The sequence below is a fragment of the Brachionichthys hirsutus genome, unplaced genomic scaffold, assembly GCF_040956055.1.
Source record: "Brachionichthys hirsutus isolate HB-005 unplaced genomic scaffold, CSIRO-AGI_Bhir_v1 contig_300, whole genome shotgun sequence".
Classification (NCBI taxonomy): Eukaryota; Metazoa; Chordata; class Actinopteri; order Lophiiformes; family Brachionichthyidae; genus Brachionichthys; species Brachionichthys hirsutus.
This window is the reverse complement of record NW_027180543.1, coordinates 11,590-82,926: the sequence shown is the minus strand read 5'-3', so window position 1 is coordinate 82,926 and position 71,337 is coordinate 11,590. Positions and strand designations below refer to the sequence as shown.

Below are 71,337 nucleotides of genomic sequence, written 5' to 3'. Positions count from 1 at the left end.
ATTAAACCAACTTGTTCTCTCTCAGTGACATCTTCAGAGGCAGGGACTTTGTGCCCCACTTCGGCAAGATGTTGGAGAACGTCTTCCTCCCCGTGTTCCAGGCAACCATTGAGCCACAGTCCAACCCTGATCTCAGCATCTTCCTCCAGCATGTGAGCGCTCACATCATCAGCTCAGACACAACAAGGCACCGGCTCCTTGGTCTTGGTTTAAGGATGGATTTATTGACCATGAATTAGGGAATGTAGAAACGTGATTGCATCCCAGTTGATCTCATAACTGTACTCTGGTATAAGCAGTATTTCTTTCCTTACATACAGCTTCATTAGTCACAGCTTCATTAGTCTAAAAGTGTCCCACTCCAGGACGACCTGCAGAGACGCCTGTCCCCAGCGTGGCTAACCATTTATCTCCCGGAGTGTAGGTGACGGGCTTTGACAGCGTGGACGACGAGTCCAAGCACAGCGGTCACATGTTCTCCACCAAGAGCCCCAAGCCGGAGGAGTGGGACATTGTCAAGAACCCGTCCTACACCTACTACATCTACTACATGTATGCCAACATTGCTGTACTCAACCAGCTCCGCAGGTCAGTCGTCTTTTTTCCGATGCTAAATGTTGTTCTCCCTACAGGATTCTTGACATTATGTGTTCTTATAATAGTATATATATATATAGTAATATCTGAACACATGCCATTGCATTTCCTCTTCTCTATGCATTCCTGATTTTGGCTCTCCAGACAGAGGGGCATGAACACCTTCATGTTCAGGCCACACTGTGGGGAGGCCGGAGCCATCACCCATCTGCTGGCGGCCTTCATGACCGCTGACAACATCTCTCACGGCCTCAACCTTAAGAAGGTCAGTCCTGCCCTCACGGGGGGGTTAATGGCAGCTTGGACGCAGCAGCTCCACGCTGTAGCATTCGTTTACACTCAATCAAGCAACAAACGCCATTTTCCAATGTGTCCTGGTTCTGTGTAGGTGTACTAGTACAAGTAGTACAGGTAGTACCAAAAGATTTGCTTCTCTATTATGTAAATATTAAAGTCAATGAACAAATACATTTTTTTTTCTTGCTATAGTCTCTTATCTAAACGATATTCTGTCTGGATATTTAGTATTCTTAATCTGATTCAGGGATGAAAGGGCTTCATTTTCAAAGCGATAAAGTCCTTTTGAGGACTAATGTTTGAAAGCTGGATCTAAGACAAATTCAGGGCTGGCTCATAACTGTATTGATTGCTATTTGGCAATGATCTTTCCTTTATCTTGGGTGTACAAAACATTTTTTTTTTAAATTTGGACTGCTGCACTATAAATGGTTTAATGACAATATTTTAATTTGCTTTTTTTTTTTTTTTAATGAGGTATGATTTTCTACTCTTAACCTGATTGATTATAAAAGCACACACACAAACACGTACACACACAAAAAAAACGTAACCAAAAAATACCAGTCTCTAAATTATGTCAAAGATCCTCTCCATTTATCCTCCGCCATCAGACGCCTGTGCTGCAGTACCTGTACTTCTTGGCGCAGCTCCCCATCGCCATGTCCCCCCTCAGCAACAACAGCCTGTTCCTGGAATACGCCAAGAACCCCCTGCTGGAGTTCCACAAGAAAGGCCTGGTGGTGTCTCTGTCCACCGACGACCCCATGCAGTTCCACTACACCAAGGTCTGAGTGCACACAGGGGGGGGGGGGTACCGCAGGTGTCTGCAGAATTTACATGTGCAAACTGTTACCTCTGCAGAATGGCTCTATAAGCACTTCAGCTGGTGGTTGTTGCTGCGTCCCCAAAACAAAACGAAACCGCGGCCTTTGTGTCCACAGGAGCCGCTGATGGAAGAGTATGCTATTGCAGCCCAGGTCTTTAAGCTCAGCACCTGCGATATGTGTGAGATCTCCAAGAACAGTGTGCTGCAGAGCGCCCTGTCTGATGAGGTAACAATTCAGGTGTAGCGCTCCACATGTGGCGGTACTTTTTTTTGATGTTTTTATGGTGACCATATAGTATTTGTAGTTTTACGCCTATTATGGAAAAGCTACATTTCAAATCCTGTGTAACAAGTACAGCTTCAATCCTGCTGCATTCCAGGAGAAGATCCACTTTTTGGGTAAGGACTACCTGAAGGAGGGTCCGGAGGGAAATGACATCCGCAAGACCAACGTGGCCCAGATCCGCATGGCATACCGCTTTGAGACCTTGTGCTACGAGCTCAACCTCATCAAGGAAGGCTTGAAGTCGGAGTAAACGCTCTCGGACAAAAATCAAAACCCATCTCTCTTGTGATGTGGAAAAACATTTTTCCACAGTAAGTTAATAATAAGGAGTCTTCAAGAAACACCTTCTGATACATCTATGTCCCCCTCCTTTGGATGAAAAAACATTTTGCCTTCACTTTTTGGTGCAGCATGTGTCGTCCGTGGAGAAACATCGTGTGTAAGAATGAAAGGAAATAAAACAGGCAACAAAAAAAGTGTCCTGGTGGTTACCCCCCATGAAGCATTTCAGAATTTAATCGGTGTAGCATTGCCACATAAATCAGATTTACTTGGCAGGTTTCACCATCGCCTACACATTAACTCATAAATTTAACCCTGAAACTTCAAGATAATAATATATTATAATAATTATTATTGTTGGTTTTTCTTTTCTATTACACTTTACACTCAAAATGCTGCTGTCTCTTTTAGAAATCCTTTTATTTAGCTGCATCAGCAGAATGAAGTGGGGAAGTATTGAGCATCAGTCATCAAACTGAAATGACATTATTCATTGGAGGTGTTGCATAATGTTTTGTTTTTTTCCGCGATCACTTCCATTTCCAGTAACGATAGTGTGTGACATTACTGCCTAAAACTAGATTTGTTATTGATTGACTTCATGTTTCAGCCAGTTGCATGGATTCCATTCAGAAGTCATGGGATTGAAATTTAAAGAACAACACAGAGTTTTTATGGCCTGTGTGGTTTTGCTCGAATGACTAAGTAAATACAGAACATGCTGCGATTCTTCTCCAACATATGGATCCTTTAAGTGAGCTGCACACTTAAAACATCTCATCCAGGTGCGTGCGTGGTGTCCCGCAGGTGCAGCCCGTAAAACAGAACTGATATTTCCCAGCACGCCCTGAAGACAACAGCATTCATCCATCGATGACAGCTGCAGGAGTTGATGTGATGACGTCTTCGGGAGGATTTCGACCAAACTTTCTCACAGTCACGGTGTCAAGCTCCCCAGAAGCGCCCAGAGGAAAAGAGGAAGTGTAACAAAACAAAGCGGCTGTAACCCACAGACGCTCCAGCCATGCCTCTCTCAGCAGGCAGGAATGGAAATAGTGTTTTATATGAGCTTTACAGTCTCTGGTCCGGAAACATTTCATGATATCAGATGTCAGGATAATATCTCTGCTTCATAAAATGGCTAAAGGCAGTGTGACAATGAGATCAGCGACAATGAAAGCACCCCAATGCATTTTATGTAATATATAAATTATATATTGTTTATTAATAAATGTATATATATATATATAGGTCAACAGAATAATAATAATGCAGTTGGGTATTACTGCTTTAGTGGTTATTTCTTTTACATACATTTTTAACATACAATTCATTCATTCATGTGTGCACTGTGGTCAGGAGAGAGTCCTGGAACTCCTCATCTGCAAAATACAGTCTATAACCTCATTTGTCCTGTGTCCTTCTCACGTCTCCAACGGTTGGACACGTTGTCCAGGTTGACGTCCTCGCCTGCCTGCAGCTTTGACTTTGTACGCATCGGCTGGTCCAAACACTTCAAGACTATTTCTGGATGCTATTTTAATTCAGTTCATTAAACTAAGTTCTCTTTCACATTCTGCTCTGGATGCTTGAGATGCAGCACAAACAGCTGAGATGTTTGAGCTCCTAGATTTTAGTGCTGCAGCACCACATCTGAGAAGGTGCTGATTGACCCATGTTTAAGTTCTAGCCTCATTATGGACTTGAATAATGACCTCCAGAATGTGGGTGCTGCAGAATCACACTTCTCTGCTGCTCCATACTCAGAGGTGACGTCAGAGCTCAGTGCCTCGACGTCACAAACAGACAACTCCTCCTTCATCCTCTGGAAAACATCTGCCCCCAGTCTCGCCGTTTCTTCTTCTGTTTGGCGTGCTGAGATGACGCTCCAACTGTGGCGGCGGACGTCGCTTAGCTGCGTAAAAACGCACGTCACTCTCATTGTTAGCCGGTCACCGGTCACTCACCGGCTCACGTTGAAAAGTAGCGCAGGATTAATTTTTACATGTTTCTTTTATTCGCAATTCAGGTTGGATTTTGTTTTTGTGCGCAGCGGAGATTTTCCCGCATCAGCAGTGCGTAATTGCGCACGCGCATCTTAGAGGGAGCTGTTGATGCCAACCCAAAGCAGGGTCCCAGGAGGATATTCATATGTAAAATATACTGAACCAGGATGACGTAGCTCCATAACGCAGCAACAAAAAGTCGCGTGATTTAAAAATCCGTTGCAAGTGAATGCTGTAAAATAAATATTCTCATCGGGGGACTGTCTTATTTTGAAAGATGCAAGCGGAAGTCATGCGAACATGGCTGACTTGACGCACGGGGCGAGGAGAGTTCTGCTTTACTGTCCTTCTCCTTCGTGGAGTTCGCGCGGACGCGTTTTATTCCTCTCAGAAGTTACGTTTCCCGTTATTTACCACTAAAGGTAAACCGCGTGGACGCGTGCGCGCCGCCGCTCCGTGGGGAACCCACGCGCTTCTGTTTGACTTCATCACATCGGAAGGAAAATGAGGAAACAAGTCGAGCATTGTCCTTCCACGGGGTAAGTCATGAGATGCGCGTTGCGCGGATCTGCTCGTGGGACATTTCGCTCTGCTGTTGACGCACAACTTTTCATCCAGTGTGGATGAGGAGATGTCGACCCACCCTATTGACAACAAAGACGTGCGCGCGTCCGTCCACGCACAGATTATCTAATCTAAGAGCCTGTCATCTGCCTTTTCTGTTTCCAGTGGATTCTGATCTGGGCCCCTGTCATGTTTGGTTCTGACCCCGGACACTGATTCCCTCTGATGTGACTTCTGATCCCTTTGATCTGTAAAACAGAAGCCATGTGGATTTTGTCCCCATGTCCCCATGTCCCCCGCTCACGTCAGTGTCTTACTCAGTGCCGGGACACGTTTCTGTGAAGTCTCGTTCTGTGTCTTCTCCCCCCAGCCTGAGAGCAGCTCCCCGCCCGGCATCCGTCCGCCTGCTGGCACCGCAGAGGTGCTTTATTACTTCTGCATAATAAACCGGCACGCCAAATGAGAACTCGTGCTCACCTGCACGCTCAGAAGGGGTCAGGGTGCAGATCTGATCGGAGATATTGATCACACGCGGCCGGTGGAGGTGTAATTACATCCAGCTGGAATGTTAATACAGACGTATCAGCGTTGGACAGTAATTGTCCAACGCTGCGTCCGGCTTCATGTAAACCCCCGATTATCTGCAGGTTTGTCTCTAATAGCCGGATCAATGGAGTCAATAACAGGAAATGCGGCTGCCGTGGGCAGATCCCCTGCAGACGCGCTCCGTGTCGGGCACAACGGTTCCGTTCATGAGGGACTGAGATGCAAATCGCAGAGAAACGGCTCAAACCGATGGTTTACTTTCCCGCGTCTCATCTTGATGTTTGTATTTGTTGGCAGTCGCGAGGAACCGTTGAGGAATATGGAAGAACGTGCCGGTTGGCCAGGAACGAGCACCTCGGGCCCGACGCCGTCGGGTCCTTCGTCTCGCCGTGCCCCTGTTATGCTGCCGTTTGGCAAGCCCACATTTTTCCTTATTGTAGTCCCAACCGTCGCCGTTGATGGTGAACTGCGGTGGTGCAATAGCTCACCTGCGACGTGTTGTGTCACGCCGTGCTTCTCTGGGAGGGCGTCTCCTGGTGGTTTTCGAGGGTGCAATTAGGTTTATTTTAACTGCCGTTTGAAGACGGGGTGCTTCAGCTCCGCCGGCCTCCGCTCCCTTCCTCCTGCCTGTGAGTTTCACTGTTATTTTGCACTATTTAGTAGAAATGTTCTACTTGTTATGACTGTTGTTTTATTGATTTTGTGGTTTTATGTTGTTGATGTCAAAGGGACTGGATGGAAATTAGCCATCGGCTATAATCTTACACATTTACGTGTGAAACGTTCATCAATATGTATTGTCCCTGTTTTAAATAAACTCAAACTCAAAGGTGAGCGTGCCTGACATCGGCTCATCCCGGCTCACGCTGCGACTTTGTCTCTTGATGGTGCAGCACCTCGCAGTCGTGTGTCGTGGGGACGGGAACGTCGTACAGTCCTGTGGGCAAATGTTACTGGGACCAGTTCGTAGCTGTATTGAGTTTCAAAGACAGAGTTTGGGTCGAGTCGCGGCTTAAATATGATCCCCAGTTAAAGTCCGCCATTGCAGCGAGGTGCAGATATTTGTACTCAGTCTGGCTGATCCTCCTTCCTGCGGCTCAGGAAACACAACTCCTTCCTTTGTAACGCGCCGCGCACGCACAAATGATGCATGCGGCTCCGTTTACGAGCGGCATTGTCACTGCGTGGTCTGGCAGTGATTGAGCTGCATTCCAGAACACATTTGATTTGGGTCAAACCAAAACAAAGACATTGCGTCGCACGACTGACTGACTGTCTCTTGTTCACTTTATAATTTATCCCCCCCCCCCCCCCACGTCTCTGCAGGAATGCATCGCGTAGACGTGCGATGATCGTGGGGCTGTGCGGTGGAATTTTACCACGTCTCCCCTTTCACCACGTCCCCTCGGCCGCTGTCCTAATGTGCAACGTGTCCAAACGGCCCGGAGCCGCTGCACAGACACACCATTGATGACGGGACGGGGAACAGGAGTCGAGGCAGAGGCATCAAGTATTAGATAGCGTTTGCTTAGAAGGACAAGTAACAGATTGTAGCTTCGTTCCAAACACGTCGTGGGTTAATTCGAGTCTACAGATGCGTTCGTCGCGTCTGTGTCGGGCGCTTTTGTTCCACTGCATCGGTAGGTGTGGTTCAAAAATGTTTTCTCGTGATTCCCCGAATCGTATTTGTGCGCGTGAGATGAGCTCCTTGAAATGCACATTCTTCCCAGTGATCTAAAAGGCAACTGATCCCAAATGTGACCCCTTTGACCCCATGCTGTGCTGTCTGGACTTCCTGCAGTGACTGATGACTCGTTTTTCTGTCTTCTGTAGGCTTTTTACAAAAAAGAGGGAAGGCTGACCGAGGCTCTGCTACGACAGGAAGACACAAAAGTCCATAGAATAATTCATTTTATCTTCTGGACTAATTGGCGACAGACTGGTTTTGCCTATCCATCTTTGCGTTCGCACAAATGGAGAACTGTAGGTGAGCTGACGCTTGCCCCCCCCCCCCCCCCTCTCAGGATGCTGGCTCTGAGGATGGAGCGGGGCAGGCGAGGGGGCAACGAGGTCGAGCACACGCAGAAAAGGTCTAGCGTGGCTTGGCAGGTGGGGAGGCCCCTTTCTCACCAGCAGAATGTTAACATCAAGGAGAAGATCTCCCAGTGGGAGGGTCGCAGTCAGCAGGGCAGCAGCCAGGAGGCCGGTGTGAAAGCTCACCCTCCGACTTGTTCACCAAGTGCAGATTCCCCGGGCAACGGATGTTCAGGAGGCGGGACTCACACAAAAGTCAGCCTCTCAAACGCATCAAAGACCTTGGACTTTAGGGAATGCCCTTCGCAAGCGGGACACGGCGTGACCGGAAGGAAGTCCGAACCTCTGCGGAACATTTCGACTACAGGAAACAAACCACTTGCAAAACACATATTTGTTCCTCCTACAGGGGGGGATAGCGCTGCTAAATCTACAGGCGAACAAATCTGCAACGCCGATGGAGGCCGACAAATGGATCCGATCGTGGCTGCTGAAGTAGCTTCCAAACCTCTACCTCTGTTCATGGATGACCAAGATAACATGCCTGCCGGAAACTTCTACACCTCCCGGGGCTTCTGGCGGAAGCTCGAGGGGGACAGATTGCTCTGGCAGAGGGGAAAGGAGTCTTCAGGTGATGCCCAGGCTCCTCCCAAACCGCTGAGAACATTCCAGTATCAGGGAAGCATCAACAGCGATTTGGTGGACAGAGCTCAGTGGGACAATGGATCCCCTCAAATAAACAGCAGGAGCAGGAGGGTCGCCAAACCGCCGGGCTTCCCCCTGCCCCCGTGTCCTGTAGCAAAGACTAACGGGCTCTCCAGGCACAAAAAAAACAGGTGAGTACAAATGAGTCTTAAACAGGCGGGGCCGCAGCGCATTGCTTGGTTTGGATTTTTTTCCAAAAGTGCTCTTTGTGGACCGAAACAAATTCACGTCAATGTGTGCAAGACTGTTTTTTTTAGGCCAGTTTTGGGGAGGGTCTGAGTGCTGGGCGGGGTCCAGGTTTGAGGTTTGATGTCACAAGATATCACACTGCTTTGTTCTCTTTGCTCATTACGTGACCCAGTTCCTCAGCAGCCACGCGGTCGGCACGCACATCCACGCGTTTTCGTTCCCTGATGATGCCAAGCTAGTCGAGCGTGTAGAAGCACATTCGGCTCAGGACCCGGTAGCTAACGCCTGCCTGACGGCAGGGAGGAGAGAGAGAGAGAAGGTGATGAAAGGAAGACCAAGTCCTGCTCACGGTCCCCGGGATAGGATCAACATTACATTTCAAAGCGGCCCGATGAGGAAACTAAATGTCGCTACGGCGGCTGATATCATCATGTTGCCAACCGCTCAGTCATTTCCTGTCCTGCCACTGTGTTGCTGTTGTCTAATATCAACTTAATGGCGGTTGAACATGGTACGTGAACGGCAGCGTGGCGGCTGAGCGCGGGGCGGCAGCCAGAACGCCGCTCTTCACCGCCTTGCCTTCCCTCCTCTCCCTGCCGCAGGAAGTCCTTTGAGTATGAGGATGCGGCACGTCTGACGGCGGAGCAGGGCGCACTGGAAGGCGGAGCCGGGAACGCCGGCCTTTACCACGCCTACTCTGACGACAATATTTATGAGGACATTGTCTGTAAGTGGACAGTTTTTGCTTTTGTTTTGTTTTCCAACTGGAGACAAAGACAGGAAGTCATTAAGGCTGTTGGGTTCCTATTCAACAGGCCGACGTAGGACTTATTATGCTGCTATGAGAGAACCAGTCTTAGTGTGAGGCTGTGCAGCGATCAGTGAAATAATGGGGGGGGGGGGTCTTTTTATGGGCCTACAAAGGGGCCCGGTTTTAACAGATGTAAGAGGCTCTGGAATATTATGACAAACATCCGCTAGTCTGGGCTTGCCAAAGAAATAAAGGATCAATACTGATCAATGTGTTTGCATTGTATTTATTTATTTGTGGGGCAGAAGAGAACTTATCTCCAGGCATCTCTTAGCAACTTATTTTCACACCTTCACCTGTGCAAAAGGAGTGTTTTCTATCAAGAAAATCTCCGATACATGTATTGACATTATTTAAGTATAATGCAAATTCCAATTATTTGTAATTGTAATTTTAGAACGAGACGGTGTTTAACACGGGTTACATAGCAGCAATGAACAGAGCCGCAGATTCAGTGCAAGCACAGCTGCAGACATCTGTATCAGTTCGTGTTGGTATGTTCAGAAGTTATTCTCTTCAGGACTGGCACAGATGAATTCAGAATGGAATCGCATGAAAAGGATTTGTTTTCCTTGTTAATGTCTCTTTTTTTTTACTCACTTTATTTATGGTGCTCTCTTTTGCTTCACCCTTTCCCCAGGTGAGGTCACCAGGGATGACCCCTACGAGGATGCCAAGCTGGCTCCCATGTGCCTCCCTGTCCTCAAGTCTCAGACCCAAAAGGTCGTGACCCCATTCCACTCGTGTCTCCTTTTCCCCCCAGTCGATCCTTTGCTCAACCTGAGCTTCAGAAGGGAAGGGCTGACTGTGTGGTAGTAAACCCGTGGTTCTTGACTTCCAGGTGCCTCGTGAACCCCAAACCTCGCAAGGAAACTCTGGCAGAGTGGAGAGGAAGAAGCTCCAAACGATAGCAGCCTCCAAACCCTCGCACTGTGCCGACGCTCCGAAACTCCCGGCACCCCGGCGCGCAGCCACGAAAAAAGCACAGAGGAAACCCCAGGTAAAAAAGAAAAGAAAAAAGAAATGAATCCCATCACTGGGTTTCATGCCGAGCTCGGTTTTCTGTGGACTTGTAGTACGACAACATAGTATGTACTCAGCTGACACGTGATTCATGTCGGGAAGAAAAGGAGTGGGTGGGGACTTGCTGAGCAGGAAGAAGAGGACGCCGAGAAAGACACTGATAGTGGCCGGGCAGCATGCAGGCGCTGTGAACGTCCGACAGCCTTTGTTGGGACTCATGGCGGTGGAAGGCGTCGGCACAGCGGAGAGTAACTTTAGCAATAAGGTAACGGCAGTGCCGAGGTCGATCCGGCAGTCTGGTGACGACTCGGCAGTCGGGCTTGTTATGGGATGGCATTTTAACGAGGTCTTATTGAAAGGTAAAACGCTAACTAGTAATAGAGATCGTGTGCAGCGAGCTAGTTATCCCAGTGTCGATTATATCTCTGACAGGAAGAATGAAAGTGACACAGACGTACCTGCAATGCCTCCGCTTGTCCGTTTATTCGGTGTCTTTTGCTGTCACTCCTTAATGTCGTCGTACGAGTTTGTCTCCTTGTTTGGAAGTGCCTTGTTGTTTGTCCTCCTCAAGATAAGTGCCAGCTTCCTGCGTGCGTTTGTTCCGTCGAGCCGAGCGCTGGCGTCTCAATGTATTGCTTCCGTCCACCATCAGATATTCGACTCTGCTTTTTTGTTGGAGTGTAAACGGCAAAAGAGAGGCAGGAAATCTACAACGTGATACTTATTTAAAAAAATATTCAGTCCCGGAAATCTGTTGTCCCCGCACAGTACGTCAACAAGATTGAGACCATCTTCGACGACAAGCGGGGGAGGAAGAGGGTGAAGAACCAGGGAGTCTTGGTGCGAGGTAAGACCCAAACGCCACCCGGCCGCTGACGGGACACGCGAGACGCCGAAGCGAAGTCTGCATTTGATTATAGCTCCTCACGTCTTTTCTGTTCCGCTGCGTCTCCCTGATGTCTCCTTTCTCTCCTACAGAGGAGACCAGCGGGACCGAGAGCGACCCTGAAGACAGCAGCAAAGGTGCGATGACAGCAGGGTGTCGGTTGGGAATCGGAATCGGTATCCGGAGTGTGAAAATGAAATAGAACTGGATAAAGAAAAAAAAAAAACTCAAATGTTTCATATTGACCTTTTGACCGTAGCTTTAAATAAATGATCTTTCTTCTGTTGCGTCTGTCATGTGACACGTTAAGATCAGTTACTCAAAATAGAAGTATTTGCTTCATTCACTTGTTAAAAATGCTGCTTTTGGATTTTTCCTTTTACAGTATTATAAAGTCAGATTTGATGCTTTTGTTTGGACAAAACAAATAAATCCTACAAGTTGCCTTTTCCCTGCTTGTAATTGAAAGGCCGGTAGAAACACGCTGCTACGCTCGACTGTGGTGCTCAGAAGTAAATGCAGACGCTCGAATTGAAAATACACATTTATAATGATAAGAATTTAATAATACTTTATGATATATATTTATTTAGTTATATATTTCATTGCCTTATCAAACGCTAACATTCCTGCTGAGCCTCAGAAATGTCAAAATCAAATCAAAAGCCTTTACGGACTTGTGGAAAATGTTGTTGGACTTGTTTTGGAGTTCAGTGACTCGTGCTGTGAGACACAGACTGCCGTTTTGGGTGGACCCAAGTTAATGTTTACACTGTGTGTGGATATTTAAAGAAATCGCTCCAGCGCGCTTGGGTGGCTTGCATCCCAGGAAATCCACGGCGTGTATTGATCGTGCTGTGGTTTCCTGCAGGCTCCAGGAGGCCGGTTTACAAGCAGTCTACGCTGAAGCGTCGCCCGACCTACCGCACCCTGGAGAGAGACCTGATCCAGCTGCAGCAGCAGCAGCTGTTCCAGATCTTTGTGGTGGTGTCATTGAGAAAAGAGTCGCATGGAAAATCCTACTGCCCTGAAATCACACAGCAGTTTCCTAAGATGGTAGGAAGGAGCCTTTCGCACTGTGGAAGTGTCCTCCTTTACCTTCACTGGGGACAGAACTGTAGCTTGATCACGCTGCCGCTGGGACGGTTTATCGTCCAAACTTAACGTCGCGTTCGGCAAAATTAAAGGTTGAGGATTCTTATCGGAATCCTTCAAAAGTGCCGGAAGAATAGACAAGTTAACCCTGGATAACGAACTGTGCTCGAATCCGAGTTTAAGGTGACGTGATGGGTTCTTTTTTTGGGAACAGTTCATGCAAGTCCAGAACTTCTTCTCTTTCAGTTTGATCTGTCGTCCCGGCTCTCCAGAGAGGCGGAGGATCAGCTGAAAGTCATTCCAAAGTTTTGCTTCCCCGATTCAGAGGACTGGAAACCGTCTGGATACACACCAAAGTCAGTGCATGCAGTACTGCAATATCTTTCAGTAGTATGTCAGATATATACAGCAGTATATATCTGAGGCTGGGGTACGCTGTCCTCTTCGTTTTCGTGTATTTTTGTTGTCTTTCTGCTTTTTACACCTTTCTCTGTTCATAATCGTCCAATGATTCCCTTTTTTCAGCATTTAGCTGAGTGCTATCAGCGAAGTTCTGTGTAACGTTGGCTTTAACACCGCCGCTCCCGTGTTTTCATTTATATCAGACAAAACCCATAAATTTCAAAAGCAACAATTAAAACTTTCCCCCTTCGGATTAATTAAAGTTTCAGCTGGTCTAATTAAATCTGTGATGCTTTTGGGGCATGGGGGGGGGGGGGGGGGAGGGGTCTTTTAATCGTTAGCGGAGCACATTTTGTTCATTTGTGAAACCCTCTGCCTTTCAAACATCTGCAGTTAAACAGAAGACACGTCTGTCCGGATCTGATTTCTCTCTGCTCTGCTTTAATTTACAGGCTAAATAGTCCGACCGCTAATCTCCTTTTATATACGTGTTTGTTGTTTCCTGGACTAACTTGCTTTCGTTCCGTTCTCATGCCGGAGGTCTTTCAGTTGCATGATCTCCGTGTTGATGTTGTTTGTGCTTGCAGCGAGACGTTCTCCTTCGTCCTGACCGGAGAAGACGGCAGCCGCTGGTTCGGTTACTGCCGGAAGATCTTGGTGAGAGTGCGCTTGTGTGAATCATTTGCTCGAGCGCATACGTATGTGTGTATGTGTGTGTGTGTGTGTGTGTTTTGTGAGTTATGAGATGGAAGCCGGCCTTACGCGCGCTCACAACGCTCTGTCGTACGCCGTAAGCCGCTTCTGAAGCATTGACAGAGAGCGAGAGGGAAGTTATTGAATTAACTTCCCCTCTTCTTGCCTCACAAAGCGAAGCTGCATTTGGTCGCTTTAAGACCCAAACCTGTTCCGTTTATAACTGTCGAGCGACTGCAGCTTTCCGGTGAAGCTCTTCATCCCGAGCCTGACTACACTTTTCACTCAGTCGACTCGCCGACGAAGTTGCCCCTGATGACGCCCTTAAAGCCGTTCAGAGGGGAGCAGACCTTTGATCTTACCTTCCTGGGTTATTTAGTGGAAGACGCACGTTTGATGTGCTTCACAGAGGCTTTACCTGCTGGATGACCTGTGAAACTATGTGTGTCTTTTAAGCCCGGGGGGAAAGGGAAGCGGCTTCCGGAGGTGCACTGTATAGTCAGTAAGCTGGGCTGTTTCAACCTGTTCACAAAGGTAAGGCTACCGAACAACCCATCGGCTTCCTTGTGTGTGCCGATGGAAGCCTTTGGGGGGGGTTCATGCAGGTTAATTGGTAATCCTCTTGGAGTTTGTCACAGTTGTTCCTGTTCCTGTCACCAGTGCGGAACGAGGCAAGCAGTCCCTTGGTTTGCTTTGCGTTGCAAAAAAATTAACTCTTTGAGTTCCATTCACGTCTAAAGACGTTTTTTTCACTGCCAACCCTGGCAAATAAATCTGCCTCTCTTCAACGGCCAATAACCCCGGAACGAAAAGTGATAGTAAGACACTTTATTTTTCCTGATGAAAGAAGATAATTTAATTTTGGCAGGTTCCGTGTGTGCATATTCATAGTAAATAATATTCTGTGGGGCTTGGAATATCGGGAAAAATGCATGAAAACTGAGGCACTCGGCATATAGCTGAGCTGAATATGGCTGGCACTCAATGAGTTAAATAGTGTGTATATGTCCCGCCCGTCCTCTCGGTGCGGCTGTGACCCAGAGTGCTTTATTTGTGTGTCTGTGCAGATCTTGGAGGAGATCGAGCGCCGCCGGGAGGTCTCCCCAGCCCTGGTTTACCCTTTTATGCGTAGCGTGATGGAGGCCCCGTTCCCAGCTCCAGGGCGCACCGTCACAGTCAAGAGCTTCCTCCCTGGCTCCGGGAATGAGGTAACCCTGAAACCAAAAGAGGAAATGCTAATTAGTAGCTTTGCTGCCGCTAACCACTCCTCTCTGCAGACCAAGGATGGGTGGGTTGGTTCTACCAATAATTCAGTCACAGCTGTTCACAGACTCAAAGTGGGCGGCTGCGTAATATGTAGCCCGCGTGCTGCCCCAGAGCGCCCAGGCTGCAGGTGTGGCCTCATCGCTGTGTTTCACGCCACCTGACTCGGTGTGCTCCTGCCGTCCTGCCAGGTACTGACCTTGTGTCGGCCCGTGGACTCCAGACTGGAGCACGTGGACTTCGACAGTCTGTTGCAGTGTCTCAGTGTCGAGAAGCTGCTGCAGGTGTTTGCCTCCATCCTGCTGGAGAGGCGGGTCATCCTCATCGCCGACAAGCTCAGGTACTGCTGCAAGCGCGCGAAACCTGGCCACCGAGATTTATACTAACGATTTACAGTAGAATGTTTTAAACCCTGTATCATGTTTCTGTGTGTGTGTCTTAGCCTCAGCGCTAAGCTAAGCAGGTTTATTTGTTCAGGCTAATGTCGTGTGTGACGTCTCAGTGGAGTCTCCAAGGCCACAGGGACAACGCCGGCTCCTGGACACAACGACCAGAACCTGTTTTTAAAAATGGAAATGAAGTTAAACTCCTCAAATGTAGTTGCGGAAATTGCCCGAACATGAGGAAGTGGAGGTCTGAACAGCGTGTAGGCAACTGACCATGAAGGGAGGAGCCTCAGCAGAAACGTTAACGCTGAGTTGTCGCACAGATCGGGGCGTCCGGGGAGAGTCTGAGACGTCCGTCCTCCGATCCGTGCGAGAACTGATTTCTGCTCCGTCCTCTCCCCCCTGCAGCGTGTTGTCCCGATGCTGCCACGCGGTGCTGGCGCTGCTCTACCCTTTCACCTGGCAGCACACCTTCATCCCTGTGCTGCCGGCCGGCATGCTGGACATCAGCTGCTCCCCTACCCCGTTCCTCATTGGGTTGCTCGCACCCTGCCTGCCGCAGCTGCTGGAGCTGCCCATCGAGGAGGTCGGTCGCAGTCGGGTTCACCGGCACGAAGCTGGAAGGGGCTAAAAATGCACAATCGATTGGAGAACCGCTGGGGTCTGTTTAAAAAAAAACATTCTGCTGACATCGGCATAAATCTGGATTTTACATGGGAAGATTAGCGTTTTATTGCCATTGACGTTTTCATCCGTTCATGTGTTTACTGTTGACACGTTGTGATGTTGATGCTGTCTTGATTGGCTCCTGCTCGGGCACGCCCCGCGGAGACGCGCCGCCTCTCCGGGCGTGTTGCGAAACCCGGCAGTCAGTAACCGTCGTCCCTTCTTGCTGTTTTCACAGGTGCTCATCGTGGATCTGTGCGCAGACAAGTTTGTCGTTCAGGTGTGTACACACACACACACACACACACACACACACACACGCAAGCCTGTAGCGGGAACGACGGGCGGGGCTCCTGTGGGAAGGACGGCTTTGCCTGCACTTGTCTCTAGTTGGAATGCAGACACGGATGTTAGGCTACACCTAATAGACAGACGGCGAGGAGGCGGGACTCAGAGGCTGGCGTCTCGCCGCCGGTGCTGCTCATTAGGAACGGGCTTTCCCGTTGGAACATTTGATATTTCATTTAGTGACTTTAATCTTACTACAAGCTAATTTACTCAGCAGCTATTTCGGCTGCTTCAGGTTCAGCTGTCTGTTGTCGAGAGCTTCACCTTCAGCTTCATCATTCCCAACTCTGTCTTGCGTTGGCGCTGTAATCCGGCCCGCCCAAACGGCCACAGACGACCTCCAGGCTTCTGGCCCTTCGGATGCTTGTCTCTGCCGCGCTTGCTGCTGACCTTTTCTTTGGCAGATGGGCGACGAGGACTGCATCCTCCCCAGCAAGCTGCAGGCGGCGCTGCAGCAGGTCCTGACGGAAAGGGAAGACATTCTGAGGCAGGAGAACGGAAACGTACACGACGGTGGGTGTGACGGATATCACAGGATGCGCGTCAGCCAGGCGGTTTAAAGTCTCACAGCCTCTGTGTGTGCGTGACCCGTGCAGGTCAGCAGGCTGACCTCAGCTCCCTGCTGTCGGAGGGCTTCGTGCGGTTCTTCGTGGAGCTGGTCGGCCACTATCCTCTCCACATGGTGGAGTCGCCCAGCGGTGGCAAGGAGCTGCAGCGAGACAGCTTCCGCAAATGCCACTCGTCACGCGGCGTCCGCCAGTTCCTGCAGCTCTTCATGGACACGCAGATGTTTGCCGGCTTCATCCAGGACAGAGAGCTGCGCAAGGGGGCAGGAAAAGGTGACGGCCTTCATGTCGCAGCGGCATCAGTCACAGAGGGACTTTATGATACAGTTCCTTAAAAAAGGAAATGTACTATCATAACAGAAGTACTATAAAGATAAGTCATCTGAGGAAGAGGCAGGAGGCGGAGCTAGAAGGGGCGGCGATGAAGATGCTGAGGTTCTCCATGGGAGTGACCAGGTTGGACAGGATTAGAAATGAGACAATAAGAGGGACAGTGAAGGTTAGACGTTCTGGAGATAAGGTCAGAGAGACCAGACTTTGATGGTTTGGACATGTCCAGAGGGCAGACAGGGACTATATCGGTAGAAGGATGCTGAGGATGGAACTGCCAGGGAACAGGGCTAGAGGTCGACCCAGGAGACGATACATGGACGTAGTGAGGGAGGACATGAGAGTGGCTGGTGTTGAGGAGGACGATGCAAAGGACAGGGTGAAGAAGAGAAAGTTGATTTGCTGTGGCAACCCCTGGTGGGACAAGCCGAAAGTACAGTAGTAGTAGCATCGTCAATATCAATCAATCAATCAAATCTTTATTTGCAGACACAATGGTCCAATTAAAAAGCACACATAACATTTACAACATTTACAACGTTTACATAGTAAACACAGTAATCCTATAATAACATCAGGTACCAATGACACCAAATACCTGGGTTAAACTTCACAGCACTTAGGCTTGGCTGAGTCAGTGTTCTGATGATGTCATTCCCTGATTCATGCAGCCGACATATAAACCTGTATGCAGGTGTCTCAGCTGAGCATTAAGTGTGTTATCCCCGACACCCCAGAGCATTTCACTGGCACTGGACCATCTTGGCTTCCTGAGAAGTATCCGCATGCAGTCATTGTATGCCACCCTCAACTTCTGCATGCTGGCCTGTTTGTACTTGATCCACAAGGGGGCAGTGTAGAGCGGCGTACAAAAGGCCCTGAAGATAAATAAATAAATAAATAAAATAAATAAATAAAATAAATCCTAAATCTACAAAATAAAAAAGAATTTTGTCCATTTTGATTTGCAGCCTGCAGATTAAGGTCTGAAAAACCTTTGTCCACACGCTGCTGTGGAATCGTAGTCAAAGATGCTGCAGCATAAACACGTAACGCACGTTAAAAAGGACATGATTCGCTGCATGTGAGGAGAACGTAAACTCAGTTTATCTAAACTCTAAAGCAACGCGCCGTTTCTGCGGCTCCTCTTCTTCCCAGGTCTGTTCGAGGTCCGCGTGGCCGCGTACTTGGATTCAAACCCCGAGCCGGAGCAGAGCGGCGTGAACAGGTTTTTTAAAGGACTGGGTGAGCGTTCCTCCATCAACAGAAGCTCGGTTTCAAAGGTTGCTTTGCAGCAGCTAATGGGGTTTCTCCTTTAGGAAGCAAGATGAAGCTCCTGCAAATGAAGTGAGAGAGACCAACACCCTTGCCTCTTTAAGTGAAAGACTTTGCTATTGAAACGCCCGCTGCTGCTGGATCGTCTGAGGTAATGAATGGAGGTGAGAGTGTTGATGCGAGGACCAGGATTTCCATGGATGCTTGTCTGAGAGCGCCGCTCTACTCAACGGACAGAAACTGGAAGCAGCTTATAGTCATTGTCTTTGTGTTTTATGAGGCTGGAAAACAAAACCCCGACTCCAGCGATGGACCGTCAGTCATTGACCCGGAGGCGTGTCGTATCCATGTTCTGGTTGGATCTGAATGTTGACTTTTTAGTTCAGGTTTAGATTCAGCTTGGCGATGATGGTAAGCTAAGAAGCTCGATTTCAAACATTTACCATTGACAGTAATCTGAACGGTTCCGACACGAATTAAAGCTGATGTAAAAAAAAATAACGTTTGAACGTTTTACATGTTGGATTTTCCATAAACTGGACAAACATTTTGTTTACTGTTAAATAGACGAGCGTTAAGTTTAAACTTTAACATTTCAAAATGTGTTTGGGCTCATTAAACCTCATCAAAACTATTTCCATTGTGAGGAAATTCAGTCTCTTCTTTACTCTATTCTCAGCTGGAGCTGTAAATATTCTCATTTTGTACATGTTCAGAGACCCATGTACAGTATTTGTGATATTTTTGTATTAAAGCGCACGCGATGTGTTCAATAAATGGGCTCCCAAGGACAGTAATTATTGCCATTAGGCTATTTGTTATGTAGCCGTCTAATCATTTGTATTGATTTGCATTTGAGACCAGATATATTACTCTATTTTATACCGAACAAGCTTGAGGGTGTGGTTAGTAACCGTTTGCTTGGACCTGTTGTATTTTTTTTTTATTGTATTAAAGGGCAGGTTCACATTTTAAAGTCTATTTTTCTACAAAACAATTATTATGCTTTTTACTCTCTGATTGAACAAAACACAATATTTTAGAAAAGAAAATGCTCAAAGAGCTGATCGACGCACCGTGAGAGATCGATTGACAAGCATGTCACCACCACATGGGGGCGCTGTCTCCACGCGCTTCCATGTCAGATGCACTGAAGTAAATTTCACTACCTCAATGTACAGTTATATAAATATTACTGGGTTATAGAAGGTACAGCTGCTGTTTGACATCGGGTAAAATAAAAATTGACATTTTCCAAGATCAGTTTACAATGTAGAATCTTGTAGAATGAACTAATTCTAGTCAGAATTGTAAATCCTCTAAACGTCAAGGCGAGTATAAAAGAAAAATGGAAGGTATAATAAATATGTTGATAGTTTCTACCAAAAATGTTTGGTTGTTTTTGGGTGTTTTTAGCTTCAGACTGGTTTATGCAACAGAACATTCACCGGCCGCTTCCCGTCTGCCTCAAACTGAATTCTCTGTCTCTTTTGTATAGTCAAACAAAAATGTAGCCTGAAGGCATCGAGCATCACCACAACAAGACAAACTGTAAAGCGTCTTTGAGTTTTCAGAAAAGCGCTATATAAATAAAATGTATTATTATTATTATTATTACCAGTGAGTCAACTTGGATCTGATGCATGCGCAGTAACCGAACCCAAAGTCTGATGAGAACAAAGAGTGTGAGGGACCGTTCAGAGCTCAGCTGAACTCATCAACAGAGTAACGGTGGATCATCAGGTCACGTATTTAGGCCTCCGACCGGAGCCTGCTGGTGGGATCTGAGGCCGGGCTTCATTCAGTCATGAAATCTGAACAACAGCTGTTGTGAAGAACGTGGACAAGAGTGAAAGCTCTGCTTGTTTATCATAAGTAAGACAGAGCGTTTTAAAAAAAGCTTTAAGCAATCATTCCAGTCAACAGCAAGAAGGTCAGAGGTTAAAATCCATCTTGGGGCCCTTCTGTGAGGAGTTTGCATGTTGGCCCCGTGTCTGCGTGGGTTCTCTCCCGGTTCACTGGCTTCCTTGTGACGGCAAAACTAGAGTACTAGTACGTACTAGTACTAGTACTAGTACGTACTAGTACAAAGCTAGTGACCCCAAAATACAGAGACATAAACCAGAGGGGATACAATAAGAGGGACAGTGAAGGTTAGACGGTTAGAGACAAGGACAGAGAGACCAGACTTTGATGGTTTGGACATGTCCAGAGGAGAGACGGGGACTATATCGGTAGAAGGATGCTGAGGATGGAACTGCCAGGGAACAGGGCTAGAGGACGACCCAGGAGAAGATACATGGACGTAGTGAGGGAGGACATGAGAGCGGCTGGTGTTGAGGAGGACGATGCAAAGAACAGGGTGAAGTCGATTTGCTGTGGCGACCCCTGGTGGGACAAGCTGAAAGTACAGTAGTAGTTAAACACAAATAATAAATATAAAATACAGAACTAAGAAAACAGGACGGGCAGGCGTCGCAAAATGCTGAACTGAGGAACACTGCGTAGAAATCTGAAACACACTGTTAATATAACCGAGGGGACGATCTGGAGTCCCAGGTTCACGCCAGCAAAGAAATACACAGCCTAAACTAAAGTAGTACAAGAAGAAAATAATAACTGTAACACGCCACGACGACGAACCGGCAGGAAACACAATGAGACTGGAGATTCATGGGAAAGGGACAAGGCTGGACGTCTGCTGGAGCAATCATCATCCGACAGGAAACAGGCGGAGCAGCTGATGACAGGTCAGGGCTTTCAGGCGTGGCTCGCTGGGATCCTGCCGGTCGTATTCAGACGCACCTGAAGGACATGAGGAGAGAGAACAAGATCAGCAGCAACAGAAATCAGTCAAAATGCAGGTTCATAACATTCTTCCCAGCAAAAACAGGAAAAATCAGGACAATTGGCGACACTGAATTGCTCACAGGTGTGTTTGTGTGAATGATTGTTTGTCTGTGTTTTGCCCTGTGATGAGCTGGCGGCTCGTCCAGGGTGTACACCCCGGCCCCCACACCACCCACAACCCGGTAACAGACAAAGCGCTTCAGAAGATGAATGAATGAAAGTTCTTTAAAGGTTTTCTTTTGTGACCTTCTGCTGGAGTCGTCAACGTGCTCTTGAATTCATTTCGGTCGGCTGGCCACTCCGAGGAAGAGTCACTTCTGTCGTCGCCTTGTGCGGCTCTCATTGTGATTCTTTGGGGGCCCGAGCCCTTGAAATGACTCTGGAACCCTTTTCCGAGCGACAGACGTCTCCTCTGGTCTTTGTTCCTATACCTATGTGACTATGTGCTAAGTTGAGATGTCTTTCTCGTAAACATTTATCAATGCCTTAATGTCTGATTCCCTCGTGAGGCTGCTTCTGTTTGCGTCAGCAGAAGCAGCCTGCATTGAAATGAGTAAAGCAAAGTCTCTCCTGCCTGACATACAATGCAAATATTTGGCAACCAAAGTCTGAACAAACAGCATCGGGGGTTTTAGATCATTCAAGAACTTTCGGGGAAAAATAATAAGAAAAAACCAAAATATATATACCGTATTTTCCGGATTATAAGTCGCGGTTTTTTTCATAGTTTGGTCGGGGGTGCGACTTATATATGCTTTTTTTTACAAAATCTGTGAGCGCAGAGACAGTAGCCTACACATTTCTATAACAGGTGTTACAGGGAACTCTGTGACCCGTCAGAATCTGTCGCGGTTTCTGGAGGTTCAGAGTTATCTGTCACACCTGTTATCTAAAAACACAAATTAGAAGGGCTGATTGAAAATGGCGCCGAAAAGAAAGTCATATTCCGCGGCTTACAAGCTTCAGATAGTGAAATATGGAGCCGAAAACGGCAATCGAGCAGCAGAAAGAAAGTTTGGAGTGAGCGAAAAACTTGTAAGGGACTGGCGAAAAGCGGAGGTTACGCTTACTGAAATGAAGAAAACAAAGAAAGCTAATCGCGGGCGACAAGCTAGGTGGCCGCAGTTGGAGGAATGAGTTCACGCATGGGTGCTTGAACAACGTGCTGCTGGGAGAGGTTTGTCAACGGTGCAGTTGCGTCTCCACGCCCAGGTGGTTGCCAGGGCGGTGAATATAAACGGCTTTGCGGGAGGACCTTCTTGGTGTTACCGCTTCATGCAGCGCAAACGCCTCTCTATCAGAGCTAGGACGACACTGTCCCAAAAACTGCCAGCGGACTTCCAAGCCAAGGTTGACAGTTTCCGCGCGTTCATTGAAAAGCATGTAAGTGATCACAACGTGACACCGGATCATATTATTAACATGGACGAGGTCCCCCTCACTTTTGACATCCCCATGGGCCGAAGTGTTGCAGAGAAAGGGCAAAAAAGTGTGAATATCGTTACAACTGGTCATGAGAGATCACACTTCACAGTGGTGCTGGCATGTTGTGGAGACGGATCAAAACTGCCACCGATGGTCATTTTCAAACGAAAAACCATGCCAAAAATCCAATCCTCCTCAGTTGAAGTCGCCGTGAACGCGAAAGGGTGGATTGATCAAGAAATGATGAACTTGTGGCTTACAAAGTGCTACAATAAGCGACCGGATGGCTTCTTTAGAGCACGCAAAGCTCTGCTTGTGATGGATAGCATGAGAACGCACATCACACCACAGTTAAAAAATAAATTAAAAGTTTTCAACTCCATACCTGCCATCATCCCTGGAGGCTTAACCAAAATACTCCAGCCACTTGATATCTCCGTGAATAGGAGCTTTAAGTCAATTTTGCGTAACCTGTGGGAGCAGTGGATGACGGATGGAGAGCACAGCTTCACGGCAACCGGGAGAATGCGCCATGCAACTTTCCTGGAAGTCATTGAATGGATCGACAAAGCATGGGCTTCAGTGACAACCGCAACCATCCTGTCGGGATTCAGAAAGGCTGGAATAATTGGAACTGCAACTGACGACGAGTCTGATGTAAGCGACGTAGAAGAGGAAGCGGCGTCTTGTCTACCTGCCGAGTTGGGGGAGTTGTTCAAAAGTGACACCGAGGATGAAGATTTCCTTGGATTTCGTGATTCGGAGTAAAACCTGATATTTTGGTAAACGTGTTAGCATGTTCTTTGTGCTATATGTTGTTTGGTGTTGGATTTTATCAAATAATTTTTCCCCAAAAATGCGACTTATCCTCCAGTGCGACCTATATATGTTTTTTTCTTCTTAATTATGCATTTTTTGGCTGGTGCGACCTACAATCCGGAGCGACGTATAATCCAAAAAATACGGTATATATACACATCCATGGATGGAGGTGAAGAGTGCTGTGACATCATCGGAGACAATGGTTTCTTCTGGGTAACAACACATCTCAAATAGTTATGGACGGATATTGATTGTGCAGGGGGGGGAAACCTCATTTAAAAGTCAGCTAAAAATAAATACACATCGACTCTGATTCACTTTTACTTTTCATGGTTTGTGTATAAAGACACCAAGAACCATTTAGAACCTTTAGGTGATGATCCAGATCACCATGTGGACGGTGTAAATCCAATTATGAGGGGAATGAGCTGCTTTTCTAGTTTCCTTGTCATAAAATCCTATTTCTTTTTTTTACATGGCGTGGAGCGTTGCCAAGACGAGGGGCTAGGATGGCGGCAAAGTGTTGCAGAGACGGCATTTTCTCCCGCTCCATGAAATCAACAAATGTAATCGAGCAACATGGCATTACGTAAAATATCAGCGGTCTAACTGAATACATTTACTGGTCGGCACAATCACAGCATAAAAGCACGATTAAGGGGATTATAGGAGTAATCTTGACATGATGCCACGACACATCCCTGTGTGAGCTCGACAGGAAGTGCAAGCCGTCTGGGGGATAATGAACGATCTCTGCTGTGAAAATGTTTTATCAGTAAAGTGTGGTAATGAGCCAGACTAACTTGATGTTCTCGACGCCGACTGATATCAGTCGTTTCAGGTTTAGCAGGAATAACTGGATCCCATCAATGGAGGTCAAACAATGTTAACTTGGTCCACCCTAATCCACCCAACATTGAAATCCTGGAGCCACACCTGATTCCTGTCCAGACCTGTTGCTTTGGAAGGTGTCATGGAAGAATGTTGGTTCGACCAGCTGGATGGATTAGAATAAAATAAACCTCTAAAAAGGCCTCACATGGAAGGTTGGGGGCTTTTGTTCCTTCTGTCTTTCTTTACAGCGAGTATGACCCGGTGAAATGAGGTTTCAATGTCCTTGTGAACTTTAAGGCTTCTGGAAAAACTTCAGACAGACGGATCATTATTTAATGATCATGTGACCATGAAGATATTACGATGAAAGGAAAGGTTTCCTTCCTTATGCTCACGATACGACATGGCGAGAAAACGCAGAGCAGTAAGAGGGGCACAGATAAGGTCTCCCGTTGGGCCATAAAGATAACGATAATACCCAAATGGGTTACTGTAAACGAAGACGGGTCACTGGCTCATAAATGAACATTGTAAATCAATATGTCCACTGTTTTAAAGTCTGTTTGAATCTCACCTGTCAGGCATCACTACATTTGTCTTTTGTCTACAGATAGATGGATGAACCAAAAGCACTCACAAATGTGGGTGACACATACAATAAGTATAAATAATAATAGTAATGCTTTTATACTGGTCACCAAAAAAAGAAAAGAAAATGGAACAAAGCAAATCTGGGGTATTAATCAAGAGGTCAGAGAAGGAAGCGGCAGCTCCAAACTGTAGATGCTCCGCTTAGAGAAGCTAAATTGTAATTTAAATTGTTGCTATTATTGCATGTAAATCCTCCCGCTCATCCCAGAATGAACTCCTCTCGCTTGTTCTCACATTCAGCACTGACCCTTTCTCAACTATGTCACCTGGCAGTGGCGGGCGGTGCATTTTACACCTAGGCCTTCAGTGAAGTCCTACTTAGTCCGACCTGAATAAATACCCCTCATAATACCATTATTTATGACACCACGGCTTTAGAAATAATGTACAAACACACACTTACGCATTACTGGGTGTTGCATCACCTCAATCATGTACAACACGGAATATTTTTTCCGGAGCATTTAAAAATCAATAAACTGCATCAGCAATTAAAACTTATCACTATACGTGGTACTATCAAAGTTATAAATAAAAGGGAATTTAACATTATTTGTCCAAAACGTTTTAAAGTCCACCAAGAATATAGGCAAGCTTTAAATTGCAAACTTGCAGTTTAATATAAGAAATGGCCGTTGTGTTGCAGTCTATTTGTCGCGTTGTGTACTTCAACTACAATCACACAGCTGTACCAGCGCACCACATTGTTTACACACATTGCCTTTACAGTATATCTGTGATTTTATTTCGTTAAAATGTTAAATAAATAAAATGTTGGTACTAACCAAAACAGCTGTCCTCCAAAACAGTTATTTGAAAACAAAATCCATTCCCCTTTCTTAAAGTTCCTAAATCCAGTGTTGCTCCAAACATTAAATCGATCCCTTGCAAACAAAAGGCATTCCCAGCAGAATAATTTGCAGCGACTCTCGGAAGCTGTAAGCCAAAAGTTTGAAGCCTGGAAGTGGCGTACAAATCCTTTCCCCACCTGGGACAGGTTAGCTAGCTCCAGAGCTGGACGACGTCGGCTCACGAGAGCTAGCTTCTCTGTAAAGGTCCGTCTTGAAAATGGCCTTTCAAGAATATCCACAACCAAATCTACACTTTCCCCTCCTTCGGCCATTGTGGGTTAAAAACGCAGGAATAGTTGTGGTTTTATTCTCGGTCGGTCGCGCTGTACCGGTGCGCATTAGCTGATGACGCAATATGCATAGCGCTGCCCTCTCACACGGAGTATCCAATCACAGGCAGGAAGGCCTTACTTTCACCAACTCGTGATCTGATTGGCTATCGCAACTGTCTATCAACTCTAAGAGCCAATCACAGGACGCGTTATTGAGTTTTAACGTGAGACAAGCAGGAAGGACTTGTTTCACCAACTCGTGATCTGATTGGCTATCGCAACTGTCTATCAACTCAACTCTACGAGCCCGTTCACTCACACAACACAGACGGCAAGCAGCGCTGATTCTGCTTGCCACTGGTACTATGAAATCCGCCTGGCAACACAAGCTAGCTGAATTCTGATTGGATAAAAACTCTCACCTAAAAATACATCACTGTAATATAACACATAAATGACATAAATGTGAAGAATATATATATATATACACATAAAATTAAATTGATTTTATCATAAATATGATCATGTATTTTTGATTTCTGGTTATGTTAGGCAAGCAGAGAAGGCCTTGCAGGCCCTGACCGCCCGCCACTGTCACCTGGTTTAAAGGTCACAGATTATACCCTTTCTCCACAAGTTAACGCAGTTCCCAAACACTTGTATGAAATATCTGTGCCAGTCTTTGGTCAAAATAGCAAACAGATGCTGCAGGACAGCGTCCGTCTTTTCTGTCTCAAACCGCTCTGCCAGAAACGCTCTAAACCTGGAAGCAAAAGTACGTTCATAGCAAGCACTCGCGCATGCACGCTACCATGGTAACCCGTGAGGGACGGGACTGTGCAGTTTACAGCACACACAAAAACATTTTTGCAAATTTTTGCCGGAATATTACCACAAAAAATAAACTTCATCCACTCTGCTCTTCTTCTTCGACTCGTACAGGAGACAGGAAGAACGTTGATGTGCGAAGCGGGGAAGGGTGTCTCTACACACACACACATCGACACACACACACACAGCACAATGATCAGCGAATAAAATGCTTTGAATCCTCCATCCATCAATCAATCAATCCACAATTGTTCTTTCGGTCACTACTCAAAGGTCGTGGCCAGAGGTGAGGGTAGGAACGGAGATCGACCGGTAAATGGAGAGCTTCGCCTTTCCGCTCAGCTTCCTCGTCACCATGACGGTGAAGACAGCGCAGACACAGGGACGTCTTGTGCACGTTTTCCCCTCCTGACATAAGAAGGGGAACGATTTCTTCCAAACGTGTTTCAGGAGGTGATTAAACTACGAAGGATTGACTTGATGGTTTATTTTGCTGTTTTGGGTTGATAAGAACCCAAAATCACTATAATAGTGTAGAAACATGGGAAAAGTGAGTTTTTCATAATATGGGACCTTTAATAACAATAAGACGATGCAAAGTTTCAAAGTTCACGTCACGAGTCCTTGCCAGACGTTTCCACATTGGAGAAGCTGACGTGTTTTCTGAATTGTAGATAAAGCCAGCTAGAAGGTGGAAGAATACAGTCAGACATCTTCTCCCCAGAAGCCCTGCACCACCGAGCATGTCCCATCATTTAGCGCTGTAAGACTTATAAAAAACAAAAAAAAACTTGAGAAACTCCCAGTGATACAGAATCTATAGTGAAGGTCCTGCTCGGGTCCTGCTTAGACCCAAACAAGCAACATTTTATTAATTAAAAGGTGATATATGTAAAAAAAAAAAAAAAAAAAAAGGAATAATTTCTGATTCAAACAAACAGAAAAGGACTTCTCTGAGAACAGTGACTCACTGGCCTGCCCTGCGGGAACCTGCGCTTTGCATACATGGACAGCAAACAGCCCACTCGGTCCAGAAGAACACAAAAACAGTCGGACCGCGTGACTCATGTCCCCTACGACACAGATTTGCTGAACCACCGCTGTGATCCTGTCCTGTGGTGTGGCGTTTGAAATGTTGCACAAGCGACACCTCCCCTGGTACGTTACTGTGCATTCTACAGAGGTTGCAATTAAAAACTTGCCCTTGCAGACATTTGCACAGTTTTGGCACAAGTGTCAATAGAAATAATCCAAAAAGGCACAATGTTCACGAAGTCAATAAGACCTTACTAAACGCTACAGTAAACATTGGGTCAGACAGGGTCATTAGGTCCATGTTGACACAATCCCAGTCCTGTCCAACTCTTGCTACATCACGAAGAGCAAAAAAAGAAGAGTCAACTGGACTTGTTCAAGTTTGATTGAAGACGTTTCACCTTCATGCAAGAGGATTCTTCAGTTCTGAGAGACTGGTGGAGAGTTCAGATAATTATCCTCCTGTTGGAGCAGAAAACAAAGAAACAAAGAAGGGGCCAAAACCACCAAGGCAATCGGACTCCCCAGGAGCATTAGCATGTCCTTTATGAATGCTAATGCTCCCTGGCAGCCATGAACCCTGACTGACTGGTGAAGGGTTGTTGAAAAATGCTTTCTTTGACTCCTCTCTCAAACCATCTCTCTTCCCTGGCTAAAACCAGGACATTCTGTCCTCAAAGGCGTGTCCTGTGTCTTTCAGGTGGACTGCTGAGTCTTGTCCTGATGAGTTGTCTCTCCTGTGTTCAGCCAGATGCTTGTTTGGTCTCCCCGATGTACTGGTTGCTGCATTCTTCACTGCACTAAACAGCAGACACGGCTTTGTTTGTCTCTGGGTGCTTTGTCTTTCGGGTGGACCAGCATCTGTCTCGGGGTGTTGCCAGGTTTGAAGTGTATGGGACTCTTCTGGTTACTGAAATTTCTCTTGAATTTCTCAGAACCACCAGCAATGTAGGGGACGACAGCGGTCTGTGAAGACCTCCACTTCCCGGGTCCTGCTTTTTAATGCAGGTGTCATCCTCACACCTGAACCAATGGCTGGGTGTTCACCTCCACCTGGATGACTGAGCACCTACACAGTCTTGCTCCATCACGGTTGCTACTCAGATTCCTGTCCTCTGCTGGCAGACAAAGGTCGAAAGAGTCATCTTTGCTCTGAGGGGTCGGGAAAAATGTGAGCTGTCTGGGGAGACAGTCAATATTGAGTCACTTTATAACCTGCTTCTCCACTCATGTGTCCCCCCACCACCACCACCGTCATCATCATCACCAGCCCTTCATCCTCTCAGACTTACTGTAGCTCATTAATTCCAGACGCCTGATAAAACGCCTGATATATTGATTAGGGAACAAAATGATAGATTCCTGGTATAAGGAAATAAAACAGCCTCCTTGTATACCTGCTCCTTCCTCAAAGGCGTCACAGCCCGGCGCCCAATAAATGACTGTGCTGATATGATACAGCAGTATCTGTGTTTGGGTTACTGAATGACCGATTGAGTGAGGCAGCTCAAAGACATGCTACCGCTAATGGCTCGGCCCCATTACTCGAAACCATAAAATAAAACCAGTGACTACCGGTAAATAAAACGTCTAACGCACATCCTTCAAGGTGGATGCAGGCTCGTTATTTAATGCTTATTAGTTACTTATTGAGGAATTGTCAGAAAAAAAATCTCATTACTACTCAATATTAAAAAAATAAAATAGGAAATCCCTCCAGGGTTATTATAGTTAACAAAAACCAACGAAAAAACGAAAACTAGAATTGAAAAAACATTTTCGTTAACTAGAACTAAATAAAAACGATAATTAAAACAGAACACAAAAACTAACTAAAACGGTATTGTCCGTTCACAAAACTAACTAAAACTAATAAAAATTAAAGACACTAATCTCTTCGTTTTCGTTTTTATCGATTTTTAAATTGATTTATTTTGCTCGGAGTTACGTGTGCTGGCGGCTCCGTCCGGCTGTTCCCGTCCGGCTAACCCTAACCCTAACTGCGAGTAGCCCCCCGTAACAGAAGCAGCCCCCCGGCTAGCAGTTAGCACCGCGAAGGAGACAACAATAAGGGACTGCTTTTAACCTGCACCGACTGGAGCCGCCCCCCCCCCCCCCACACACTGGGGGGGGGGGGGGGGGGAGGGGGCATGGCTCGCTGCATTAATGAGACATGAGAAGAAGATGAGCTGCTTGGAGCCAAGCCCAAAGTGAGGAGCCCCCTGATGGAGCCCCCTTCAGCCAGGAGGACCTGGAGATGGTCTGGATGAACCGTGGATTGGATTAGAGACGGACGACGAGGACACTGAACACCTGGTGAGTGGTTCTAGTCCAGGGGTGGGCAAACTTTTTGACTCGCGGGCCACAAAAGGTTCTAAAATTTGACAGAGGGGCCGGACCAAGAACAGATGGATGGAGTATTTGTGTGAGCTAATATAAATGACACATGAAAGCTATTGCATTAAAGGATTTGGCCTTTTACAGGTAGCATTACAGGGAAAAGGTCAAATGTATAAGGTTTAATTATAATACAATTTTATTTAATGATATAATTTGGACAAGTTTGGCGGGCCGGATTAAAAAGACCAACGGGCCGCATATGGCCCCCGGGCCTGGGTTTGCCCATACCTGTTCTAGTCCCAAATACATTAGTCTTGTTGACCTTTTATGCTGATATAAAATGTAACAATAATCAGTGTTGTAAACTTTAATTGATATTAAAACCCCATAAAGTCCCAAAAGGAGAGGAAATAAATTATTTCTTTTACTCATTCTGATCCAAAACCTAAAATGCCAATCACAAATGTTGGAGCCTCCATCCGCTAAAACCTGAAATGTGTAATTGTCACACTGAAATCATCGTTATTGTCATGTCATGATTTCAGATCTAATATTGGGCTTCATTATAAATATACAATATTAAATGGGTTATCCTGGGGAAACTAGTTTAGGGTGCTAACAGTGTAAGAAATTAAACATCATGAAACAAGTAACGTTATTATCCCTGCTGTAAAAACAAGGGTTATTACAAAGTCCTAATTCATACATAATTATTTAACTGTACTATTCTTTGTGTGTTTTACATTTGTTTGTTCTTTTTGCTCAGAACTTGACCTGCCAGATGGAGAAAACAACAAGTTCCAGAGGATCCATGTCTGGCTCACACCCTCCAGCTCACCCTGAACGCTGCCCTGAAGTACCCAAATACTGACTCGCTGATATCAAGAGCAAGAAAGCTCGTCCACGCTGAGAGCAAATCATCAGCGGCAAATGAAGTATTAAGTCCGAGATTGTAGCACGTTAGCAGCTATGCTGCGGACTGTTACGGTTGGTTGTTTAAAATTACTGAATAAATGTTTTATATGTTATCTTTTGTTGAGTTGTATTATTTTATTATATTTTAATCCTGCATCTGACAAATAACTGAAAGTATGAAAAACTAAAACTAATAAAAACTAAATTAAACTAATAAAAACAAAACTAAAACTAATAAAAACTAACAAATCCACTCTAAAAACTAACTAAAACTAACTGAATTAGAGAAAACAAATTCAAAACTAACTAAAACTGAACTATAATTAAAAATCCAAAACTATTATAACCCTGAATCCCTCATGACTCATCAGGACACCAAACGAAAAAAAACCCCAATTGAAACTGAGGGACTTTTCAAAAGTCATACATTGATAGGTTTCTCCTGCTATTCTTCCTGCATCATGCTGACAAGGAACTCGGTATTCCAGTATGGAATGAACACAACAGGCTAGTGGCCTCCGCTGGGAACGCCCTGCGTCTCCTCCTGTTGCCTCATCACAGAGTCACTAGATGAAGTCTTTACCTGCAGCGGCAGCTCAGGCAGACCGGCCGCCTTCACACAAATAACACACAAATAAGACAAACGTAACTGATTAATGGAATGTTGCTTCACAATGGCGTGACTCAGTTCATGGAACAAGCTTGACAAGGAAACAGAAGCAAACAATTAAAAGCAATCGAAACTATTTAGTTGAGTAAACAGAGAGAACTGTGTCGTTCTGCCGAGTCCTGATGTTTCATGGAACGTTAATCTCTCCTCTCTTGTTATTCAATATTTAGTGTTTGTATTAAATCATTTCATTTGTTGATTAACAAAATAAAATAAAATAACATTTAGATGAAAGAAAAGAAAAGCTCACAAAGAAGTTGTGTGTGTGTGTTCAGAAAGTTGTCGTCCCACGTGTCACCACCCAGTCACTGCTCACACAGTTGTCCCCACGTGGCTGTAAAAACAAGTATGTGTGAGTGCGTGCTTGTGTAAAGTCAATGAGGACAGGAATAAGGAGGAAAGGAAGAGGCGGAGCGGTGAGATTCTCCTTCATGTCTTTAGGCTCCTTGCTCCCCACGAACTCCCTCCTCCTCCCTCCTCCTCCTCCCTCCCCTCTCCAGGCAGCTGAAGGCAGAGCCATTTGCATAAAGTGCATAAAGATTCAGAGCAGGGTGGGTGTTAGCAGCCAGTGGACGGCGAGGAAGGAAGTCCTAAAGCTGACATTGAGCATTTAAACAGCCTGAGCGTGCACACCCATCCTCACACACAGACACACACACGCAAACACACACCTGAGGCTGCAGCACTGAGACAGAACAGAGGAAGACCTCAGCCCAGCCAGAGGGGGAACTCAACCAGCATTTCACAAGTCAAATGACTTTTGACTCCAGAAAAGTCAAATGTGTTGTGGAGAGCGACGGGAGTGAAGGGAGCCGGCGCCTCCAGATCAAGAGGGTCGTTTCACACCTTCTCCAGACCACAGGTAAACCGCACCGGCGCCCTTCCTGCCGCGTTGAGCCTCTTCTGCTGTCGGTTTAGCTGCTTTCTACACGGTTGTGTGTTTTATCTTTAAACACATACGTGTGGCTTCCCCCTTCAGCTCAAGACAATAAAACTCGACTCCGGCCAAGTGAGGTTTTCTTATCTTCCTTCGTTTGGCTGTTTGGTGACGGCCGTTGCAACACGTGGTTTCGCTGCCACAGTTAAAGTTGTTCAGTTAAACTGTCTGCAGCAGCAGCAGGTAGATCAAGTTTCATTTACCTTGCAGAGGCAAAACAGGTAGGGCAGCCTTGTGAGCCGTGGTGGAGCTGGGCACAAACACACACACACCCCCCCCACACACACACAGACTCCTGAGCCCAGCACAAAGGTGCTCATGTCAGAAAACTGCACCAGTTCTACACAAGAAACGGGAGCTTGCTTGGCATGGTTACCATAAACATGAACTTTGTGCACCAGTAGGTCAGTGGGACAGGTCGAGTAAACAGTGATAGCAACGACCAATGGGGAATTAGGGTCAGGAGAGTAGCAAGGCCTCACTGAGCTAATATTTGACTCTGACATGCATTTGATGTCCATCATAGGACCACTTAGTTCAGCACCCAGAGCACAGATAGAGCATCCAGAGCACTTGTAGAGCACCAGAAGAGCACCCCACCAGGGCAGCTCATGCTCCCTCAATATGCCATCGTTTAGCCCTCATAGTATGAACTCCTCCAGAAACATTTGGCATCATTAGTTTCGTAGTTCTTTAAGAAACGTGCAGAGAAACAGACAAAGACACGATGTCCTCGGTGAAACGTGCTGTAACGGCTTCATTGGCAGGAACAGCCAAGTCGGTGATCTCCGTCGAGCTAATGGCAGCAAGCATGACCTAACGCTGCCCGCCACGGGCTGCTGGCCGTACCGAACCGGCTGCTGTCAGCACAATCTCACGTCTATCTGAAATGTGTGGCACGATGTCCGATTGTGTTCTAAACAGCAAACCGTTCTTCGTTTGGACGGGAGATAAGATCGGCAGGAATTGAAACAGAGAGCTGATAAATGCTTTCGGACCGTTCCCTCTGGACCAGCCCACAGCTTCAAAAAGTGTGAACCCGGAACACGGCTAGAAGCGCTGGCACATGCGTGGACCTCCCCACGGCAGAGGTTCACGCGAGCTCACGGCCCAGCAGGCGTGGCGTTTTAGACCTGAGGCTATGAATTCAAACGGATTTGTAACAGACGGGAAACGAGGGGATGGATTTTAGGTGATCTTTTCAAACACTGACGGTATTTCGTGTATAAGTTGTTTTTTTTGGTTGACTTTTTAAGTCATCGTTTGGGCTACAGCAAAAGAATGCATCAGGCGGGCACCAAGAATGCTTACGCCTAGTTTGCTGCGGACAGAGCGAGGCTGTGGCGCCGTCGGGTTGGCAGCCCGTTGCTATTTGCTCGGTGCTCATGGTGCAGGAAAAAGAATGTTAGCGGCTTTTGAAATGTTGAGCCTGTTATCGCTGTCCTGTGAATGACGTGAGACACACAGGGTCTACTAATGCAAACCTTCGTGGGAGTGCAGGGAATATGCTAATAGTTAGAGCATGAAAAAACAGAGAAGAAGAGCCAAAGGCAATGAGCGCTACACCCTGCGTAGCTCCATCCCAGTCAAGTTGCACGAAGCGAACAAACCCCTTTAACCACAGCATCCGTCTCATAGATACTATTCCAGATATTAGGCTGACTTCTCTTTTTGCAGTTATTTGGTGAAGCTGCACTGAAGCATCCTGTTGCAAGCCTCATTTGAAAATGAGCAAATATTTGAATGTTATTTCAAACATTCGGCACATTTGAGTATTTTCTGCGTGAGCCGGGGTTAATAAAGGTCAGGATACGCTCGAGACGTCTTCAGTAAATAATGCCAATTCATTCCAAATTTGATCAGCCATTAGGGAGGGTTTTCACTGATAAGGCAGGCGCAGTTATGCAGGAAAATCCGTCCTCATGCCGTGGAAGCGTGTTGGAATCCAGCAGAGGCGAAGCCGGAGTCGACTGCGAAGGAATTTCAAGGTTAGATGGAGCGATTAGGCGGAGAACAAGCAGGGACTTTGTGAAGATGGCCGTCCTGGTGTAAGACCGGCCCAGAGGCCACAGACAGAACACCTGTGTCAGTAATCCCTTCATATTAGAGGCCGCCGTTACTCAATCCACAACACCAGCAGGCAGGTTATTACCATGTAATAACACGGTCCTATTCAAGGCGCTGGTGACCACATCCTGATCCAGCAGCTTCTATAAAGGTCACATCAACAAAGCACCCTGTGTTTCTGAAACAGGTCGGGCCACAAACCAACTCGCCCTGAATCGCCTTTGTTAATCCAAAGCGGCCCGACGGGCTCTCAGAACCAGCCGGTGCACATTTGCAAACCGCCTGGGTGGCTGTTAAATACAAACTGCCGTGCCGACTTCACAGTCCTCACCTTTGATACCGTGAAAACAACAGGAGCAACATTCGACCTTTCATGCAAGCAGCAGCGCGAAGACGCCGGGACGGCATCCGGAATATTCTGGATATACTATGCTATATAGCATAGCATGTTAGCATGGTGAAAAGCAAACGTGAACACAGCGACAGATCAGACTTCCTTTCTGTTCATCGTTTTGTGCCTTTTGAAAAAGAGTTTAAAGAGACCGTCTAGAGCTGGGGTGTCGAACCTGTGCCGTGGAGGGCCGAGACGCTCCAGGTTTTCTTTCCAACCATCTCTCCAGCAGCTGATCTCACTATTGAGCTCCTTCTCTCAAATTGAAGAAGGTGTTGATAATTAAAATCACCTGCTTTAGTGACCGGCTGGATGGAAAACCCGCAGCCTCTCAGCCCTCCACAGCATCGGTTCGACACCCCTCCAGAGCTTGTATTCGTTTGCTTAATTGGTGGTTAAATACGATATCGTTTTGTTGTCACTAGTTGCGCTGATATGAAAAAACTAAAAAGTTAACTTCCTGAACCCAAACGTGAGCAGAACCGGAGATTGCTACACGCGACGGGACTTGCATCGTTGCTAACAGCGAGGACTTCCGCTCAGTGGGAGTTTATCACTTTCACAATACAGAGACTCTTGAATACAGCTTGTCCTGTTTCCTCTTCAGAGAGTCCTGCTGTGAAATGCATTCATTGTTCCCTCAGGAACCCACAGTCCCTGTACGAACAATGACCCCCCCAATGTGACTCACTTTATCAGAACTTGTTGACGTTGCTTTAGTAAACCCAAAATGATTGAGCTCGTCCTGCAGCGCATGCATGATGGATACTCCCTTATACTCGCCGACTAAAACACTGCCTGCTTTGTAAAAAGAACGCGACGGTAATTAAAGATTGTTCAAAGTTTAACACTGATTAACTCGTCTTGCTAGGATCCTTGTTGCGCAACGGTTTTCCTCTGTTTCCTGTCAAAGCAGCGGGAGAACGATACAGAAGTGGGGAAAACAATTGTCTGACTTTCCTTCAAATGTCCTTTCAGGGGATCCAGACGTCAAGGACAGGCCAAGAGGAGGAAGGAAAAGGCCGAGGAAGCCGGAGGAGACTCGACAAGGGAGACAGTAGGCTTATATTTGCGAAGATGGATCAGCCTCCACAGATTTGGCACGTGCAGGACGCCTCCCACAACACTGCCGGAGAGCCGCAAAAGAAGGTGTCGACCGCGAGCCAGCCGGAGTGCTCCATCTGCTTCAACACCTACGACAACGTCTTCAAAACACCCAAAGTGTTGGAGTGCACCCACACCTTCTGCCTCGAGTGCCTGTCTCGCCTCATGGCCATCTCAGAGGACAACCAGGACGCCAGCAGCAGCGGCAGCAGTCGCCTCTCCTGTCCCTTCTGCCGCCACCCCACCACGCTGCCCGAGGAGGGGCCTCCCGCCCTGACCACGAGCCAGGAGGTCCTCTGCAAACTGCCCAGCCACCAGCAGAAGGAGGAGTCCGTGTGGCTGGACGGCCAGAAGCTGTGCTACAAAAGCTCCGGGCAGAGCCTCGAGTCAGACGCTGCCGACAGCCCGTCGACCTTCTGCATCTGCATTGACATTGGTGCCAGCAAGACGGTGGACGCCCCCGTCCAGACCCGCTCGCACACTTTAGGCTGGCTGGACAGGCTGGCCGACTGGAAGAGGATGGTGCTCTTCGTCGTGCTCATGGTGCTGCTGGTGATCATCGTGTTGTGGCCGCTGCAGTGCGTTTTCAGCACCGGGAACATGCGCTGCATGAAAGAGCACAGTGAAATAAACCCCACGACCGCCACGGCCACGGCCACCTCCAGCCCACACTGAACGTCGCGTTCAAAGCGCATCTTTTAACTTATGACAGAACCACAGATGCTGAAGCGCCTCCAGACGTCCGACTCGGAACTCTGCTTTGGTTGATTAGGCACATTTCACTGTAAATGTGTCAAAGACTGATTCGGATCGCATCGAGTTTTCAAACTACAATCACACATTGCAAGTACAAATCTTTTGTGCATTTTGCTTAACGGCTAATAATAATAAATAGTATTCATAATAAAGTAGAAAGATGTTAAATAAATAAGCCTGTTGGTGTCCACGGAACATTCTGCGATGACAGAACATTGTCAGCCACTTTGACCTTTATTAATACTTTGCCTTAGAACAAGTTACGAGAACAAAAATGTCCTTTATTTAATACAACAGCCAGTGGTTCGTTCAGTCTCAACTCCACGTTGTAAACGGCGCTAAGATAACATGTACTAATTTGCTTGGATGCAAACTGAAGCTGGTTCCGGGTCCAGTTCCCCGTCAGTGGAGTCCGTCACCGGCCATCGGGCTCCCCACTCAACCCCAATAAAAGCAAAGGCCTCTCCTTCCCGACAGGAAGCCTTCATTCATTCCTGAATACGGCGAGTCACTTTATGGCAACATTAGCCAACGGGATTTCTGGGTAGATAGCTTCGTTGATAAGATAAGTTAATGAATGATTTTAATATTCGCCTATGAGTTGCCATAAAAGTGCAAATTCCTAAAGCACCATCAATCCGCCCAGTCCAGCACGGTTAACAATTAATTCAAATAACCTGGAAAACGCTACATACAGTTAGCCTCATGTTTCTCATGGGACTTTATATGTAAAAATAAGTTGCTTGTGAGCGTCCATTCACCATTCTTCATTCCATCTCTGAGTGACAAACAGTTTCTACTCGGTTTTTAAAAAATATCTCTAATAAAAGGTGAAAAGTTTTTGTATTTTAGTGATTATTTATGTAAAAAAAACAAAAAAGACCGGGGATACTCTGTAAAACAATGAAACCAAAAGTGACCATTTCCAAATACTTTGTCATTGAATTTTGGTTGTATTTAAAGTTGTACCCCGTAAACTTAACTCCTTGAGTGCCATTGACGTCTAAAGACGTTTTTTCGAACCCAAACATTCATTGCCATTAAAATCTGCCTCTTTTCAACGGCCAATAACTCCGGAACAAAAAATGGTAGGAACACACATTCTTTTCCCAATGAAAGAAGAGACGGTGTTTGCATAGTTATAGTAAAGAATATTTTGTGTGGCTTGGAGAATCGGGGAAAACTGGGGCACTCAGCATATATCTGAGCTGAAAATGCCTGGTACTCAATGAGTTCTAAATATGTGCTTATTGTGAATTGTATTTAAAAGTTGCAACAGGAGCAGCGAAAGGATTGAGAACGTTGCCCGAATCTCAAACACTTAATTTAAAGGCTCATTCACAGAGAAATGTGCCATCGGGAGGAATTTGAGCTCGACAGACAAAAGAAACAAAAATTCTGAGGATGAGGAGAAGGATGAGGGGGGAGTTGAGGAAGGAACAATCCTTTACAGGGACGTTCCTGATTATTACAGCCACGCAGTTTTGCCACCTTACGAACTGCAGAGCTTCAGAGTGAGAGAACCCAGATACTTTGAGACAGTTTCCAGGAATGCTTTCCAAAAAGAATGGGACAAGCACCGCTCCCCCGGCACTCCACTCAGAAATCAGACTCACAAAAGAAACAAGCAAAACCCATGTGAAATGTTACTTGGTGTCATCGAACATTTTATTAAATGACTTGATAAGAAACCACTTTGATGCCATTGGTGGAAGCTCATTGCGTCGGCCTGTACAGCACAGAAGGCATCTGGGCAGCAGAGGAAAACCTGGGAACAATGCGGGAGCGCTCCGTTCACTCAGCCCGGGCATTCTGGGAGGAAGAACGAATCCAAACAAACAGGGACTCCGTGTTCAAGTCAAGGCAAGAGGACAAGCAGATATAAAACACCATGTAACGACTGCACACCTCAGACAAGCAACAGCAACAATGGATCACACGATCAATGAGGAGCACATTTTGAAACATCAGCAAAAATGAAACAAAAATAACACTGATGGCAAAAAAAATTACAAATGTAGTGCGCTACCAAATATACTCCTGATGGACGTCCGTACAGCCTGAGGCCGGAGATTCAGCAGTTTCACACTTTCAAGTATCGGTGTCATCGAGGCAAAGTTAAATACAATTAAAAAATAATGTACATTTTCCACAGCGCAGGTGGTTTCAGGAACACCAACAGTCTCCACATGACAGACAAGGGATCGGAATCACAAGACCGACAACGGAACCTTCATAAAATCACTTTGTGCTCTTGTAAGCCTTTAAACAGGACTTGGCTTGTCAGGCAGGATTATATGGCTGCTGCAGGTTATATTGGTGCTATTATCATCATAATCCCCAGCAGAATGAGGTCAGCAGTATCAACTTGGTTCAGTTCGGTGAGCGCTATCACTCCTGCAGCTCCTGTGCATCTCGGTTTGACGCCGCCCTGCTATAAATCATGTTTGTCCAGGATCACAAGCTGCAGCTGTGGAAACTGGCCCTTAAAGCCTGCAGGCGACAAAGGAGGGTTCCCGCCTCTGAGCGACCTTGACCCGGTTAGTGGAAGATCTGTGTTTGTAGAGAAGGGGAACGGTCTAATCACACACACACACACACACACGCACACGGCCAACAAGAGACGCTCCTTCATGGTTTACTCGATACACTGAATACGATTAGGCTGAAGTCGTGCGATCATCCTGCCTGTTGTGAGTGATGTCGTTTTTGTAAAATCTTCAGGGCAACTGAGCCAGCTTTGAACGAGCAAGGTCACATGTCAGCAACGTATCAACACTTGAATTTGAGTGGAATAGTTTTGTGCTGATCCTGGAGACGATAAATAGTGAACAACCTGCCAGACAGCGCTGAGGGCTCGGTGCTCCACAGCACAAACATCTTCTTTATCACATCAGTGACACCGGCTTACTCTGCCCGCTATCGTCAGGCCCGGATTACAGCCATCTTCTAAATTACTTTTTAGAGTCAAATCTATTCTTCAATCTCGGCCATCTGCCCCACTGTAATCGCCCCCCCCCCCCCCTTCTGCCCCTCTCCTCGCCTCGGCCTCCTTTCACAGATGCTGAACTGCGTCAGAGCCGCCGAGTAACGAGGGAGGCCAGTCAAACCGAGCTGAGAGATGACAGCCAGCCGACCATTCAGGAATCCTCCCCACCCGTTTCCTGCCACTAACTACGGCTACCGGAGCAGCCAATCAAAATTAGTGCCGGGGACGATCGATTTTACCAGGATGCTCCTTTATAAATATAGATTTACATACATATACAGCTACGAATGTCAACAGGGCATATTTTACCGACACACACCAAGAAATAACAGGATGATTAAAGGTCCTGAGTGAGAGTTCGTTTGGACTCCAGATGAGGGTTCAGCAGGAGGTCAGCTCGCCTGAAGCTCCGGGAGGCCCCCCAGTGCAGTCAGAGCGCCGTGCTGCTTCCTCAGAGGGGTGTCCAGGTGCTGATGAAGACTCTGCTGCTGGAATGGAATCAAACAGAGTTAATGGCTGCCATCTGAAGTGGAACTATTTTAAATGGGGAGGTGTCATTTTAATAGAGAGATTACAAAACAATGACTATTTGTCTGGCTCATGCGTCTATTATTTTGAAGCCATAATATCTCATTATCATTATAAAGAACTGATTTTTCTCAAGTTGAAATGTACAAAGGTTCAAAAATGTTAATTCTTTTATTACACACTGTTAAGATGCTTTCTGGTTGGCTCTCAACGAGACATCTGAAGTCCCCGTTTCTGTTAGGAGGGCGTCCTCAAACCTTTAAGACAACATTTCAACCTGGAGCATTTCTTTCACCACTGAGGGAGACCGAGAACGAGCTGAGAACTGAGGTGGATTATGATTTGAAACTAAACTAATGGTTTAGTTTCTTCAGGTGGATTAAAACCTGAATAAAAGAGACCATGATGCTTCCAGAAAGAATCTGAAACTCTGCCCTGGGGTAAACGTGTCAGTGGCTGCCAGGGTCCTGGCATATTGTGGACAGGCAGGGAGCAATCTCGTTCCTCACCTCAACTCCCACCCAATGATCAATAACGGATCTCTGCCGCAAAAGGGTTTAACGTCCGAGCATCAGATAAACATCTGCGTGTCGACACTTTTACAGGACGACATTTTGAAAGCCAAGCAGGAGGAACGTGATGAAGCACTTACGAGGAGGGGTCCGCAGCAACGGCTCTACCTCCTGGTGTTGCTGCTGAACGACGTCTGAGGGCTTTTGAAGTTTATGTTCTCATACACGCTCGACGAATCATCGTTCGTCAACCTACGAGCAGGCACGGCCAAAACCCATCATCATCATCATCATCATCCATGCCTTCATCACACGTTCAGCAAACAGCGCCGAGTATTCTACTCACACAGAAGAAGAGCGCGACGATGCCATGTTGGGTTTGGACCTCGAGTTGGTCATCTGGGGATATTTGACATTGGAATATTCCCGCTCCTTCATCTTGTTCCTCTGCAAAGTGACATTGTGGGAGGCAGATTCAGCTTAGAGGCGATTCTCCATCCTCACTGCGCTGGCGATTGTCACGCGACACACGACTGGCTTCACAGGCTTTATTAGTGTTGTGTGACGGATTTGAATCCCTCCACGGTTCATACAGCACCTGCTCCTCCTCCAGTCTCTTCTGGGCCGTGTCTATGTACTGCTGCACAGCCATGTAGATGAACTTGTACTGGGCCTCCGTCTGCACCATACCGGACCTCTGCTGCCGCACCCTCTGGATGGTTTTAGGGATGTCGATGTCACAGTCCAGACCTGGAATACGCACGGGCAAAAAAAATATTCGCCGTCGATTCAAACGCGCAGGCGTATTTCGTTTCATATCCGAGTCCCCCACCTTGGCGGTTAATGACGTCGATGAGGATGTCGATGACGATGATGGTTCCCGTCCTCCCAATGCCTGCACTGCAAGGACAACAAGGTGAAGAGCGTCACTACACCGGAACCAATTAGGGATCAATCTAAAGGTGGGAAAAAAGGAAAGATGAGGAACTCGAGAATGAATTAGCTTAATTTTGCTTCTGCATTCATATAATATGATGTTAGATCATCTTTAAGTCAGTGTTTCCCCAAAGATAACTTGATTAATGATTAATTAACACATGGGATATTTAGATGACTGTCAGTCCAGCAGGTTCAGTGTTTGTATCGATGGTCACAGAAGGCCATTTAAATTTAAACTTGTGCTGAAAGAAGAGTTTCATTTAGATTAAACTGACATGCTTTGATCTACTGGTTGGTTTGGAGTGAGCTGGAATAACTAGATGCACTCGTGGTAGTTGGGTTAACGAGTGCTGAATCATTACAGCGCACCCTTGTGGCCAGTTAAAATATTTCAGGAAACCCTCCATGAAGGAGGTCATGTTGTCAGAATGGGCCGTTTGACGAAAGGACAGCAGGCAGAAACAAACTATTATCCTACAATTAAATGAGCCATATTCAGTTGTGACTTCCTGTGACTGGCTTGAGACAGCAGCGACGGGAGAGCGACATTGACAATGAATCAGGAGAGGGGGCGGCACAAGTCTCCAGTCTTTCACCAGTCCATGACAGATGGAGCAGAAAACAGAGAGAACACTGTAACCCGGTGGCTTCCTGGGGAAACTACTTCCAAGCCCGCGCGGCCTCCTCCGTGTGGGCTCTCTGCAGATAGCACCTTGCTAAAGGACCAAATGTAAAAATAGAGCGCGAGTGGCGATGCTTCAGCTTCACACCTCCATCAGACAAAACAAAAAACCAGAGCTTCTTCTGTCCTGTGTTTAGTTCAGCCATGTAGATGTTCCTGCATCCAAGGAGACATTTAAAACACTGGAAGGAGCCTCTAATAATTGAAGTAAATCATGACAGAAACACTCATTGATATCAAACGCGTCAATCTCACGCTGCTACACGGAATTTAAAAGCCACCGGAGCCCACAGGGACGGGGAAAGTGGACTAAACCATGTGGGTCTGTAAATGAGAATAAATAATCCAGTTGGGGTGGATGACAGGTGGATGATTATGTTTACATCACACGCATGGACATACTGGACGTACATGTACTAGAGTAGACTGCAGGTCTCGTCGGGGGCATCTGCTTTCTGAATGTCCTTCATGTTTGCTTTTATAGCCTCTCATGGGACAAAGAGGAAGACCGCCATCAGTGAGCTGCAGGCGTCTTCCTCAGAGGAACACTCGACGAGGTGATGAATGCGTAGCGTCTGCTACTGCGAGCGGCGCCTCTCAGGATATGAATGACAATGACCGAACTCAAATGTGAGTTTGAACTCAAAGAGCACAATCACATCACCCTTCTTTTCCCTCACCAGAGGTCGTGCACTGCTGGTGGACATTAGCGAGTGTGCCGGTAATAAAGCTTCCTGTATTGCTACCTGCAGTGGACGACAATGGGGCCCGTGTCTGGAATGGTGCACTGGGTGCGATTCACTTCCTCTAGGAACCAGAGGACGCCGCCGGGCTCATTAGGCACCCCGTGATCCGGCCAGCTCAGGTACTGGTAGTGCCAGACGTACCGCAGAGGCTCATTCTACAACAACAAAAAAAAGTTCTTTCAATTTTGAATATGCTGATCCTGGCCGTGTCAATAATCTGAGACATCTTCCTCTTCCTCCGTCTGCACCGACTGTTCGTTAATAGGCAGGAGCCCAGTGGAGGAAGCACGGCAGAGAATCACAGGCTTTCCAAAGTGCAGCCAAAGTTAGAATGACTCATCAGCCGGTTGATTTAGACAAGGCAGTGTTTGTCCAGCCGGTGGGAAGTTCCCCCATCACGCTAGGATACCAGTATCACTGCAGGAGAAGGCTAATCCACTAGCAACGTGGGCTGTGTTACACAAACTGGCATCGTAGTAACATCACAATAGCATCAGTGCTAACTTGGAGCTCCAGACATGAGGATATGATTTCATGTCGAGAGGAATGTGGATTCAGTGGCAGACGTAAAACCTTTATTTTAAGCTTCAGTGCAGGAAAACACGGAACTTAAACATTCTATTGTCTCAGTCGGCTTCTCACATCCTTTGACTAGATTCTCCTGATATAGCACATGAACGCGCCGCAGGATTGCGTTTCTGCTTTGCAAAAGTGTATGACCTGGGATCAGATTATCTGACCCCAGGTCAGTGGGTCAGCTCTGATTGAGTATGCAGCTTTATCTACCCGGTCCAGACGGGTCACCTCCAGCTTCCTGAGGATGTAATCTTGGGCTGTCCGCTCATCTATGTTCCTCAACAGCAACTTCCCGAACTCCTTGGTGCCGTGGAGGTCGGGCCAGTACCGGACACATTTGTTCTAAACCAGAAGAAACACACAGCGACAGGGAAGAAAGGAGAATAGGGTGTGTGTGATGATATATAGACAACTGAAAGCGCTACTTTATCTCAAAGCAGCTTTCCAATCAGCTTAACTGTCATAATATCCCCCTCCCAGCAGTCTCCCTCCCCACCCCCAGACCTCGGTGGCAGACCCACGACCAGCTGATGCCATCCGGGGCTATCGTTCTGCTGAACACGCTGGAACACAGTGGGCGTCAACACCAGGATTTCATACTCTTCATTAAATCAAAACAATGATCGTTCTAATAAACTTTACGAGGACGTTTTTTGTGCCGCTTGGTTCGTCCATCTTTTCTTGAATATCAGATCTGTAAGATTTAATGTTCTAGATTCGGGGTCATTTCATCCATGTTGTTATCACAAAGATCTGCAATCGCAGAGTCCCTCTCCCTTCATAGATCCCTATCACGGCGATCAATCAGCACTGATGCGCCACAGAGAATAATGAGGGAACAGATAGGCTCTTTAAAGCAAAATAATAAAACCACCTTTAGAAATATAAAGAAATATTTATTCGTGATTAATTTGCCCCTCTAGTTCAAAGAGAAGCATTTAAACGCTCAACTGAACTACACTCCTGAATATCTGTGGTATCTTTTTACCGATCGCAGCTCACCCTTCCTCTCTCCACCTCCTTCGTAGTCATGACGATGACATGCGTGTTCTCCTGATACACCATCTTCCAGAAGTCAACGACTGTATTCTGTAGGCATCCTTGTGTTGCGATGAAGACTTTGACCTCATCCATTGGGCGCCCGTCTACATGCATGTTCTGTGAAACATGGACACTGTGACATCTGAAACTCTGCAGGAATGTAGCCTCGCCAGCTAACGAGTCAGCTACTGTATTACCAAGGTAATGAGATCAAATTTAATTGGCATTGCTTTCAGTCATTAAAAACAGTGACTAAATACACTCAGTTTCACTTCCTGAAGAAAATATCACCAGTTGAAATAAATTCTAAAATAAAGACTTCAAGTTGTTGGAGTTACATTTACGACAGTGATACTGTATACAGTACATACGCATCCTGTGTTACTGCCAGCTTTCACTGATATTCCTTGTAGACTGCTGTAAAGACTCACTCGGATGTAGTTGGCATTGATGTAGTCTGAAGCCGGAACGTCTGGATCCATTTCCCTGAGTTCAACCCGAGTTGTGTCAACTGAAAAGAGTCAAGCTTCATTAAATGAATGCAAAAGTTTCCTGAGAACAAACCTCATGCTTATGTTTTTCACACACGACGCGAGCTACCAAAGGTCAGTCGTCAGGCTCTAATCCGGCATCTACATTTTCTGGCGTCTATTTGTGTCATTCTTTCCACAGGAAGTCGGGCAGACAGGAAATGGCAGGTTGCTCTGAGACTTACAGGGGAGGATATTCTTGTATCTGTTTTTGCTCTTGTTTTCAGGCTTCTGGCCTTCTTTCCGGGGATACAGCAGCTTGCATTCCTGCTGCTGAAGTACCTGACAGTTAGTGAAAAAACAAACGCATAGAATGATTAAAGAAGAAGAAGTTTCTGCAGCAAAGAGCTCCAGGAAAACAACATCTAGCAATTCTGGGGTCATTCTGTCGTTACCAGACAAACAGATCCAGATTTGTAGCGCCAACAGCATCCCTGTAAACGAGTCTCTGTGTTATAAAGTCAACTGGACTTATAAGAAAAAGACATTTCGCCTCTCATCAAAGAGGCTCCTTCAGTTCTTACATGTCCAGTGGACTTCATTCAGCACAGAGATCCACCATGATAACTGGGAACCTTCACAGATCCACGTTGGTTTCAAAATGATCCAGTGATGTCTGGAACTGCCCAATGCATACAGAGAAGACCCCCTAGCTAGCAGACATGATGTAAACATTTCTGAATGTAATAATTATTCTCGGCACTCCTTTAAATAAATAAAAATAACATGCTGAGGAAGGAAACCACATGTTGATTCAAAGCATTCTGGTGGGCAGCTTCGATTGTGAACAATGCCGAGTTTAACAACAACAACAAACCTGCATGCGCCCCTCCAGGTCGGAGGCGGGAGGGGAAGCCTTTCAGCACGCAGTTTCCCCAAGAACACAACCAAGGCTAAGAAACACTTCAATTGACTCCACAGTTACACAAAACACAAGTACCGAGAGCTTTACAGCAACGTACCTCAAATTCTTCCCAGAATCCTTGTTTGGGTTTCTCTGAGTTATCTGCTACTTTGTTGAGCTCTCGTACCCGGTTCTCAATGTTGGCGGCGTTTATTCTTGTGGCGTTAAAAGGCTGTTGTCAGAGTGGACATTTTGAGAGCGATGAATGAACCAGACTATCCATCCCTTCAATGCACTGTACGCAAACGCTGAGTGAGTTTGCGTAGTTCTGCTTGCTTTTCACTTCCATACCTGTTTGAGATGCACGACGATGCCACTTTTCTCCACCATGGGATTCTTCTTATAGTGATCCACCAGGTCAGCCAGGGTGTCGAACCTCTCACCACCGCCTACGTCATATCTACCATCCTGCTGAAAGTACATGCTGTCAGTTCAACTACAGCAAAAGGCTGGTCAGAGTGTGCAAAAAACAAATCAGAGCTTGCTTTAAAATGGCAATCAAACCATGTACGAATGCAAAATTAATAAACCTCCCATCTGTCAGTTTTACATTCTGTATATTTCTGGTAGCCTGGGCGGCGTTACCTCACCTGGTAGCGTATCATAACGTGAGTGACCTTTGTTTTACGGTCCAAGTTCTCGTGTTTTTCCTCATTTGTAAGAACAGAGAGAACAAAGTCGCCCGGCTTGCTCTGGCTCTCCCGGACCAGGAAGCTTCCCGCTTTGCCTTTTTCTGTAAGCAATTTCTCTGCATCTCGTCCAGACAGATGCCCATGATACCACCTGAAGAGGAATGAGAGAGCAGATTGAGTTCATATATTTATTATACACAATAATTAGGACTGTCAGTTTTAACACTTGTGATTAGCCTGAAAAAGTTAACATGTTTTTTTTTAAATTGCTGTCATATGTAAATTAATCAAATCAAATTAGAGACCGTCCAAAATGTATTCCTGTAATTCCAATGTGGATTATCATTGTGACATATTAAAACCAGAAAACCCAACGATTGAGGCGACTTGCTCGTTAAGTTTTGCAACAAATTTATAGACTGAGGTAAATAAAAAATATACTTTGCATGCATTTACTCCAGAGATGAGCCGTCTTTCCACCAAAGTGTATCTGCGAGATGATCTCTGCAGCAAGAACTATTGGAGCACATGCCAAGATTAAATAACCGGCATCACAAGCATATATTTTATTGTACCTAATTGTGTTTCATTTTAATCAGGCAGGTACATAAATGTTTTCACATTAAAAGCAAATATATATCAAGATCGACCACTTATCAATAATCAGATCAGGAACAGGATGAGAGAACACCCCTGTAGTGGCAGCCTCCGGCTAGAGCGATTTCAAGTTGAGCAACAAAAGCCAACAGAATCGTGCTTCCTCCCTCCCTGTATCTTTAAAGTTCAAAAACCTATATGTGCGAAGCGAGTGTCGACTCCTACTCAAAAATGAAATGCTGTCTCACATTGGTCCAGGCTGAGTGTGGTGAGCACAAACGTGTAGGAGACGTATATGTAGAATGGAAAAACCACAAAACCAAGATCGCAGGTCTTTAGATTTAAATAGAAACTCCGACGTAAACATCACGACATGCAGAAAAGGCAAAACGTACCAAACGTGCTCAGCAAGAGAAACCAAATCCAAATGTGCTTCTCTGCATATGAGGACCTACATATGAGCAAGAAGAGTTCTTTGAATGTTTTATGAATAATTTGAGTGGAAAGTTTTCTCAAAAAGCAACACCAGCGGCCCAAGTCTCTCTCTTCAGCGAGTGTGTGTAGGTGTAAATTGTACCGCTGTATCCAACCTTTGTATATTCTCTGAAAGGATGTTAGCATGCGAGTGCTTGGCACACATAAACACAACAGCAGCGCCTCCCACTCAGTCTTCTTTGAAGTCGCATTAGGAAACATGCCTGTGTTGATGCTGTAAATCTAAAAGCCCATCTGGTTGTGATGAATGTGTACAGAATAATGCATCTTACCTCACAACACAGGTATAAACACGTGTGTACAAGTACACGGTTACCAGCTGATCCTTCCTCATTGCCCCTCTCATTGTTAAATGAGTGAAACTGCCCCATTTTTAGCGCATTTTATTGTTTAAACTGATAACGTTAATCATCTATTGCTTTACTTAAATGCTAATGTATCACATGACAAGTCCTCGTTGTTATCATAGCAACTTTCAGACTCACAGTTGTGTTACTTTTGCCTGTGGTCTGGCTTCATCTCAGAGCAGGAAGCTCGACTTACGAGTAAACCTTCAAGTAAGTTTGGAGTTTGGACAAAAGCAACATCTATGTTTGTGCATGTGCTGCATCTTAACCACATAGAGCTCAATTGCATGCTAAAGTGGGCTGATTTGTAGGTTGTGGGTCTGTCGGCACCTCTCAGTGGTGGGGTCCTTGCAGTTGAGCGGGTACTTGAGTTCTATAACATGGCCATTCCGCTCACGCAGGAGATCCTGTTGTTCAGTGTAGTACTGCACCAGCTCTGCCAGTGTGGCAAACTTCTCCCCCCCATACAGGTCGTAGTAGTCGCCGGAGTTCTGGATCTTAATGTGGGTCACCTCATCATTCCGCCTGAGTGAGGGGGGGGGAAACACAGTGGAAATTTAATCACACGGTTATCATGCATGCAGTCTAAAATGGACTCACTCCAAACAAGCTCTTAGCCATTCTCTTTGTATTTTTTTTTTTTTTTTTTAAATCGTACTCACTCGTGCCCTGCAGCTTTTCAAAGCGAACACATGCACACACACACACACACACACACACACATTTTCGTAGTGAATATGCTCACAAAAACAATATCAAAACCACTTTGTAGCCCACACTCACACTGTAGAGCCCAAGAGCACGTAGAATATGAAATGTCGAGCTCATTAAAATCATCTGCAACCATTATCTTGGTGTCAATTTTATGTGATCATTTGCTTTCATTTTTTTGTGTAGTAGTATTTTTAGAAGTGCAATATCTGTTTGCAACATATAATAATGTAACTAAGGAGTTTTCCATCGGTACCAACACTGGGATGATCAAATGATCCAGTTGTCGTCATAGAATTGAAAATACAAGCTAGAATGGGTCTGTAATTTAAAAATATTGATCCATTTCTATGAAACAGAATATTATTTACTTTAAAACACACATCTTCTCAAAGAGGCTCATCCCTTATCGTAACACTCTGGAGTTTCCATATCTTAAGGATTTGGTGGAAAGTTGTTTTGTGATTCCATAAAACAAAAAGCTGCACTACTGATGGAAATAAAACATTTTGTATTACTGTGCATTTTAAGAGGTCTCCAGCTGGTTTGAATGGGTGCACAAAACCTGAAAATACACACACATGTGAAAAACACAGCGGTACAGCTTGATTGTTAAGCAGTCTTTTTCCATTTTACGTCTTCATTGATGCTATATTGCCAGAGAAAAACGAAACAAACCAGCCTGTAAATATATTGGCACACAGGAACACAGCGTTTTAGAGAACACAGGAGAGCGAGCCAGGCAGTCATTACCATCTGACCTTCAGGATGAAGATAATACTCCCTCTCTGCTAGCTGATTATCAGCTAATGGTCATATCAAATGGTCCAAATCCTATTTCCTTCCTCACTTTTCTTGCTGTCCTCATGCACATTGCATTTCCCATCCTCTCCATCCACTTTAAATAGTGTAAATCCTTTCCTCCGTTCTTGAGTCATCTGTCCCATCTCTCCCTCCATCCCTTTCTCCCAGTATGTCCTGGTAATTGCTTTATGGCTCTATTAGTGGCTGTTTGGCAGGTCGCCACAGGTCTATGGGCTCTGTTCAAGGCCTGTCATCAACTCTCAGCCAAATCCTCCTTTTCTCCAAGAGTTTAACGCCAAACATTAGGTTTTCATTCAATTTCCTGTCCCGTCGCCTTTGAGCCACTGACATAATTAGGCAGCCATATGAACATGGAGGCCTTCTATAAGGAAAGAATATATGGTGCAAGGTTGACAGCATTTCTGTTGAGCTCTGGTTCACTACAGTCTATTTAATTACATGACAGTTTATTTTTTTCCATCTTTTTAGTCAGTTACAAACATCTCTACGATTGGATGTTGCTTTCCACCATTACACAAGCTAATATTGCCTTAGACATAACAGAGAAAATATTTTCATATGTACGGTGTTTCAAGTCTATTTCTAAAGCTATTCGAGCAACAGACCAACTTGAAGATGACTGGCAGTGTGCCTTATTAAGGTACCATTAAAAAAAAAAAGCAGGAAACTTGCTGATTTTTCACTAAAGTACAATTAATTTATTCAACAGAAAAATTACGATATACTTTGTTAACGGTCCTTTGTCTCAGTAATGGTTCTATAAAAGCGTCTCCACTATAATAAACTCCGAAACCTTCCTGGATGACGCCGTGTCCTAATTTACCATATCTGTCCAGCGCAACACAGCGAGCCGAGAGATTACTGCCGTCTGTACTTCATCGATGATGCCCTACTCAATATTAAAATAGCGGGAGGATAGGTTTGTCCTTGGTAAACTCTGGAACCGGCTTGAACTGATAAGACTGTCTGTGCGGAAGTACAGGACAAGGACAGGATTATGTTTTCTCAACATTCTAGCCAGAAACTAGTGAGCTTTACTAATGAACAGTTTTGAGGTCAGTGTGACTCCATAAATGCACACACAACCAAAACAAAGCATATCATGCAGACCAGTAGGAAAATTCATAGATATACTGGTACGTACATAAAGTCCAAAATATATAAAAGTATTTCCTGCTTTGGCCTGAAGCTATTCCCAGAAATATTTTTCACCCACGACTGGAAGACACTACGGAGAAGTCTCTTTTACCATGCCAGGCTCCTGATCACATCGAGGCTGATGAGGGAGTATTTTAATTTCCTATTCGTTGCTCTCTGTGCCACTAAAGAACACATATAAATTAGACCATATATTAGGTCAGTGAGTTCCAGAGCTCAGATGTCTCTTTGAACTCTGTAAATCCTCTCCTCTCTCAGGTGAACGAGACTCACTTCTGACGCCGAGAGTTAATTTTAAGTTTTCTGAAAATTCAGGCAGAGAAACTATTTTAGTCATCTTGGTGTTTCTTGATAACATGAAACATAACTTTGTCCTTGCTGAAATTCAGACAAAGCAATTCAATGGCGGTGATAAATAAACTAGGGCGGGGGGGGGGGGGGGGGGGACGAGGGAAGATGTTAAAATATCCAACGCTGCAATTAAGAAGTTGCTGAAAACTAAGATCATGATAATAATAATATTAATGATGTTTTAACTTAACTATAAAACAAAACAAAAAACAGCTTAAACATAGTCTGGCTGCAGGAGAAACACATCTGAGAAAACTCAGGCTTGCACTATAAGATACAGAGAAAATCAATTTGCACTTTCAAATGTATTCTGCAAAATTCTCTGTCAAGATTGCCCTTAAAAGTCCTCCTCGAGGTCTGCCTGGTATAAAGAGCATCAGAAATGAGAAAATTCGAGCTGGCCGCTCTCCTTACAGAGTTGGACTTAGAAATAAATTATGACTAAACTTTTTCCTTCTTCAAACTTCCTCTCTTGGTGAGTTTTATGAAACTCTGAATTCATTACATTTTCGAAACCCTCAAAAATCTTTCATTAGTGTGGAGCTCTGGAGCAGCTCCGTCTGGCTACTTCCTTCTTCTAATCACCTTATGGATCAGAAGAGAAGCAAAGTGGATGAGATTTGAAAAGGAGAGGAAGAGAGCATGATATGAAAGGAGAGACGTCCAGCTCCAGTGTCCCTACTCTCTGTTCTGTTCATAATTGCCAACGTGTGTGTGTGTGTGCGTTAATTCAGCTGAGTTCATGTTAGTGTGACATGCTAGTTTAGATTAACTTCTGAGGATAAAGGATTATCAAGTACTTATCTTCAATATATTCTCATTTTTTGATTTGATTTGATTTAATTTCATTATTTCAGGCAACGGCAAAATTAAGCAAACAAACAACTCCACAACCCGTGCCACATCGCACCAACCAACCACATCTAAACAATGATACGCCAACACTGCCTGAAAGGGAGTAGGAAGAAGAAAACTTATTTAACCCCACCACCATCTCTCATAATATTTTAACAAAATAAACTTCACTGTTACAAACTCCAAAATATATCAAACAACAACTATAGACTTAATGCTGACTTTGCGAAATTCAACAAACATCTGTGGTAGTTAAATAACAAAGTGCGTACATTTTTTATTCTTGTTCTTTTCATGGTGTTGTTACCACAGGTAACAGATTACTGTTTACATTATAGCAACAGCAATGGCAAGTGTATATGACACTGCCCCATTTGAACATTCGTGTTAAATAGCTTTTTGTGCGCGTCTCGAATGAAAAACAGAAAGAGTGAGAGAAGAAAAGAAATACAATGTACTCAATCATCATCATTCTAAGATTTCTATTTAAGATTGCTATCCTTTGCCAACATTGTCAACACCAAGCGACCATCTATTCATTGTAGTGCCAGATCATAATTATCTCAAGGCATGTCACAGGTGTAGTAGAGAAAGACCTGCAAGGAAAGATAGAACCCAACTTGTCCCACAAGAGCAAGCACTTTGGCAACGGAAGCAAGGAAAAACTTTCCGTCAACAGGCAGAAGCCTTGAACAGAATCTAAGACTCATAGTGGGCGGCCATCTGTATTTGAGAGAGAGACAAGGACAGTTGGAGATTCAAAAACAGAGGACAGAGAACAGAAGCAGACAAAACTAGAAACGCAGACCTCCTCCAAGCAGCTCATTCCCCTCATAATTAGATTTACACCGTCCACATGGTGATCTGGATCATCACCAAAAGGTTCTAAATTGTTCTTGGTATCTTTATACACCAACCAGGAAAAGGAAAAGTGAATCGGAGCTTTTATGTATTTTTAAATCCGTAAATGGGGCTTTCAATGTTAAAATAAAAAATCCTGACTGCATTCTGGATCAGATCCAGAATCCAGGATCTCTTGTGGACCATCACTAAAATGTAATAATCTGTTCCTGGTAACATTACCAACATTTTGAGTTATCTTGCTAACAGATGGACAAAAACGCCGGCGATTACTTAAACATCGCCTCGGCGGAGGCAAACAATGTATTTGCACTAGATCCAGTTATTTTCAACATATAGGCTACAGAGCAAATGACTGACTGAAGAGCTGCTATACAAAACTATGAATGCTGACAGCCACAGGTTCAGGGTCTGCAGCGCCACAGACAGTGGGACCTGAGACACAAAGAGGGACAAAGAGAGCACAGGACTACGGGGACGAGGAGTTACCATTTTCCAAAAGGCGAATAACCAGATGGAGAAGGAGGAGACAAGCGTTAGATCCTCTCGTGCCAACTCTACAATATTTTAAAAACAACTGCCTCCTTTTCCTCCATCTGATGGCCTCTACAGTCTCTCTCCCTCTCTGCTGAGGCTCAGTCACAGTAACAAATTAGTTTGGGCCGTCTTCCACACACTTGACCAACTGATGAATCTCTTTGAAGTGTTCGTTGCCATGGACGAGTCACACTCTCCTCTCCTCTCTGTTGTTTTCAGCTCTGTGCAATCGCAGCATGCCGGCTGCCCCTACTTCAAATCTCATATTCTTTGTAAAACCACACAGTTCTCAATTGAAGGGAAGAAGACAATATATTTTAGGGCTTGAATAAAACAATGTGTCATGGCATTACGGCCATCTGTGATCCATAACAGAGTGACTGGCTTAAATCCACCTATTCCTCTTCATTCTCAGACTGAACACTATCAAATAATTATGTCAAGGGGGGTTAAGGGTACGACATAAGCCATTACTTTGGCATTTGATTTTGTGTAATCAATCATTTGGTCTGACTTTAATCACGATGGAATAGGAATCCCTAGATAAGTGGTAAATGTCTTAACGATGGCCACCCAGATGAGAACAGTGACGTTAAATGGTGACGATGACGTTCGATAATAAGTTGTCTGTGAGGACTTACCTCACAGAGAGGGTAAAATCCCCCGGATTACTCTTGCTGGGCCGAGCCAGGAAACTACCATGGACGCCCCGGGTCAACAGGAGCTGCTCTGCCTCGAATCCGGTGATGTTGGGGTGGAACCACCTAAACAGCAGTGAAAACAGGGGACAAATAGGGACCTGTTGAAATGGTGACCAGGGCTCAACAGTTTAGTGCAAATCAGATTCAACACCAGGTGGTGGTGGAAGTACCAAAAACTTTTCCACCCCACTCTACGGTATGAGTGTATATATTTCACAATAAAAGCACTGCTGTAATTCAGTAACTTCAACAGGCTTAATGGGGGTAGATTTGTAAAAGAGATTTTTTTTAAACCAAATTATGATGGTATTTAGAAAACAAGGGGATTATATAGAAATAAAGCACAACTTCATGTAAAGCCATGTTACCTTCTGAAGTAAATAAGGGCCCTGCTGACTAGTTAAGCGGAAATGAGTGATATTATAATGCAATTTTTAAACTTTCCACTAAAGAGTTTTCTAAATTGCTGTTTTAAACAACAGTTTTTGTGCTTTTTTGTTCTGAAGAATGGAAATAATGACAACGAGTCAAAGTCAAAGGTCACAGAATTATATATAAAAAAAACTATAAAGTTATTTAGCCCCTGGCTTTTCTGTTTGGAAAGAAGCGTGAGTGTAAAGGATGATGATTAATATTGGGGGACGCATCACAAAACCTTCACCTGATGCTACCTGAAAAATGAAATTCTGATTTTGTACAAGGAATGATGCAAACCCCCAAAAAATGAAGATACAAGACACAATTTGAGTCCAGCAAATCTTCTGTCACCTCTGAGCAGTGAATTCAAATGAATATTAATCTATCAAACAAATGAAATAGGTAAAAACACCACAGACAAATATAATGACTGTGCAGCAAGGATATCTGGGCTTTGTGTCTTTCTCAAAATGAAAACATCTTCAAATTAATTGAGCTGCCAGCACCATTAATTAAACTGAACTGAGTGTGTGTGTGGTCGGTCTACTAGGGTGAAAATGGAATTTCGTTGTGTGTTTGTGGTGTAAAAACATAATGACAATTAAAGATAAAAACTCATCTTAATCTGAAAAGTTTCGAAATTACTAAATACACTGTCAGAAATTAATGTGTTTGAGATAAATATGTTGACAGCATTTTGCTTTCAAAAGATGAATTAAAGTAATGCAGTTTATGGAGGATACAGTACTTGTTGTAGGGGATGTAGAATCCAGATCTATGCAGTCCTGATCTTGAGGAGACATCTGACCCAGATCAGAACCTTCAGCCCACCATGCCCCTGATATCCTTAAAATAGATCTACTGCCCTCCCCGTCATTACTCGAGCAAAGACAACAGATTATCGGAGTAACATTACAACTGTTAAATTGTAAAAGATTATGAGGGGATTAACCACAAAAACATGTGAAAGCAGAAGGGGAATTAGACAAAGCCCCGTCTGTGACATCACAAATACATTATCTCTGGATGTCTGGCAGAGAGCCCGGATATTTCCACACAAAGGTGTTTCAGGCAGACAGGAAATGACACAAACGTATGGAAAGAAAGGAATAAAGCTCCAAAATTGAATGTACTGGTGATGCAAATAGGGTGTGTTACCGTGAGAAGAAGGTTGACTATTAAGTATTATTCTTGTTAATGTCTGTGTAGGTTTGCAGTCATCCAGGCCGAGGCAAATCACAAAGAGCAAAAAGGGAAATCAACTGGACTTGTTCAAGTTTGGTATCTCTGGCTCTCGTTGTTTTACAACCGACTGATCATGGGGTGGGGTTGCCATGGCTAACAGTGCACAGACCAGCACAGCAGTCTCCTAGAAAACATGACAAGACACCACACGAACCCAACACTAGAATAAGAACAGACAACCGCTGAGGCTGGCAGAGGACAAACTGATGACAGCGGGTTGCAGAGCGAAGACGACGAGAACTATGACACCAGAACAACAAGTCACAACAGCAGCGGCTGAGATAGAGCCAGGAAGTAACGCAGGGCAACAAGTGTGAGATATATTTGTTGTTTTTAGAGAAATTGATGACATAAAAAAAAAATCCTGAAACATTTTTGATATTTAATCAGACAGATGTGTGTAAATGCCAATAAGGGGATCTAAACAGCCAAAGCCAGCGAGGAGTGTTACTTATAAGTTTGAAATACTGGGCATAATTAATATCAGAGATGTTCCACATCATTTATTTGAAGATAGTTGTGTCCTCTTTTCAAGGGTATGTTTTAGAATACGTCTAACTGGAAGCCACATTTAGGTTTCTGTGCTGAGGAGCCACTGCCTGGTCATGGCTGTCAGCTGCTGGACAGATTACTCTGGTATTGTTTTTAAATCCTGCACAGATTCATACGGAAAACTAATAACAGCGGGGGGGGGGGTTATATCGGTAATCCATATCTAATCCCTCATCACGGTTCTGCTTGCCACTCGTCAAATTATCAAAACAATGGAGATGGGATGGAACGAAGCGGCAAACACTGGACCGATCCTTCAAATGTACACAAGCAGCAAATACTGCACAACTGTACACCTCATCAGGTTTGCAAATAGCTGATGTCAGGGGGCACCGCCTCTTCAGAGTCCTGGCATGCACGCACACTTTGCCTCTCTTCACCAAGCCCCTTACACCACAACATCCTGTGCATGTTCTTCACCAATGCAAGTCAAAGAAACACACACGTCGGCACAGACAGGCCTCCCAAATTCATAATGCAGCACTGCTTTCTGCGAATTAAACAACAGCAGCAGCAGAAATAAAGGCTTTTATTATGGAAATAAAACAAGTGTGAGGGTTGTCCAAAAGTTGAAAATAAGCAAAAGTCCATGGGGATTGTTTCTGCCCTACCTCACCATTCTGGTCGAAGCCTGCCACCGAGCCTTGCTTCACAGTTTAGTAATCCAGCACTGTACCGGGTTACACAACAGAGGGAGGGAGCCGGGGGGGGGTGTAAAAGTGTTACTGGGTTAGAGTGGCAGACAGTAAGAGAAATGACAGAATGGGGGGGGGGGGGGGGGGGGGTAGGGTTGTATTAAGAGAGTATTAGAGAGACTGAGACGAACAGTGATGAAAAGAAAGAGAGAGAGACAGAGGGACAGAGAAACAGAGAAGGGGGCAGGGACCTTTTAATCTGGGATTTGGACAAGCGTGAGCAGGCCTGATACCAGCACCCATCAGCGCTATCAGTCCTTCACCAGCACCCCCCCCCCCCCCCACCTCAGAGCGATGTGGCCCCTCCACCATACCCTGAGAGGACAGCGGCTGTCTGACGGCTCCGTTCCAGAAGCCACTCTGTGATCCAGAATCTAAAAGCGCCGTCTCTGGTTGTAACATACCCAGACGGGCCAGACCGGGTGCCAGGCCTCAGCGCTGGAACGCCCCTGCCATCTTGTTGAAGGCTAAATGCAACAGCCATGTTGCCCGTGCCTGGAGATTACACCTAATCGCATGTAGCATCGTTACATCGTATCATAGTCAGACCCTTGCATCAAAAGTCATGATGACTGTGTCATATTCCATAAACGTCGGTCAATAATCAATTGATATATTGAGGAACAATTTTTAAAGCTCCATTGACTGCAATGTTAACAAAAATATCAAGGTGATGAAGAATCCAAGATCTCTTCTGGATCATCACAAAAAATGTAATCATCTCTTCCACCTGGCAACATTCCCAACATTTCCTGGAAACTTCATCCAGATCTGTGCAGGACCTTTTGAGTTATCCTGCTAACAGACGGACGGATGGACAAACAAACGGCTGCGATTAAACAACTTCCACCTCGGCAGAGGTAATAAAATCCTGAAAATTGACAGGCTTTTTTGTATAAAGCATTGCCCATATAGGATCTTTAGATATGCCATGTCAAGTTACTTTCTGTGTGTCTGTGAAGCCATGATGTGGTCAAGCTGCATAAATTCACATTTCTACACCTTTTCCACGAGACCCTCACACCGCTTCAGTCCAGAGAATCACACCCGTGTCTGAAAGCACCTCAGCTCCAAAGCTACCGGCAGCTAGAAGTCAGTCTGCAGCTTTGATATTTCAGCAAAATACTTCCCCCATGAAGGAACAGGTTGATATTTGCTCTGATTCCTACTCTGTCCTTCATACACGACACAACTCAAACACATTTCACCATTTATAAAGTATATACAATTACAACAAAATGTAGTTTGTGTAACCGTGGCAGCAAGGCTCTTGATATGTTTCTTGGATATATGTGTGTGTTTATAAGGCAAGTATTTGTCGGCTTCTACTGCAGGACATTGAGGTCGTCTTTTGGTGATGTTTTGTTTTGCACTAAACCACACTATTAATAAATAGTGTGAGCTTTCCATACGTCTACAGTCCAAGTATTGAATTGAACCGGCTGCCAGTCATTTACATCAGCATGTACAGATCCACAGAACCAGACTTTTACTAATTACTGGGCGATGTGACCGACCAAAAAAAACAGGCTGAACAGCATGTCCTTCCAATAAAACCGTCCTGCCTCCCTCCCCTCCTCCAGCCATGACAAGAGGAGCAGGAGTGACTCAGGGCTTTCCAAGAATAGGATTCCCTTTGACAACCACCAGGCACACCATTTCCCATGATCTGGCCTTGAGCAGTGAAACAGAGAGACAAAGACAAGACGATGGGAATGAGGTATGAAAGGGGCTGGTTTGATCTGACAAAAATGAAGAGAATAAAGTAGATGTGCTGCAAGGAGCTGCAGGTAAGGCCTCAGGCTGGCAGAGGGGAAACAGACCCGATGTGGATGAGCCTCTATCCTCTTACATAATGTCTCAAGTTCAATATAGCCCTGGTCAGCTATTTAAAGTGCACTCGTTTAGGCCTGCTGACAAATAGGTGATAAAGTTAGTAGCTGCAGAGCAGCATGACAGCTTGGACTAGGGCTATATTGGTCACAGACAGCCTGGGGAGTAGACTTCAGTGGTGTCATGTAGCTCTTTGGTCCAGTTAATGACCCTCAATGCTAATACGGGGTGCGGAACTAGCGCCACTCCTTTGTTGACTGCTTAAGTCGTGTAGGAGCAGGCATTTACCGGTAGATCTTCGTTCCTACCTTCGCCTATGGTCACGAGCTTTGGGTACTGACCGAAAGAACAAGATCGCGGGCACAAGCAGCCGAAATGAGCTTCCTCCGAAGGCTGGCTGGGCTCTCCCTTACAGGGTGAGAAGCTCGGTCATCCGGGAGGAGCTCGGAGTCGAGCCGCTGCTCCTCCGCATTGAGAGGAGCCAGATGAGGTGGCTCGGGTATTTATTTAAGATGGTGTTCAGGGCACGTCCCACCAGGAGGAGACCACGGGGAAGACCCAGGACATGCTGGAGAGACTGTGTCTCTCGGCTGGCCTGGGAACGCCTCGGGATCCCCCCGGAAGAGCTGGAAGAAGTGGCCAGGGAGAGGGAAGTCTGGGTTTCCCTGCTTAGGCTGCTGCCCCCGCGACCCGGCCACGGATAAGCGGATGACGATGGATGGATGGATAAATGGTCAAATACTATTTTACCGGAGGACAACGTTCAAACCGTGATCGACAGTGCAGAGACATCTCTGGTTATTATAGAACAGCAACACTTGTTCAGACACATTCAACCTTTTTTCTACATCTGGGAAAAATAAACTTTCTGGAAAACAGTTACTAATCCAGAATTCTTCCACAGAAAGGCATAATAAAGATTAATAACATGTGGAAAAGTAGAGTATTTTTTTTCTTCATTACAAAAAGGACATTTTTCAAGTATGTATTTACAATGTGACAAATATATGTACGTCTTTCCTCAAATTTTTGGTGCAAGCTTTATCATAGAATTAAAATAGAAAAATCCCCTTTCTAATAAATACATAAATAAATAAGACATGACTCCTGCTGGCAATCTTCATTTAAAATGTCTCTGGAGTCTGCGTCGGGCGGAGGAATGACCTGGTGGATGAAGATCATTGCAGGTTTGTGCCGATCTGAGGTACAGCTGTCCAGTCCTTCTGAAGGTACTTTCAACCTGACGGGAAATTAACTGATTTGGCTTAATTGAGGAAAGAATGCAATAAACCAAGCAGATTAAACTCTGGAACTGTGGGTTGCCTTTCACACGGACACACACCAGAATTTTTGGGATGGCCTGACTTAACAGATCCACTGAGAACTGACTTTTGTTGTATTCTTGGCTTGAGGTTTTTACGAGTTCTTTCAATTTTAAAACAGACATGTCCTTTAGGTCCCCTTCTTGTGAAAGCATTGGACAATGAACACACTGCAAGACAATTATATTATGGATCATTTTCAGAAACAGAACAGACGTCGTGCCGTCTACTCAGCAGCCACGTGACAAAGAGCAGTTAAATATCTTTTCATCTGTATTACGTTGTTCCTCTCCTCCAGACAGAGCAGCGATGAGTCTTTCTTCTCACCAACACAAAGAGAGTGTAATATTTATAATTTTATATCCAAAAATCCGAATCAAGAGAACGTCTGCAAGTTTAAACCTGAACAAACCTGACGTGGCTGTCAAAGTGGAGACTGGCTCTGATATGTCAGACACCAAATATTTGACTAGGAGGTGCATGTCCTGCTAACCTTTAAATATTAACAAGACAACCATAAGTCATATTTGAAAGCTGACAAAAGGCTAACGTCTTCTGTCTGGATGGTTTCGTGTTTGAACGCAACGCGTAGCGTGGAACATGGAAACGGTTCCCTTCTGGAAGCATCGACAGGACTATCTTATGCCACCATATGGGCAGCTGCTCTCCTGTCACCTTATCGTGAAAAGAAACTTTGTGTTGTGTTTTTTTTTTTTGTGATTGATGAGGGTGAGGAGGTGGCTTGTAAATGCTAGACAGAGTTAACCAGCAAAACTAAATCTTAACGCAATGTAAAAGCAATGGTTGTCATTACAATAAATAGTTCTCGTAGTGTTAAAGGAAGCGAAGAAGAGCAGATCCGGTTGGTCACAGCAAGATGGCATGCTCTGTAGTATCGTTCCGCTGTGGTATCAGCTCAGGAAGTACAGAGCGAGCCGCAGAGCAACAGTCACGTGTTTCCCGACCGGCGACAAATCATGGAAACTGGAAGAGGTGAAAATAGCCGTTGACAGTGTTTTCCTCCATCTCTGATCTTCGCTTCAGCCCTGGGGCAACCGTCAACCTGCAAGTGCTTTTGAAGCATATTTGACAAGAAAAAAAAACTTTTGTAATCTATGAAATGTCCTTGAATTACATTTCAGATGAAGTGAGAGAGGACGGCTCCACATGAACCTTATTTTCATTTAAGTTATTGACCTTTTACGTTTTCCCCTAAAAAACGTCTGCAGGTATTATCCAGAGTCCATTAATCCATTAATGTGAAGCACAGATAATATTTGGAAATTAAAATAAGATATAGTTTCAGTTTACGGTAATTAAACTTAAGGAAATTTGTGTTTGGTTGCCGTCTTCCACGCTGGTTCAATTTAATACACCAGGTATATTTTGCAGATGCCACCACATTGAATTTACAAAGATTTGAATTTTACTTAATGATGTAAGGAAAGCCGAGTAATGCACGACAAAGATATTAAGAACATTTTAGAAAACAAAAGCAATGAAACGGTAACTGATGGGAATGTTCCATTAGAAGAAAGTCCACCATTAAGTTAAAATGGTTGTAATAAACATTGCAACTTTAATCAACTCCTCATCAAACATCCCAACACGTCTTTCTTGTTCGTGCATAAGTAGACTGTACCAACTGTAAACGCTCCGATTCCATTTTTTCACTGTCCGCAAAAGCCATAATGGTCAGAAGACACGCCGACCGCAGGGTTCAACATTTCAGAGGTCACCTTGCATAGAACCTGCACCAGAGCGGACGCCTGTTACACGTTTACAGACGACAAGTTAAATAACGAGTGAGGAAAATGTGCCATATTTTCACAGCACCAACAAATAAGACAAAATCGCTTTGATTATCATTTTAACTCACACATCAGGGAAGGCAAACGTCACTTCATGCTTGTATACTGGAAAGGGCCAAGTTAAATAAAAAGTCACACATGAACCAACTAGATCGGCACACCTCCATGAAACTGTAGCCATAATTAGGAGGTCAACGTACCCCCATGAAAACATTTTTATCTTGTGGATCCACGTTTCCATTTGGATCATACCAACGGCCAAAAGGGTGGTGCTCATTTCATCACGCATTATTCATTAACAAAAGAAATCTGGATAAAGTTTGTGTAAAGCCATTCTGTAGTTTTGTTCATAATTATCTTGACAACCTAACCAACAAATGGATGATTGGAGGAAGCAATCATTTTAAAACTGCATAAAGATTACGGCTTATAGCCTCCTATTGCATTTGTCCCCGACATACTTAGCTGTCTGCATTTTCAGAAAGCTCTAGGAATCATTCAAAGAACAGTTGTGGTGAATAATATGTAGAGAGAATGTGTGTCTTGTACATACGAGTATAAAAAAGAAGGCCGCCCTTGATGTAAAAAAGAAGGCATAATATTTGCACCACTAGTTAGTTTATATCATCAGTAGATTATATTACTTTATAGTATTGCAGACCCTGATCCTGCTGTTGGGATAATATTCTCAGATAATCTCGGTTTCACTCAAGTCTCTTTTTAAGTTAATTGCTGCAAGTTATAAATGTTTGCGAGAGTATTGAACTCACAGGCTGCCCTTAAACTAAATTCCTGCTCTGTTCACACTGAGAAAGAAAGACGGGACAGAGAAAGAACGAGAAAGTAGATTAGAGGAGTGAGGGTTAACCCTTGAATGGTGCACTGAGATAAATATTAGTAGAAATTAAATGACAGCACAGAAATTAATCACAAAATGTGTTGTTGTTTTTTAAACAATTGCACAAAATGAAAAATTGTGTATAACGCGACAACACGGAAAACCTCCCATGGATTAAAAAAAATAATAATTACAACAAAATTAAATTTGTTAGCGCGCTTGAAGTGACGTCAGCGCAATGGCCCTGCGCGGAGCGGAGTAAATTATGAATAAGAGCCGTCAAGTGTTTCAAAGTTGAGGCGCGCAGCTTCAGCTCCAGCTTCTGGGAAACTGTTCTCTGTGAAGCCGCCGCTAATGAGAGTTAAAAAAGAAACACTTCACTTCACCTGCGAGACGTCATGGCAGCGCCTGGAAGCTGCCGAGTGTCCTCAAAGGTTCCCCTTTTCCTCCGCTGGCTCGCTGGGAATACGCGCAGGAATCTATCCCAGTGTTCCCAACCGGTGCGCCGTGGGGAATGACCTACTCTCACCTAATGAACCATCCGGGTGTCTGTGCTGTAATAAAGTGCGTGTGCCGCCCGGAGATCGCTCTCCAGACTCCAGCGTTGAAGTGCGTTCTCCTTGCACTACAAAATAAGAGCGCACACTTCAAAATAAACGTCACCTAACTGCGCTGCATTTAGAGTGTGGCAGATTAAAAAAATACGCATTTTTAAAAAACAAATATTTCCCCAAAAAAAACAGTTCTTCATGCTTTGGCTTTTGCCTACTATACACTTTGTGTGCTTTGTATTTAAGAACATTTGGTGTGCTCCATTTCTTGTGAGGTGTTAAATATAATAAAATTCTATATATTTTTTTCTTAATATTCTCTGCGAGTCAACATAAATGCCCTGGCGTGCCAGTCGTGACACACGTGTCTTAGGTTGCCGACGCCTGCCTTAGGCTTTAGCTCCAGCTCTGCTATTGCGTTGTGACTGATGAGGCTGATCTGTACACCCCGCCTCTTGTGTTCTAACCTAATGGTGGGGCAGCCTCTCAGCTGTGGAGAATGGTGGGGGTGATGAGGGGGTAAGCGAGGCAGAGCTGCATTGACGTCACCAGGAGGTTAATCTACTGCAGTTGTCTGCGAGCTCGCAGGCTGCACGTGTATGGATTTGCCTTTGCACCGTTTGAAGCGGCATGCTGCTGCAGGTTACAGACAAAAACACTGAGATGATCAAGGGGCAATATTCTCTCTCTGACGACTCTGTGTTGTCACGGTACTTCTTGCTCTGTTAAATGCAAAGTGCTGCACGCTGGATAGACGGGCCGGAACACAGGGCTTATTGTTTTGTTCAGTTGCACAATGGGACGCACTACCCTGCGATCAATACATAGTGGAAATAGATGAAGGGGTTGAGCGGCTGCTGAATGTTGTACTAACACTGAGTGCACATTTGGTGTTAATAGTGAATGAGATTGATGCAAAGTTTGCAGGGACTTGAAAGACAGGCCTTGTGCTGGTTTTAAGGATGATGGGAAGAGATTTGTCTGATCCGCTTGTAGGTGCATGTTTCAGAAAATAATAGCGTGTGTTTGCCGTGGCACTGGGTATGTCATGATTATCTCGAAAAAAAGAAAAATCCTGAAAAAATCCTGAAAAAAGAAAAATCCTACTGATTCAACTGTGATGGAAACAATTAGTCATTCATTCATTCATTCATTCAGACACCAGGATGCCTCATCTACCCTGAGGTGGCTGCCTCCATGCACCCGCGACCTTTGACCCCTTTTTTGCCTCAAGACTTGCAAATCTGCCTGTCCAAAGAGTGAAGAAACTGTGGCCGTGGAAACAAAGAGTTCTTATGTTGAGAGTGATGCAGCTGGACAGCTGGAGCCGTGTCACACAGAAAGAACCTTTATCGGCACGTTGACATAAAAAGCTACAAGAGGGGAATTTTATTTTACAAAAGAGCGTGAAATGTAGCATGGCAGGGGTTTTCTTTTTTAAAGGGGTAGCTGTCCTGCCCTCTCATAAACCATTCTTAATAAATCCGTCAGCGATGATATCTAGGACTCGGGAGTCTGGGGTCTGCGTTTGGCTCACGTGGGAAGAACTAATGAAACGTCTTCGTGCGAGGGTTTGTTGTATAATTCATTAATCTTACTTTGACATGTGAACAAAGCGCATTTCCCAACACGTGTTAAAAAAAAATTCCGACTGAGCCTCTTTAGTTTCTGTGGAACCCGAGTCGACTGAAGAACAGTTCTCACCCTGAAGTTTGCGAGGCCTTTAGCTCCAAAGCGCACAATCCTCACATTAATAATGCGGTTCCACATAGGGATGCAGAAGGGAAAAAAATATTCTTAATAAAAAACAAAAAACGATGTCATCAAATCTAGTCACACACATTAAACCGTTTTTTTTTTATCTTTAGCGTTTTGTACCAGTAGTTTTAATTAACACAACACAAAATGGGGCGTCCAGCTCCCACATTATCAGGAAATAAATTCAAGTCATTAAATCTCAGACTTAATGAAAACACTCGAGACAGTTTCGAGACGAACTTAATGATGTGTGACGCAGCACTGAAGTTGCCATTTTCTGGTGAGGTCCAGACTTTCAATCAGGAGATGGAGCCGCAAAGATTGTTGTTGGGGATTTGAATTGTAAGAAGTAAATATCACTGCAGCCTGAAATCTTGTTTACCGAGTGCGCCGACCCAAATTGCTTGCGAGTTGAATAAAATAAAAATCTGGACACGTCAATCAAAATGTGAGCATGCAGAGACCTCTCATCAAGACAGCCCTTTGATTGAAGTGAAATCATGCCATTGCTGGGAACTGAAAATGAGTTTTCCCAGTGACTGGTGGGCTAGACTTTAAACGGGTCTGAACCAGGAAGTATAAAGAACACACATTGACGAGGGCCCGCTCATTAACACTACTGCTCAGCCATCACTACCTATCAGATGTCTTGTTCCTTATCAGCAATGATTGGTTCCGGGCTGCAAATACGTGTGAGTTCAATATGGTTCTAGTTCTGGTCCATAATGAATAAAGTACTCTCCTCATGTGTGATCATTTTCTAATAATGATCATTGAATAATGCCCTCTACAGGATTGGGCTTCATTTGCCTCCTGATTGGAGCAACACCTTGTTCTATCATCCAATCCAGAGGAAGCGAATAAGGAGTCGCTTCAGGATGCGGGGGGGCGGGGGTTATCTGACATTTGCTGTATTCATCCGGCCTCCTCCTTGTTGTGTAAAGTTTATATCAGTTGATCTTGGCGGTAGACCCTCCTTCATGACTGCATTGTTCTTATCAACTTGAAGGGAGGTTTGAGTTTCAGCTGATTAGACGACAGCTAGCTTCAAAGATCACATATTATACTCTATTTTCCACAAGTTAACGCAGTTCCCAGACACTTATATGAAATATCTGTGACAGTCTTTGGTTAAAATAGCAAACAGATGCTGCAGGACAGCGTCACGCTTTTCTGTCTCAAACTGCTCTGTCAGAAAAGCCTCTGAAAATGAAAACAAAACCAAGTTGATTGTGCATGCCCGTGCACGATCCCGCTCTCTGACATCACAGGTGGAGAGATTTCTGCCAGACGCGTTTCAGGAGGTGATTACAGAACTAAGCAGGATTCACTGGATGGTTTATTTTGCTGTTTTTGGGCTGATAAGGACCCAAAACCACCATAATAGTGTAGAAACATGGGAAAAGAGAGTTTTTCATAATATGTCTCCTTTAATAATAATACGTTTTGCTTGTTTTACCGTTTGCAAGGCTTTATCCCCAAATTAATTAAAGGACAATAACAGTGAAATCAGCCGTGTACCCAACGCCTGCTAGAGTTGCTCTACTCTGTTGCTGCCCATAAAGCATTAAACAAGCATCATCCCATTGGGTAAGGCGACCTGTTCATTCAGGTCATGTTGTGATGAAGGATTGGTGGAGTCCTCAGCACCTTCAGCTCTACTTAGTCCTTTAGCCGGATCCTTGTCCGGAGCACCGAGCCTTCACGTTAAACACGGGACTGGACTTTCATTTGATTCCATATTGTACCCGCCATCCTTACAGGAATGTCCAGCGTGTTTGACGTGTTTCAAACGGCAGACAGACATTGAGAGACGGACCAACACTTTGATGCCGTCAAAGGATTTGATCGAAGTGAAACACCAGCCTCGTCCTTCAGAGAGAAAACGTGACAACACACGACAAACTCACGACGGCTGAAGAGAACGGTCTCCATTCGGATGACATTTCTTTTATTTTGTGGCGGTAGGAGCACAAGACAAAGGCCATCAAGTTAGTAATGTTCAGGTCATGCCAATCTTACACGGCACACTGTCCTTTTGAGGAGGCGCAGCCAGACAGTAGTTTACAGAGGCCGGAGGAGGACAGGAATCCACATGTCGACATAAATAAGGAACAGAAGAAGAGATTCAAAAAACAGTAAATACAAGGTTGTTGTAAAAAGCTACAGGGGACAGGAGCCCCCCCCCCCCTGGGAATCTTTTTGTGTATAAGCATTATTACTAATATAATTCTCATTAATATTAATACGTATTACTCATTTACATTATTGGGTAAGGATAATACACTTTGTTAAAGTAAGCAAAGGGTTACATGGGCCGCCTGCTCAGCGAGGAGGCGACCGGTCTTTAAGGCAATTCATAGTTTTCACCCAAATCAGCGTTTATTGTTCTTGAGCCGAAATACACAGGAAATATCTCATTTTGTACCACTTGGAATGGATCAAATGCAACGAGAGCGAGGCGAAGGTAAGACCAATCATTTTTCAGGTTAACAGACTGAGTGATGGGATTTAAGCGTGTATCAAAAAAGAGCCCCCCCCCCCCATGTATAGAAGTACATCCTCCTGTGGGCGGACACACAAGTCAGACATGGCTCCAGTGTATACTACTAAAAACATAAACATCCACAGATCACACATTTGCTAATTTACGCGCACAAAACTTGCAGGGCTGTACAAAAACAGGTTTTCGATGATTTAAGAAGTAAAACAAAATTAATAACTTCAGAAAGAAAAAAAAAGAAATGGCACAAGACCATTAGATACTCGACTACGATTTCATTTTAGAATATTGCCAAGGTTCTCATATCAAAACAAGTGTCTTTCCGTCAGCCATCAAAGGCGTATCAGTTCATTGAATATTACAGAAGTCTCACTAGTAATATAAACTCATGCATTACTATGTTAATTTGAAAGTCCTGTGGGAATATGCATCTACTTTTCTCCAGTTCTGCGGCCGTGTTATGGCTTTCAAAGGTCACAACAACATCAACAGCCGATCAAAGAGTCCTCCAGGAAAGCCCCCGGGTCGCATACAGAACGGAAAACCCATCTCAGCCGGAGACGGTGGGAGCTTCTTTTGTTTGTTTGTGATGTCTGACGGGACATTCCCTTGAGTAGAAGCTCTCCCCATGACAACGTCTCCTCTCGCCTCCTTTCTGGCGGTCCTCTTCTCCCGCCTTTGCTTCTGGCATCTCCTTAAGGTCAGATAAGGTAACAACCCCCCCCCCCCCCCCCCCCCACCCTCTCTCGCACCATTCAGGCCCAATAGCCGCTTCACCGAGAAATAAAAGGACTCCCAAAACCAAGAGATAGAGGGAATGAACAAATATGAAATATTATAGCGTATGAAAATCTCATCAGTGGAAACGAGACTTAACAGTCATCGCAAAAAAAACAAACCCTCAAACGGTGACAGTTTTCAAATTAGAATTTCTTCTTTTCTTTTTCAGTCTGGGCAAAACGTGATTAAAAAGAAAAACAAAAATCAGATTTAAATCCAACACTGCAGAAGTGCATGCATTTATAGTGGTCATCATTAGTTTATCTGCTGATTGTAAAACAGTACGCACACAGTATTACATGAGAAGCACAATCCTCCAGAGAGAACCCCATCGTACATATTCACAGTCTCAGGTATTATTTATATACTCTATATTTAAACATTTATTCGTGTCTGCGACTCGTGTCTTAACTTGTGACTAATAACACGCGAGTTGCCGTGCGCGCTCTCCATCTCCGTCACGTGGATTACGGCGTGACGGAGTCCACGCCATTTTTCAAAACTAAAGGCTCTGATGGGATTCAGTTCGACTGGTGTGATGATGGGGGGGGGCTGATCGAGTGGTTGTGACTGCGTACTTTCTCACTGTAGCAGCTTGACTGATACTTGAAAAGCCCCATTAGGAAAATACGGCGAACTGATGGCGATGCCTGCAGAGTTTCTTGACTGGAGACGCCAGCTGGCTGCAGCATCAAAGAGGCGCACCCACCGGTCAAAAAGGGAACGCTCAGCACCCCCAGGGGAATGCACTTCTGTATATATTCGTGGTTGGATGGGCCATGCTTGGGGAATGTGGACGACAGATATGGCACCAAGACAAGGCGTGTGTAACCAGAGATCATCAGTCCACCAGTGTTCAAGCAATGAGTAAAGAAAAGGAGCAGCAGGCTTTTCAGTTAAGATGGCATTTCTTTTTTCACCCCCCCCCCCAAAAAAATAAAATAAAAACCTGACAAGAATGAAACATCTTTTCTTTCACAGAGATGCCTGCAATTCGATTGAAAAAAGAGAAATAAGAGGGCTGGGGTAGAAGAAGAATGCTTGTTCTGTGAACGGTGTGGATCAAACAAAAAGATCAAAATATATAAAGCAAAGGTTTAAATGACATGAACTTTCTTTCCATATAAAAAGCGATGAAAAGTATACAAAAATAGAAAATAATTACAGCGGGAGACATGGGTGCTGTGGAGGAAGTGGGCGGGTGGGCTTTTTTTTTCATGATTATTACATTTTTTTCCTCAGCTTTTGTCTCTGCCCACTTATTTGGCGGCTGAACACTGTAGTATCTGTGGACTGTTCAGGGCGTCCTCCACCAGGTGGAGCTCCACGCCATCCACAACCACGTCCTTGATGCATCCGATAAAGCCAGTGCTGTAGGCCTTGGGCAACCGACGAGCCACGGCCAGCTCCTCCAGACCACCTGAGGGGAGACGGAGAGTCCTCTTCAGTTTACTTTAAAGGGCTACACCATGTTATCTGTCACAGGCTTAGCATTCAAAAAGTACATGACTCGACCATTAGCGTTGTTGCATCAGACTCTCCTAAGAGGCTATTTTATCCTGTAGAGCCTCAGAAGAATAGATGGGGTGCCCCCCCCCCCATGTTGATTTATAGCTCTTATAATGAATGAACCTGACAGACATTCGTTCGTTAAACTGCCAGAACTGAAAGCAGAAAGGCAGAGAAGGTTTTTTCAATTTGACTCGGTGCAATAAGCATTATTGAGTGTAATTCATGAATAGCTAATGAGCTCCTTGCTGTGCAGCGGGACTCCTCGCAGCTCATGTGTCCACCAAGCACTGTTTGTAGGGCTAAGACGGCTCCCTCCGTTGCTGCTGCTAACGACTCATTCCTTCCGGACTGGCTGCAAATCAAATAACTTTAACAAACGATTAACCACACAGCACGCCATTTGTGCCGCTTGAGGACGCGCAAGCAAAACAATTAAAGATAAAAAAATATTTGAGGATGTGGTGAAAACACTGCAGGACTGGAAATTTTCAGATGGCTGACATGACTGAAGCGCAGATGTTCGAGGACGAAGGCTTAAACTTTTGTTTCGTCCCATTGGCAGACTTCAAATTAAATACTGTGCACTCAAATAAAACCACAGAGTTGGCTGGGAAATATTTGGTGCAGTATAATGAAGCACAACTCAGCACTTGTGAACTTGTTGTAATTTTAACCCGATGTGTTAAATGTGACATTGTTGTCCATTTCAGAAATTCAAAAATCCTTTGGACTTGGGCACTTTCTAGAAAATTGATGTTTTTGTCCATTTGAAGGCTCATGGATGAAACCTTTTTGAAAGGTGACGTAAGCATTCAAGTGTTCTATCGATCAAACCAAGTTCAAAAACAGACATTCCTTAATGCCAAGGATTCATACTTCAAAGAAAATGTTAAAGCCTCTTGTGCTTTTCATTTTTCAAAAAATGTCCTGCAATTTTTTCTTCTACATCAGCTCATCCAAAATGGCTTTTTTATTCATTCATTTATTAAGTCTCCCAATTTCCTATCTCGGAGAGTCAAGGACCTAATTGCTGTGTGACTGGAATAGTTTTCCTTTCGATGCCACTTTGAGCCACTCAGGACATCTAGAGTAGTCATGAGTGTCTTTCTCAGTGGATGGTGAAATGTCCTTATCAAGAATCTGTTCTCACTGGGACAAGCCGACCCTCATTTT

The 71,337-nt window shown here is 45.0% G+C and overlaps 4 protein-coding genes across 4 annotated transcripts in view; 3 read left to right on the top strand and 1 right to left on the bottom strand.

Moving 5' to 3' along the window:
• Positions 1-2,511, top strand: part of LOC137915887 (AMP deaminase 1-like) — a 9,422-nt gene extending 6,911 nt beyond the window's left edge. The window contains exons 11-16 of the mRNA XM_068759006.1: positions 26-152; positions 425-588; positions 742-862; positions 1,509-1,682; positions 1,839-1,949; positions 2,104-2,511. Of these exons, the coding sequence (XP_068615107.1) occupies positions 26-152; positions 425-588; positions 742-862; positions 1,509-1,682; positions 1,839-1,949; positions 2,104-2,259 (853 nt within the window). The 3' untranslated portion in view covers positions 2,260-2,511. The remainder of the gene's footprint in view (positions 1-25; positions 153-424; positions 589-741; positions 863-1,508; positions 1,683-1,838; positions 1,950-2,103) is intronic.
• Positions 2,512-7,432: 4,921 nt separating this feature from the next.
• LOC137915882 (DENN domain-containing protein 2C-like) lies at positions 7,433-18,976 on the top strand. The gene is made up of 18 exons (XM_068759002.1): positions 7,433-8,277; positions 8,938-9,062; positions 9,787-9,869; positions 9,988-10,146; positions 10,938-11,016; positions 11,148-11,192; positions 11,927-12,111; positions 12,397-12,506; positions 13,140-13,209; positions 13,702-13,779; positions 14,313-14,453; positions 14,700-14,848; positions 15,303-15,480; positions 15,799-15,840; positions 16,313-16,421; positions 16,505-16,747; positions 17,963-18,049; positions 18,124-18,976. The coding sequence occupies exons 1-18, from the start codon at positions 7,433-7,435 to the stop codon at positions 18,153-18,155; spliced, it is 2,760 nt and encodes a 919-aa protein (XP_068615103.1). The 3' UTR covers positions 18,156-18,976.
• A 17,071-nt stretch (positions 18,977-36,047) lies between these two features.
• LOC137915885 (RING finger protein 223-like) lies at positions 36,048-36,749 on the top strand. Its single transcript, XM_068759005.1, has one exon. It carries the CDS (start codon positions 36,048-36,050, stop codon positions 36,747-36,749), a length of 702 nt encoding a protein of 233 aa, XP_068615106.1.
• A 3,465-nt stretch (positions 36,750-40,214) lies between these two features.
• LOC137915883 (tyrosine-protein phosphatase non-receptor type 11-like) lies at positions 40,215-63,460 on the bottom strand. Its single transcript, XM_068759003.1, has 16 exons — positions 63,447-63,460; positions 54,288-54,410; positions 48,679-48,873; positions 46,868-47,060; positions 46,569-46,688; positions 46,336-46,449; positions 45,559-45,655; positions 45,275-45,354; positions 44,805-44,960; positions 44,013-44,144; positions 43,227-43,381; positions 41,692-41,759; positions 41,458-41,609; positions 41,206-41,306; positions 41,000-41,111; positions 40,215-40,304 (listed from the first exon to the last, which is right to left on the bottom strand). The coding sequence occupies exons 1-15, from the start codon at positions 63,458-63,460 to the stop codon at positions 41,024-41,026; spliced, it is 1,788 nt and encodes a 595-aa protein (XP_068615104.1). The 3' UTR covers positions 40,215-40,304; positions 41,000-41,023.
• Between the last annotated feature and the right edge of the window lie 7,877 nt (positions 63,461-71,337).

Excerpts from the sequence above, each read along its gene's own strand:
- LOC137915883 (XM_068759003.1), bottom strand. Across the intron at positions 47,061-48,678 it reads AAGGACCCCACCACTGAGAG|GTGGTATCATGGGCATCTGT; the intron begins GTGCCGACAGAC and ends ATTCCTCTTCAG. Across the intron at positions 44,961-45,274 it reads TCAATGCCAACTACATCCGA|AACATGCATGTAGACGGGCG; the intron begins GTGAGTCTTTAC and ends CATGTTTCACAG.
- LOC137915882 (XM_068759002.1), top strand. The coding sequence starts at position 7,433 with ATGCTGGCTCTGAGGATGGAGCGGGGCAGGCGAGGGGGCAACGAGGTC. Across the intron at positions 11,193-11,926 it reads CCCTGAAGACAGCAGCAAAG|GCTCCAGGAGGCCGGTTTAC; the intron begins GTGCGATGACAG and ends GGTTTCCTGCAG. Across the intron at positions 15,481-15,798 it reads TGGAGCTGCCCATCGAGGAG|GTGCTCATCGTGGATCTGTG; the intron begins GTCGGTCGCAGT and ends CTGTTTTCACAG.
- LOC137915885 (XM_068759005.1), top strand. The coding sequence starts at position 36,048 with ATGGATCAGCCTCCACAGATTTGGCACGTGCAGGACGCCTCCCACAAC.